General features: G+C 41.0%; 3 protein-coding genes across 5 annotated transcripts; 1 reads left to right on the top strand and 2 right to left on the bottom strand.

Moving 5' to 3' along the window:
* Positions 1-4,918: 4,918 nt before the first annotated feature.
* On the bottom strand, positions 4,919-19,818 carry COX15 (cytochrome c oxidase assembly factor COX15). 2 transcript variants are annotated; one of them, XM_037050764.1, is made up of 10 exons: positions 19,639-19,818; positions 17,777-17,806; positions 16,898-17,088; positions 15,261-15,383; positions 14,792-14,978; positions 12,250-12,417; positions 10,104-10,185; positions 7,980-8,134; positions 6,356-6,469; positions 4,919-5,190 (listed from the first exon to the last, which is right to left on the bottom strand). In XM_037050764.1, the coding sequence occupies exons 1-10, from the start codon at positions 19,726-19,728 to the stop codon at positions 5,059-5,061; spliced, it is 1,272 nt and encodes a 423-aa protein (XP_036906659.1). In that variant the 5' UTR covers positions 19,729-19,818; the 3' UTR covers positions 4,919-5,058. The 2 variants fall into 2 exon arrangements, with proteins under 2 accessions (XP_036906659.1, XP_036906660.1); XM_037050765.1 differs by lacking the exon at positions 17,777-17,806 and having other exon boundaries at positions 19,639-19,817.
* On the top strand, positions 11,511-40,962 carry CUTC (cutC copper transporter). Of its 2 annotated transcripts, XM_037050767.1 has the most exons (11): positions 11,511-11,521; positions 11,976-11,978; positions 19,923-20,076; positions 23,036-23,107; positions 24,390-24,449; positions 26,933-27,142; positions 27,792-27,827; positions 30,250-30,383; positions 36,304-36,331; positions 39,625-39,730; positions 40,466-40,962. In XM_037050767.1, exons 3-11 carry the CDS (start codon positions 20,016-20,018, stop codon positions 40,578-40,580), a joined length of 822 nt encoding a protein of 273 aa, XP_036906662.1. In that variant the 5' UTR covers positions 11,511-11,521; positions 11,976-11,978; positions 19,923-20,015; the 3' UTR covers positions 40,581-40,962. The 2 variants fall into 2 exon arrangements, with proteins under 2 accessions (XP_036906662.1, XP_036906661.1); XM_037050766.1 differs by lacking the exons at positions 11,511-11,521; positions 11,976-11,978 and having other exon boundaries at positions 19,877-20,076.
* Positions 33,894-34,650, bottom strand: AK6 (adenylate kinase 6). Its single transcript, XM_037050768.1, is given in 2 exon segments — positions 33,894-34,347; positions 34,350-34,650. Coding segments are annotated over 2 exon segments (519 nt in total). The 3' UTR covers positions 33,894-34,129.
* Positions 40,963-54,167: the final 13,205 nt, after the last annotated feature.

The raw sequence follows: 54,167 nt of genomic DNA, 5'->3' as shown, positions 1-54,167 counted from the left end.
CTGTTACTACACCAGCAGCAGGGACAGCTGCCACGAAATGCTCACGGACAGAATCTCCCCACAAACTGTATTTCAGTAGAATCAACTCTGTATAATTAGCTGGCTGCAGCTAATCATGCCTGAACTTTGTAACTGCTTCTGATACTCATTTGTGATTGCGTTGTTCGTATTGAGGAATAAATATGAAAGACTGCCAGAAACAGTACCAAGTTTTCACTACATCTCTTCTAGCTTCTGTATTTAATACTTCAAAACTTTAGATGTCTTTTAAACAATTTGCCTAATTTTATACAATTTCCTTAAGCATGGCATCCAGGCAGTTCATGTGATGGTTACAATCCAGATTATTTAAGGAAAACTGCCTATTAGATCTACCTCATTAAGGACCCTGGTTGTAATTCTTGGGCAGTTTCCAGACTCCCTTCTAGAAGCAGTGCTGTTTCTCTTTTAAACTAAACTTCTTCTGAATGTAATTCAGAACCGGTGTCTAATTTCTCTTTCTGCTCTGGTGTGTGATGCACCTTCAGTTGGGACCAAGAACCGAGGTAAAAGCAGCAGCGCACGTTGCAGATTCTCCCCAGTCTGTTCCACGGGGCTGGTTTCGGAGTCCTGCCGCAGGGCCGCATGCTCTCAGACTGGCGAGGATTTTGTTGGTGTTACAAAACATATTTGTTAAGAAATGAAGGCTTAAAAATATTCTAATAGACTTCCTTTGTAGTGTTATCCAAGCGCTTCCTTTGCTCTAATATTATTTCTCAGGACTTTCATTGGAAGGACAGGAGAAACACATCTGTTGACCATTTTGTTTCTCTGGAAGTCTGAGCAGTAAGGAGATCCTTTTATTTGTGAAATCAAATTATTACTCATACTGTAAGGGCTTTCTACTTTTAAAATGAATTCAATCATTGCTTGCCATTTTTTTAAAAACCAAAGTTGAAAAACAATTATGAATCACAGGATGTTTACAGCCATGCGTATATGATTCCCGCTAGCCCGGAGACAGGTCTGCGTCTGAGCCCCTTCTGCGTGAACAGTGCAGCCACTTGCACACCCTCCGGCGGCTCCACCCCTGCCCCCTGCCCCACCCCTGCCCCACCCCTGCCCCCTGCCCCACCCCTGCCCCCTGCCCCACCCCTGCCCCCTGCCCCACTCCGCTGCCCCACTCCGCTGCCCCACTCCACTGCTGGCTCACCCTGACGCGTTCCCAAGCAGCCCCTCCTGCAGAGCACCTGCCAGAGCCTGGCCTGTTGTGACTACTGGTGCTAAAGGCTCTGCCTTTTATTAGCTTTGTACAAGTCTTTCTCTGCGAGGATCCCAAATACTTTGATCTCTGGTACTTCTGTTATTATGTTGTGTTTGACATTTTTACCCTACAATTCCTCTTTAGTTGATGCCATGGAGTGTATGCCTTGTCTCCTTCATTGTTTCTGCCTTGATCCATGATGGACTGCAGTGGTCAAAGGCATCTTTTCCGTATGATCCACAATAGACACTCCCTTCTTGCTTTACAACACCAAAGGCTGCCTGTATTGCATCACTTTGGGGGGTTCTAAGACTTACATTTTTCTAAAGCTTCAGATTAATAATTTTGATGAATAGGTCTTGAAATTCTGATAAATACTGTTAAATCATTGTTGAGCAAAATATGCAAGGCATGTCAGAGAGGGAGGCATTCTCCCTTACGCCAGGCCATGGGTATATGTGTCACACAGGCCAATGTACAACCCACCGTTCGTTCCAGGACCGGAAGGACCGCTGCAGGTAAACGGGTTATCCTGGTACCATGATCATCACTGTTGTCTTCGCAACCGTAGCTAATCGTTCCCCCTGCCACGTGAGCATCATTTGTCACTGTAGGTTAAAGACAGAAATGTTCCGGGTTGATTAACAAGGAAGGCAGGTGTTTTAATTCCCTTTGATGTTTTAAAAACAACTGACAGAACTGTTGAGAGACCTTTGAAAATATTATGGGAAATTCATTGAATCTTCTAGGTATAGGATGACATTTTGAAAGTGCTGTCTGCGGCACCAATCTGTAATCATTTTGTGTGCATTTTGCACTATTTGGTGTGTCTGGTGCTGGGAATAATGCAAACAAAAAAACATTTCAGATCATCTCTGTGCACCAGCTTGTGGATAGGCATAATACAGTTACATTGCTAAATGCAACCCGATTTGTTTTCCAAACTTATTCATCTTTAATAAAATAAAAATGAAGTAAAACATCTGAAACTTGAACTTATTCATTCATTTGTTGCTACTTTGTTGGTGGGAACTGTTAGAAGTATTAGCACATGGTTCTTTGGGTTGGATTATACTGCCCTCTGCTGACTTAACTAAGGACAACCTTAGTTTGGGGATGAGGAGTAATGGTAAGGGAACCTACCCCAGTAACCAAAGTTCCCCTTACAAGAGTGTCTAGAAGAGGTGATATCCCATTAACAGGATGAACAAAGTAGATTTAATGAGATATGGTGGGGATGGAGATTCAGAGGGAATGGGAACAAGTGGTCAAAACTTTCTAAGGTAATTAGGTTATTAGAGTCCAGGCCTATGGTTCCCAAACTTGTCTGTAATTGGAATCACTTGGGGACCTTAAAAATATGCCTACTGCTGCATCTGGAGATTGTGATTTGATTTGGTCTTGGGTGGCCTGGGCTTTAGGCTTTTTAGATTCTAATTTGAGAGAAGTTGTACTGGCCATAGCATTAAGTCGCAGGATCTGAGATTTTCTAAAAATCAAAGACAAACTGTCCATTTCTGTCTTGCTAAGGACCACTTAAGAATGGTACACAGAGAGTCACTGAAACTCTCAGAATACTGGAGTTGGAAGGAAACAGACCATCTAGTGCAGAGACTGTAAATGGGCAAAACTCAGGTTACGTGTGGCTCCCAAATGTGTTCCACCTGCATAATGTTCTGAAGAATTTGAAATTAGTTGCCAGCACTTGAGAGCTTTCACACAAAAATCTAGATGTTAGGCTTCTTTAAAAAATCAGATCTGACAACCCTGGACACGCAGAGCAGCAACAAGGCAGTAGTTTAACCTGTTGGCTGGGGCACCTGCTCGACAGTCTGCCACTGTTCAGCCAGACTGGCCTCAGTGGGCATTTGATTTGGTCCAACTTTCTCTTGCCTTCTGCAAAACTAAAAACCAGCTTTCTGCAACTTCCACCCCATGGCTCCAGTTTTGCAGCCCAAAGGGAGCTCATTTCTTCTGCATGAGAAGGCTTCAACTTGTCAAGGACAGAAATTGTGTTCTCTCCAAATGTTCTTTCTCCTCCAGTTAAATGTCCAGAGTCCCTTCAAGTATTTCCAGTGATATGGGTTCTGGACTCCTCACCATCCTGGCTCCTTCCTCTTGATACATACTTCGTGGTCAATGTCCTGCTTAAATTTGGTACCCCAGTGAAATGTGGCCTATACATCAGATTTTATCAGTATAAATGTCTACAGCTATGACAGTTACATTAATAAAATCTAAACCAGCACTAATTTTTATTGGAGTCATCACGTTGTTGATTCATGCTGAGTATGTGGCCAAATAAAATCCCTTTTTTATGTGAAATCATAATGAAGCTGGGTTTCTCCACCCCAAACTTATACAGCCTAGTTAATTGAAATGAAGGTGTTATATTTATAATTATTATTTTTTCATATATTCTATTGATTATGCTATTACAGTTGTCCCATTTCCCCCCTTCTCCTCCTCCCACTCCCTTGTTGCTACCCCTCCATGTGATTTCCATTTCTGTGGTTCTGTTCCTGTTCTAGTTTGCTTAGTTGGTTTTTGTTTTAGGTGTGGTTGTTAGTAATTGTAAGTTTGCTGTCATTTTACTGTACATGTTTTTTTTTTTTTTAAAAGATTTTATTTATTTATTTATTTTTAGAGGGGAAGGAGAGAGGGAGAGAAACATCAATGTATGGTTGCCTTTTGTTGATCCCCTGCTGGTAGTTAGCCTGCAAGGAACCAGCCTGCAACCCAGGCATGTGCCCTGAATGGGAATCGAACCGAGATCGTCTGGTTCACAGGCCCCCGCTCAATCCACTGAGCTACACTAGCCAGGGCTTACTGTACATGTTTTTTATCTTCTTTTTCTTAGATAAGTCCCTTTAACATTTCATAAAATAAGGGCGTGGTGGTGATGAACCTAATTTCAGCTTTATCATGTCACCCTTGGAAGCTGTGAGCTGTGGCTGCCATCCCTCAATGTTAGGTTGCTCCACGCTCAGATCTCATCTACTGCCTTCATCCAGACACTGATTTAAAAGATAAGGTTGAACAGGGCAGAGAGCTCTGTGAAATATCAATAGAGACTGAAATCACACCAATTCATTAGCCGACAATTTGTTCAGATTGTCCATGTCCCCCATTAAGGCCACATTTTTTTTTGTCCGTGAGGAAACCCTTTCAGGAACTGACTTATGCGATCTAATCCATTCACTGAGCTAGCAACGTAACGGCACCATATGGGTTAGAGCTTGACGAAGCCAAGTGGGTTACCAGTGACTACCTCCTTTTCTCTAAGTACCTATCCACCACTCTGCTGCACATAGATAGGAAGCTTTTCAAACTCTACCTCATTTATAAAAGTCAGGACACTAGAAGACAGTCCTATTTCTTGTTGAAGGCTATCTGGTTACTTCCGGGGTGCCAATCTGTCCCTTTGAACCTTCACCTGGCAGAAGTCAAGATCACAACGAATTTCTATGTAGGCAGAATGCAGGACTCGGGAGGCTACGACAGATGATGCCCATGGCCTCCAGGGCTTGCCAACATTCCAAACCTGAGACAGAAACCTACCAGGAAGCAGCAGATATTTCTTCTACACTAAATCCAATTTCCAACGTTAAAAGTAACAGATTTAAAAAGGAACCTTTAGTGTAACTGTACCCAATGACATTCTCGATCCAGTGACTGTTTCAAAAAGAGGCAAAAACATTTTTAATAGTTAACAAATTGGTTAAGTCAAGGTCATCCCTCTTAGCAAAACCCAGGTTCCTCTCACGAGCTTTCAAAAGCACAGTTTCAGTCCTATGCAGCTGCTCCTCTTAGAATTATTTTGGGACTCTTCGGAGTTCGTTCATGAGCCAAAGGGCAACACTGAGCAGAGCCAAGGAGCCGGACTGGTGAGTGGCAGCCAGAGGAGTTGGCACGTACATCAGCAGAGTGCTAATGCCCAGGCCCACCTGTCACAGAGGAAAGAAAGTAGTAAGCAAAGTAGGAACCACAAATTCAGAGCTGAAACGAGCGGGCACCAACAACCAGACACACAAACCTCTATCAGAACATTAAAAATATATTTTTAATTTAACAAGTATACTTACAGTGAAGTACATTCAACTGTTTTTGTAAAAGCAAAAAATAAAAATAAAATTTCCCTTAATTATCTTTTACCCTATCCCAGTTTCCCTCACCAAAGGTACTCACTATTACCAGCTACTACACACTTATACTTTTGTATAAATGTTTTTAGAAAAAGTTTTGTGCTCTAAAAAAATACATTGTTCTGTGTCACTTTTTTTCACTAAATATAGGTCTTGAGATCTTATTATTTTAAATTCTTGTAATATTCCACAGTATAAATTTGCCATAGTTGTTAACTACTTAGATTGTTTCCAATTTTTCACCATCACAGCAATTTTTTAAAGATTTTATTTATTTATTTATTTATTTATTTATTTATTTATTTACTTTAAAGAGATGGAAAGGGAGGGAGAGAAACATTAATGTGTGGTTGCCTCTTGCACACCCCCAACTGAGGACCTGGCTGCAACACAGGCATGTGTTGGGAATCGAACCGGCGACTCTTCGGTTCCTAGGCCGGCGACTCGAACTACTGAGCCACACCAGCCAGGGCATCACAGCAATTCTATAATGAATTTCTTTACAGACATAGCTCTTTGTGCATTAGAATACCTCTAGGGCAGGCACTGGTAACTAAGTCAGTTTGCTGGGCCAAGGACATATACATTTAACATTTAAATACCCTCTGAAAAATGCCCCACAAACTTACGCTCTCACCAAAAATAAAGGAAGGTATCCATTTTCCTATACCTGTGCCGATACCTGGTTATCTTTTTATTTCTTTATTTTTTCCAATCTGACAAGCACAAGGTGGCATGCATTGTTTTGATTCGCTCCTCTGTGATCACAAGTGAGACTAAACAGCTTCTCATATTTATTGGCCATTCATCATTCCTCTTGTGAGAACTGTGATTGGTAACTCTTATTTTCTGGTTATTAATCTTCCGGTGTATTTTAAGTATTGAAAATCTTTTCTTGCAGCCTGTTACCATTCCTTTTTAATCTTGTTTTGGGGACACCCTCAGGCCAAAAAGAAGTGGTTTGTACCTGTGTGTATGCCATGGCCAGCAGAGCCGCTGCTGCCATCTTGGTCCTTCGAGGAAGGGGGACTCTCCGGGACAGGAAGTAGAGCGCGGTAACGGCAGTAACTGAAGCGATCCCCTGCGAGGAGGAGAGTCTCATCAAGCGCCAGGAAGAAGCATTCCGCCCTCCTGATTTCCTCTCCCTGCACACGTTTCTCCTCCAGAACCCGTGAGTTACCACGAGGCATTTCCCTGTCCCGGGCAGAGAACCGCCTGCAGCTCCACCTCTGATGACTGCTCCTCAGTCTCGTTCCTGCTTCTCTTCTGCTTGCCACTTAAATGTCCGCGTTCCCCGGGGTGCCTCCTGAAGTTTCTGTACCTGTCCCTTTATATCACAGTTGTACACACACTCACTGATCTCATCCACCTTCCACTGCGGTGTCCCCCCCGGCATGGCCCTAACATTTCAAATCATTCTTTGCACCCTTTCCCCTCTATTCTAATCCTGTATTGGTAAAACTGGGACACCCCAAGCCCATGAGCATTGTTGTTTTCCTGGGCTGTGAGCAGAGGAGGTGATAGTGTTGCCAGCGAGTGCTAAAAAGATTTAAAGTCTCATTTTCATTCTCGTCCCTTATTGAACGAGGGTCTGGGACTGACCATAAGGTCTCCGTGCCCCTTCTCTGATGTCAAGGAGAGTGTCTTTCTGTCATATTTGCACATCCACTTCACCCCCTTTCCTCCTCAGAACTGTCCATGACAGCAATTTCAACCGGACTTGCTCATTCTAAAATGTGTGGGGGTGGGGGCTGAGCCCACCACCAGGTAACGGGTGCAGCCCCAGCATGGCCTTCAGATGTCTGAGTCCTCCGGGCTTCTGTCTGGATGTCCCCTCACACTCGGCCCACCTCAGCCCGATGAGACCCTCCCTCGTCAAATGCAGCGCTCACTCCAGCAGGCCCGTTCTTGTGGGTCGTGTTTAAGCTCGCCCGAGAAGAAACTTCGGGATCTCCTCCTGTCTTTCCTCACCTTCCTTTCTACAGCCAGTCTCCTACTCCTTACAGCCTCTCAGATTCATCTTAAATCCACTCCCACCTTGAACCCCCTCACTCGCTTGTGTTACTGGGGTGGCAGTGTTGCTCCCCACTGGTCTCCTTGCTGCTGATCTCTCCTTGCTCCAAATTATCATGCCCAGACCACCAGGCCAGTCTTAACACAACCCATGGCAGGCCCTTAATAAACATCAACTTAAATCAATTAAAAAGTAAGTATGATGCTCCTGGCTCCTTGGGGTTGTGGTTTAGCTCCGACAGCCATGTGCTTGGCTACCACTGTCTTCTCTACTCAGCCTTCTACCTGCTAAATGTGTGTGCAGCATTGACAGAGGGTATCCTCTGCTACCTGGTAAAAGCAGATGCAAACTTCTGAGAAGCTGGCAGTATCCTGAAAGCTAGAATTTGGCTGGAGGGTGTATGGGTAAGTGGGGAAAAAACCATGACAACAGAGAGCTGGTACTCAACTTCCTCTAAATAGAGAAAGAAGTCCAGTGCCCACTCTGCCCTCACTGTTGCCATCAGTGCTCCCAACACCCCAACACCTGTGAGAGGCTCCCCGTTACTTAGTAGCCAGTAACCACCAGCCAGACTTACCAGAACCCGGTGATCAAACTGCACCATAGTGGGATTCTCAAAAACGTTCCTCAGGATGGGGGAGAAGGTAAAGAGGTCCTCTGGGATCCAGGATTCTCCCATCTTGGGGAAGGAGTTGTAAACAAGCCCAGCATCCAGTCCTGCTACAAAAGCCCCTGTATGCCAAGGTTAAGTGGCATTTATTAAGATGAGAAAAAGAAGAGGCCAAATACTGGCCTGACAAAGAAAAAGTTCATTGTCCCAGAGTTACATAAAAGGCAGTGCCAGAGAGTAACGAATAGAAATATTTACAGTTGGGGTTCTCAAACAGGGAATATGCATCACAATCACCACAAGAATGTAAATGAAAAACAGCTATTTCCTCACTTGCTCCCACCCCAAGAGTCCGGCGTGCCTCCCCTGGAGAAGTGAAGTGGGAGTTCTGAGAGAAGCAGACTAGTCTGGAGAAACTCCCTTAGTAATTCCTCCACCGAGAACTGCCGATTTATTCTGGAAGAACTACCGATCTGTTCTTCCCCCAGACCCTGCGTAATTTACTCCCTCTCTTCCTCAGGTCTTCACTCGAATGTCACCTTATCAAAGAGCCCTCCCCAGTGATCCTCTGTGGGCCGGTGCTCCCCACCCCACTTCCACCCCTTACTGTGCTTTCCTTTTCTTCCCAGCATTGAATGAACACTATCTGACATGTTCTTTGTATCATTTACCTCTTCCCCAAGTGCTCAAAAAATGTTTGTTGAATGCACAAAAAAATGAAAACCTTATAAACTAAATCCTGGATAAACACATAAACAGGGTATTTACGAATAATTATTACTATAATCAAATTATTATTCTGATTCCATTATTTATGGATGTTTCAGGGAATTCAGGGATGTTTAGATCACATTCCTTATTTTGTAAATGCCATTTATCAAGTCAAAATCCATTTTCTTTCACCATAAAAAGAAAAGAGTGAGGGTTGTGTAGGTCATTGGTTTGATGGTTTTATTTAAAAACAACTTTAGTTGATTCTGGAGAGAGGGGAAGGAAGGAAGAGGGGGAGAAACTTGATGTGAGAGAGAAGCATCGATTGGTTGCCTCTAGCACACCCCCCAACTGGGGACTGAACCTACAACCGGGACAATGTCCCCTGACCAGCAATCAAACCTGCAACCTTTCGGTTTGTGGGATGATGCCCAACCAACTGAGCCTCACCAGCCAGGGCTGATGGTTATATTTTAAAGCAGTGCTGTCTAGCCCTGACCAGTGTTGGCTGGGCGTCATTCTGCAAAGTGAGGGTCACTAGTTTGATTCCCAGTCAGGGCACATGCCTGGGTTGCATGTTTCATCCCAGGTTGGGGCACGTATGAGAGGTAATTGATCAAATAAATAATTAAAGCAGTTCTGCTTGAGAAGTTTCTGGGATGATAAAAATGTTCTGTATCTGCCATTCAGTACAATAGGTGGCTACTGAGCCCTTTAAATGTGGCTAGCATGACCGAGGAACTAAATTTTAAATTTTATTTAATTTTAAATAATTTAAGTTTAAATAAATCACATGTGACTAGTGATTATTATACTAGATAGCAGAGTTTTAGAATAAGAGAGGTAGAGGTATGATTTAAAGAATGAGAAAGATCTGTGTTGGTGTCTTTGTCCCAAAGAACTCCCCACATTGGACCATTTTGAGGGAAGGCCTTTGGTCTGACCCATCTTGGTATAGGTAGTAACAACAATAATGCCCACATGATAATTACAGCTAACACTTACTCAGCTTTTGCTACACGCCAAGCACTACTGTAAGCACTTCATATATTCTACTCATACTATTATCATCATCCCTGCTTTACAGAAGAGGTCACTGAGGCCCAAAGAGGTACCCTAGCATGTCCAAGGTCACAGAGTTCACAGGTGGTAAATCTGGGATTTGAGCCTAGACAGTTTGGATCCAGGTAGATGCTCAATATTTTTGTTCAACTGACTGGAAAGCAGGATTGGAAGGGAGGAAGGAACGGTAAAGATGATGGGTATGAGAGAGGCAGGTGTGAAAGGGAAATAGGAAGGTACAGGAAGAAAGGGAAAAGCATTAGGTAAGAGGTCTTACCTGAGAGTGAAATAAAAACAGCCCATCTTACGGAGTCCTACCTGAGAGAGCTGTAAGGAACACTAGGCCTGCTGTTCCATGAGCAAATCGTCTCAACCACAGGAGTTGGCGGGTTTCAGGCAACTAAATAAGACAATCACTCAGGTTAACTGTACTTCAGAAGCTACAAGAAGCAGAGAAGATCTCCAAGGCTAAATCTAAGACCCAGTTTGAAGTCAGATCTTGTCCGACCCCAAAGCTAGGTTAGGTACTCCCAGCAATATTCTGTTCTGACGAACGCATCACAGTTTATTAAATCTATACAGTTACTGCTGTCTCCGCTGCTATTCTGTAAGCACTGTGCAGGCAGGAACTGCCATCTGTCAGTGGTACCAGCCCAGGGCTTGGCGTTTGCCGTGTCCAGGGGAAAATGCTTCAGCATGGTTGAAATGGTGTGGCCCAAGATACAGGACTGGATTTCCATCTCGTGTGAGACATTTAGTGCTTAACAAAGAGAGTCAGGATCGAAACTGCATAAAATGCCTAACGTGGAGATTCTAGTGTTTTCGGTAAAATCAATATTTGTTTTTATTTTTACTATAGCCCACTTCTGATACTGATCAATGAATCAACAAATATTTATTAAGGACTTTATGAACAGATAACGGTAAAGATGCAAAAATGCTTTGCAATCTCGCACGTGAAGAACTGGGTGCCGTCACTCAGAGTCGGCCGCGCGCCGTGTCAGCGCTGCGGAGCAGAACTCTGTGCTGCCCAGGGAGTGGGCAGTGGGGCCTCACAGCAGGGCGAGGGCGACTGAAAACTAAGGAGGAAGTTAACTTCACTTACAGCTGAAGTAAATGACAAGTTTTTATGTTAATTTTGTTTAGTATTAATTAATTAAAATTTAAATAGAAACATGGAGCTAGTGAGCTACTGCGTTGGACAGCACAGTCCACTACATTTAACGATATCTCAAACCTTTTCTGTAGTTAGTGGAACAGAAACACATTTTGAAAAGACAAAAACAATGAATTGATAAGTAAAACTCATTGCTAACCTCTAAGAGTACCATTCCAGTGGAGAGGGAATGTGTGTGCATGTGTGTGGGGTGGGTGGGGAAGTCAGATGACAAGAAGTGAAGAGGAGGAATGATGTGTCAGGATGAACACCTATAGATACAGGCAATTCATTTCAGAATCTCGGCTTTGAAAGTCAGGAGAACTATTCAGACACGGACTTGTCTACCACACTAACATTTCAACTCCATCTGGCTTCCCTGTGGGGCGACTGTCAACATCTGTCCTTACTGGCATCCAGGCCACTGGCTCCAAGTACCTATTGGATGATTCTACTTAAAAGTCCTATTATCAGCCCTGGCTGGTGTAGCTCAGTGGATTGAGTGCTGGCCTGTGAACCAGAAGGTTGTCGGTTCAGTTCCCAGTCAGGGCATGTGCCTGGGTTGTGGGCCAGGTCCCCAGTAGGAGGCATGCAGGAGGCAACCACACACTGATGTTTCTCTCTCCCTCCCTTCCCCTCTCTAAAATAAATAAATAAAATCTTTTTTTAAAAAAGCTTTATTATCATATCAAATACCACTCCATGAACAGGTTATTCAGGCCTACCATGACTTCAATATCTAAAATATTATTAAGGAAAAAACTTTAATCAGCCTACTGAGAAAATATTTTCAGGCAAGATCACTCAGGTTTACTGTATTGCTCGACTCGATGAATGGGAGGTCCCCATCTGCAGAACCAACCAACCAGCATGGCTCCTGTGCACCACCGCAGGGCCAGAAACCACTCTCGTTCGGCCTTCCTCACTCGCCATCCACCATCCCTCTGGGGGTCAGAACTAGAGTTGGGATACCTCTTGTTGTTTGTACACTTTCCTACTTCTTCTAAAATTCATTTTTTCACCGTTCCCAACAGGCAGTGCTGACAAAATACTTGGCTCCTATACTATTTCTCCTTTGAATGAATTGTTCCAGCTCAAAAGAGTCACTGCACATTTTACTCTGCAGTCCCAAAGCTGAAGTTCAATGTTCTTCTAAACTTTGGTTAGATCTAGTTTCTGGTAAATTGGCAGGTGTCACTAAGGGAATGTGTGCATTCTGACCTAACTTCCTATTACAACCAGAATTCCTGTTTCTCTGGCCTTGTCAGCCTCTGTGCAGATGTGGTAAGAACACAGACTGGTTTTTACCTTGTGCTGAGGAAGCAGCAGTGAGAGCGAGGTCCACAAGCTGGCGCAGTAAAGAACAAGGGCTGATCCCAGGTGGGCAGCGAGGCGGTACTGACTGACCCGTGGGATGTCATGAGAATCTGGTTTTTCTTCTAACCCACTTTTCACCATATACCATCCCAACAGACCCTAGAACCAAAAAGATAAGAGTCAAATAAAACAAGGTTGAAACTGTCTGCTGAACTTTATTCTCTGAGAAAGTGAGTTATCAATTATCAGACATACTCTCTACCTGACCCCTCCTTCCCATAGCCTCTGATATCCTCAGTATCCCAGAATCACGGCCTATCCACATTTCCACATACAGCACCATAAACATTTAACCACTGATCAGATTAATATTTATTGAAATGAGTCAAATAAAGTATACAAAAGTTTATCTGTGGGCAAAACCTTACCTATTCTTGATCTGATTTAACATTATGTAAACCAGTGAAATAAAAGAGAGCTGTTTCTATAAAAACCAGACTGAATGTTTTTGAAAGGTTGAGAAAGCTTAAAAACAGCCACTGCCAACTCCGATGGAAACAGAAAATAATGAAAGTTTTATGGGGGAAAGTCATTAAAATCTGTAAGGCTCTGCAATCAGATTGCTTTCCAAGTATCTAAGTTCTCACCCCTTTTTAAGGAAAATGTGAAACAAAATGATAGTTTATGGGGGTGCAAGAGATCTGAGGTTGAGCTACAATCAGAGGACTAAAGAACAGGCCTTGGCTCTTCATTAAAAAAAAGATAATAACAGTACATGTTTAAAAGTTTAAGGTGTATTAGGATTCTATGAATCCCCGCTTTTACCAACTTTTTCAAGTAACCCAAACAAACGTGAGTTCCAATCATATCAGATGAGCTATGGACCTTTCGTCCCCCACCCTGCCAATCCAATCCAAGCCTATTCTGTCAAAAGGAGGGATTTTTCCCACCTGCTCCTTTTTATTTTTTAATCCTCACCCGAGGACAGTTGTTTCACTGCTTTGAGAGAGAGAGAGAGAGAGAGGAAAACATCAATGTAAGAGAGAAGCATGGATTTGCTGCCTCCCAGATCAAACCCGCCACATAGGTATGTGCCCTGACCGGGAATCAAACCCACAACCTTTCGGGTAAGGGATGACTCTCCAAGCAACTGAGCCACACTGGCCAGGGTTTAAATTTTTTTTTTTAAATTTATTTACTGATTTTGGAGAGACAGAGGAAGGGAGAAGTAGGGAGGGGGAAGAGAGAGAAAGAGAGACTTCAATTTGTTATTCCACTTATTTATGCATTCATTGGTTGCTTTTTGTGCCCTGACTGGGAACTGAACCCACAACCTTCGCATATGAGGACAATTCCCCAACCAGCTGAGCTACCTTGGCTAGGGCTCTACCTCTTCTAAATATATACTTTTCAAAAAACTTTTCTGGGCGTTTTTCCCTTCATGACTGTCCTGGAAGTTCTAACCATCTTGACTTCATCTGCACAGGCCACTGGAAGATGAAGGAGTACACAGTGCGATCTGCCAGCCCCGACTTTCTTCCTTCCATACCCTATCTGCCATCTTTAATTTTCTGCCTCCCTGGTGGTCTGTCTTTAATGGGATTTTATTTTCCATTCTAAAACAAACTTTCATTTTATTTTACCCCCGCCTCCAATTTCTATCAGACTTTTATTAATGTCTCATTCCTTATTATCTGTTTCTATTGCATCTATTACATCTCTTTCATCTCCCCTCTTAATTCCTTCTATTTGGTTCATAGTCCCCCCACTTATAGGTTAAATTTACCACCTCACTTCCTCCTGATTGAATTTTGATATTTCTTTGATGCTCTGATTCTCTTCCCTTAGGGTTTGTACACTTTGACCCAAATACTCACATTCTCCTCTAATATTCCTTTTCTTGGCTCTCAGCCTTACCTAACTCCTTAACTGTGAGAGTCATTCGATGCTCTTCTCCTTTATAGGAGTTCAACTTATGTGATTTGAACCACCATTTACACAGTACTTGAATATCTCTCAGCTATATCTATATTTTAAGATCCTTCATCCCAGAAACTATTTCTCTCTTTTGGAATTTTCCCATTTGCTTCTGTAACCATTCTACCATAGGGATCCCAGGTCCACACAGAGCAGTCAAGTTAGAAAAAGGAAGGACATGAGAACCTAGGAGGACATCCATGGTGGGGGGAAAACTCTTAATTCTTGTGACACAAAAGTGTATTTACTGAATGCTTACTGATTCCAGGCACTAACCTAAGTACTTTACATGCACAATCTCACGTAATATTCATGCAAGCTAAGCAGTAGGCACTATTATTATCTATGTTTACAGGTAAGGAAAGCAGAGTCTACTCTGCTAGAGTAGGTTAGAACTTGCCCTACTGAGTGGTAGGGCTGGGCCTTGAAGCCAGGCACATGACACTAAAATCCACATTCTCCCCTACTCTGTTATAAAACTAGTTTCTTAAAAACAGTACAGTACCAAGAAACTCTGGGGAGCATGTCTGGTTTCCCATACTTGAATAAATCTCACCTGGAAGCACACTAACCCACAGAGGGCAAGAACACGTCCTTTCATGCCTCGGCTGAGCCAGCCCTTTCTCCAAAAGTAAGCAGCAGGCAGGATGTATGCGAGGCCTACAAGGCGACCCCACATTCGGTGTGAGTACTCCATGTACCAGATGAACTTGAATTCTGCCAATGTCATATCATGATTCAATCTGGGTAAAAAGTCAAAAAATAAGAAAGGAAAAACCCACTTGATTTTTATTTTTCAATGGAATGCAGGGACATGCTGAGTCCTGAAGCTTGACAGGTCTTCCCTCTTCCTTATCAGTGACCTTAGGATCGCCTTGGATTGGAGGTTTAGAGTAGGAAGCTCACTAAAGATAATTGAGCCAAATATCAAGAAATGATGGAACCTAGTCATTCTGACATGTTTAAATAAGCAAAAGACTAAGTGGACCTTGTGGGATGTTGGCCTGATTTTCTATAATACTTACATTTTAAATTCTGGAAATTGCTGATATTTTTGGAATTCTGCTTCCCACTCCTCCTGGCTTGTCGGTGGCTTCATCTCCTTTATTAAATGCCAATCTACCATTGAGAGGCCAGACTCTGTCAGCCTAAGGGAAGGAAAGAAATTTGAGTGAGAGAGGGAGTGTGTGTGTGTGTGCACACAATGCTGGATTACTCACAAATGGTTTACAGCAACAAGTGGTTCTAAACATCGCACCTCTAAAGGCAAACACACCATTTCAATGTTTCCTCCCTGACCTGTTCCTCTTCTCTCACTGCTTAGAATTTTGACAGAAACAGCAAAATCAACCCTTAGACCGAAGAAGTTTACCCTAAATGCATACACAACATTATACAAGGAAATGATATTTGATATAGGTATAAAACGTTTTAGGTTCTTGAATGAATTTAAAGACAGTAAAACTCAAATTTGTCAGTTTCCCATAACAGCCTATGGACATACAGTATTTTGAAATAAGGGCACAGGAAATGTGGAGAGAATCTGAGAATACGTACTTTATTAAAACTGAAAGTGTTTTCACAAAAACGAGTTAGGATTCCTACAGTAAAAGGTTTATTTTTGGCCTGAGGCAGGAAATGTATAAGAGCCTGGAATATCTTACCATCCAAAAAGCAAGGAATCAAAGGTTTCTAGGGTCCTGTCCAGAACAACTCTGGAGCCGATTTAAGGTTTCCACTGACTGAAGATGGGACAATTTGAGCAAAACACCAAGTATGATGGACTGATACACACCAAGTATGTTTAAACCCATGAGCGCATAATAATACTGAAAAATTCAGGCACTTTACTGGTTACCTTTGGGGGATGCTTGGGAACCAATTTATTATTTTGAGAATTGGTAAATAAAGGGAAAGAATCAAGTAGTTACCCTGCCTTTCCTGTATACACTGTACCTTAGGGTAACCTAATTATCGATGAGGAAGCCCTTCTCTTTAGAGCTGAGCTAACAGAATGTTACAAACTTGCAACTCTAATGAAACAATGTAGGCAATGATCATGAGTGGTGGTTGACATCTGTAACAGACATCAGATACCTATAAATGTTACAGTCACGTGTGAAGTATTTTGGCGTCCTCCCCACCGCCCCAACTGGAATCTGATCAAGCAGTAACCAGTTTACAGGAAATCCAGGGCCCAGCGGCACTTGTTCATCACCACAGAATGCAATCGGGAAAAGCCAGGCTGGGAAACTGCAGGACGAACGATCTGGGTTTCTTCAACAAAACCCCCCTGCAAACATGGGGGTGGGAGGAGGTTTAAGAGACCTGAGAGGCGTATGAACTGTGATATATGGAACTTATCTGGGTTTACTTCAAAGTAACTATACAACAAATGTTGAGACAAATTTGAACTCTGGGTGTAGGGGAATATATGCAAAGTGTGTACAGCTAGCAAAGATCTAAACCAGTATTTGTGAAGGGCTCCTACTAAAAAAGCCGGAAACTGTTCTACGTCAGGCAAACCATCAGGCATGTTCCCTCTTTGGGCCTCAGTTTCTGTGTCTGAGGGAGCCAGACTACATGATTCCTGGGGCCCCTTCCCCCCTTGGTCATCCTGTGCCCCTACTGATGACCCAAACACTATGAGCAAATTACTCACCTAGTTACTCCACCGAGAATAACTGCTCCAGCCACTGTTCCGCTGCAGACCAGGAGCCATCGGCCCACCACCCGCTCAGCAGCCTTTGAGGGAAGGGACACTGTACCCCTTCCAGACTGTAAAGCTACTTCAGAAATGGTGCTGTACTGTCCTGGCCTCAAGGGGCGCCTGATCCCACAGCTGCAACCACACTAAGGACCAAGACAGATAAATTACAGCTGAAGAAAGAGGATAAGACGTCACTCCGCTGCTACTCACACTGTCCCTCTGGAGTCTGAGTGCCCTGTATGGCAACATCTCCTGCCCCAGCAAATCTCTTCATTGGATCACTGCATCTACCTTCCAACTAGTTTTCCTGCCCCTAGTCTTGGCCTCATCCCAATCCATTCCCACACGACAAGAACCTTCTGGTCTCTGCCTACTTCCCCAGACTTAACTCCATACCTACATATGGGTCCTTTTCTTCTTCTGTGGGTTTCAACCAAGATTTCTGTCTGGTTGGGACACTAGCTGTCCTCTGATGGAAAACAGGCATACCTCGTTTTATTGTGCTTCAATTATTATGCTTTGCAGATACTGCATGTTTGTTTGTTTTTTTAAATTGAAGGTTTATGGCAACCCTGCACTGAGCACATTGAAAACCTCCTGGAGAGGATTCACTTTTCTTTTCTTTTTTTAAAAGATTTTATGTATTTATCTTTAGAGGGGAAGGGAAGGAGAGAGGGAGAGAGATATCAACGTATGGTTGCCTCTTGTGCGTCCCCTGCTGGGAACTGGCCTGCAACCCAGGCATGTGCTCCAACTGGAAATTGAACCTCGATCCTTTGGTTCGCAGGCCCGCACTCAATCCACTGAGCCACACCAGCCAGTAGGATTCACCTTTCTAGATGCCATCAACATTCCCGATTCCTGGAAAGAGGTGAAGATATCAACATTAAACCGGAATTTGGAAGAAGCTGACTCCAACCTACATGGATGACATGGAGGGACTTAAGCCTTTAGTGAAAGAAAGAACTACGGGCGGGCAATATGAGAATATGACTAAGTTGCCATAACCTCATGATAAAACTTTAACAGAGGAGGAATTGCTTCTCATGGATGAGTAAAGAAAGTGGTTTCTTGAGATGGAATCTGCTGCTGAAGATACTGTGAAGAGTATAACAAAGTCTGGCTGATGTAGCTCAGTAGATTGAGCACAGGCCTACGAACCGAAGAGTTACTGGTTCAATTCCCAGTCAGGGCACATGCCTGGGTTGCGGGTCAGATCCTCAGTAAGAGGCACCCAAGAGGTAACCACACACTGATGTTTCTCTCCCTATCTTTCCCCTTACCTTCCCTTCTCTCTAAAAATAAATAAATAAGTAAAATCTTTTTTTAAAAAGGATTGTAGCAAAGGATTTAGAATATTATGCAAACTTTGTTGGAAAAGCAGCGGCAGGGTTTTGGTGGACTGACTCCAATTTTGAAAGAAGTCCTGCTTGTGAGCAAAATGCTATCAAACAGCATGCTACAGAGAAATCATTCTCATGAAAGAAAGTTAATCAATGGAGTGAATTTCATTGTTATCTCATTTTAAATGATTGTTGTAGCCATCCCAACCTCCAGTAACCACCACCCTGATCAGTCAGCAGCCATCAATAAATACCAAGGCAAAACTCTCCATCAACAAAAAGATTATGACTCACTGAAGGCTCAGATGATGGTCACCGTTATTTTTAAGCAATAAAGTATTTTTAAATTAAGGTATGTGCATTGTGTTTTTAGACATAATGCTGTTGCACACTTAATTCATGCAACTTGCCTTTTTGCAATACTCGCTTTATTGAAGCACTCTGGAACCTGACCTACGGCTATCTTCAAGGTATGCCTGTAGTACCTACTTGCAGACCTCGGCTTAGATGTCACCTCTTCTGGGAATTGTTCCCAGACTATTCTAGGTGTGCAACAGGTCACTTTCAGTATACTTTACCTCCCTTAACAATCCTTATATATTTCTGGTTCCTCTCTATCTCCGGCTCAACTATGAGCTGTGGGACAAGGGTGTCTGGTCAGCCCGGTTCTTTCCCTCCTGCTTCCTTTGTTATGTAGTTCCCTTACATAACAACAGCTTAACAAAGATTTAATAAATGAATTATAAATAAACAAACTGTGGCTTCCTCCAGGGCAGTAACCTTTTGGTGCTTACCTTTCGCTTCCCAGTTACTAACAGATAATAATCATTCAATATGGATATTCACTGAGTGGATATACGCCCTCTTCTCTATCCCTAAAATTCAGAAGACCCGTTTTGGTTTCCTGCTTCTAATTAAGTAATTTTAAACAACTTAAGCTCATTTTCCTTCTTTGTAGAAGGGGGTTATAATAACTAATCTGACTACCTGGGGACTTCTGGCGAAAAATAAATATTTGGGTAAAATTTACTGAGCTCTTACTTTGTGCTAAGTGCATGATGTATATTACATTTAATCCTTCCAGCCAGCTTATGAACTAAGTATTGCAGTTATCCCCATATTTACAGATGGGGAAATTGAGGCACAGAAAGGTTAGCTAACTTGGTTAACACCACACAGCTAGTAACTGACAGATCCAGGTCAGGAGTCAGAAGCTCTGGAAACAGGGAATGCGTTTTGAACTCTAAGGAGCTACGGAATCGTGAAAGTGGGTTATCTATCTATCAGCTTTCTCCAGGCTCTTTCCCCCACGCCCGCTTCCGCGACACAGAGTCCGCTGCGGTGCGGTACCTGCGTTCTAGGCGCCGCCCTCGGAACCAGGGGTCGGAGGCATGGGCTCCCCATCAAGGCTTTCAAGGGCGGCAACACTAATCGCTGCATATTGAGCACAGCGAACAGCCGCCAACTCCAAGCCCCAGCAACCCTTACAAGCTCCTTTTCTTGCGGCAGAAAGAAACACTTCCGAGTCACAGGGCAAGCCCCTCCTCAGACGGCCGGGGTGAGCCGCGACTGCGCGTGCGCTGGCGACTAGCCTTTCTCTTGGGCTGCTGGGCCGTGCGGGTTGGGGTGCGTAGGGGCGCGCGCACGAGTGAGAGCGAGCTTTTTCTGGTCGCGCTCACCGGAACCTAGTGGAAACCGAAGACGCGCGTGGGAGGAGCGCCTGGAAGATGAATAGGCAGGGGTCCTTCTCGGAGCGGAAACTAGCGCGGACACCGTCTGGAAAGGCCGGTGCGGAAGTGGGAGGGGAGGGGACTGTCGACCCACCTGCTCCCAGGGGCGGGCTGGCGTGGGTTCTGACCCGTGGACCAATCGCGATTTCCCTGAGAGCTCCCTGCGCGACACGTTCTGTCTTTCCGGCTTTGAACCCGTGGGAACGGGAGGCCTGAGCAGGGACATGTTGCCAGAGTGGCCCTGCACTGGAGCCAGATGTGTGTAGGTTTGAATCCCGGCGCCTGCGCGTATCGTCGTGCCACTGTTCAAGTTGGTTAACCTCTCCTAGCCTCACGTTTCCCGTTGCCACACGGGGATCCCTGTCCTCTTCATGGCATCGATGTGATAATTAAATGTCGAGGAGCACAGTTCCTAACCTGTGGTGACTGCTTAATAACCTGTAGCTGCAACAGCAGGGGGATTGTTCTCAAAGACAGCTACGAAGTGGCAAAGCTTGGGGCTGCCAACAAGTCCCGAGTTCTTCCGTCACGCTGGGGTAGGGTAGCATGACAGGTGCTAGGGATTTGACAGGTCCCTCCTCCGTGAACCAGTGCTCCTCAAACTTTGTGATTTGGGGAGCCCTTTACACTCCTAAAAATTGAGAACCTCAAAGATCTCTTGTTTATATAGGTTAAATCTATTGATAACTAATAGAAATTAAAACAAATTTTAAAAATATTTATTAACCAGAAGATGACTATAGTAAACCTATTACACATTAACACAAAAAACTTTTATGAAAAATATTTTCCTAAACAAAATAGTATAGTGCCAATGTTTTGTATTTTTGTAGATTTCTTTACTATCTGGCTTAATGGAATTCTCATACCTGTTTTCTTATACCTGCCTCTGCGTTCAATCTGACAGGGCAGGTGGCCTACGCAAAACTCCACTTGTTTCGAAATAATGACAGTGAAAAAGGCAAATACAGGTTTAATGTCATTATGAAAATTTTCAGTGCACAGACAATCCTAGACAATTTTAGACAATCCTAAGATTCCTAAGGTCCCTAGAGCTAACTGACCTACCACACTTGGAGAACTGCTGCTCCAAAGAAGTATCTTTGTCTTGGTTTCCTACAAATAACTTCTTTTCTTAGGAGGATTGCTTTATGCTGCCTTCTCTCTTAGTCTTTTGTGTGCATCCCCACTCTCTGCTGTCCCAGGCACTTTCTTGCATGAGAGGCAAATGGTCCCCCTGCCGCACTGTCCAATTGGATTGGCCTGATGGCTGGTGCGGGTGGCTGTCAGGAAGCTCCTGGAGTTAGTGCAGCTCTGTTGGTTGAGAGCGTGGGGCGGCACTTAACTCTTTCACAGTTTGAGGCTGATAGTCTTCTCTTAAATAAATGAGGCCGTTGCAACTTGACATTAGCAGGTGATAGATTTTTGTTTTTCAAATTAAAAACCGCTTTTTAAAAAATAGTAAAAGCAGTATTGGGTAGGAAAAAATCAAACAATGTAGGAAAGTAAAAAAGAAGAGAATAAAGACATTCCAAATCCCAGCACCTAGTTGTACATCATTATGAGTATGTGGTGACCATTCTTATGGGTATTACATTAAGTATGCATTCAAAAATCTCTTTGAAGCCCTGGCTGCCATGGCTCAGTGGATTAGTGCCAGCCTGCGAACCCAGAGGTCGCTGGTTGGATTCCCTCTCAGGGCACATGCCTGGGTTCCCCCTTGGGACCATGAGAGAAGCAACCAACTGATGTTTCTCTCCCTGTCTTCCTCCCTCCCTCCCACTCTCTCTGAAAATAAATAAATAAAATCCTTTTAAAATTTTATGAATCTGTAATTATTCAGTCTTTAATAAATCTTTGCCTGACTATTGTGTACCGTGGTAGACACTGTGCTTTGCTGTGAGTGATAAAGATCTCACATAGAGAATTTTAAAACAAGTTACAGCCCTGGCTGGTGTAGTTCAGTGGATTGAGCATGGGCCTGTGAAGCAAAGGGTTGCTGGTTTAATTCCCAGTCAGGGAATTAAATGCATATGCCTGGGTTGCAGGCCAGTTCCCAGCAGGGGACACATGACATGACTGGCAACCACACATTGATGTTTCTCTCCCACTTTCTCCTTCCCGTAACCTCTCTCTAAAAAATAAATAAAAATAAAATATTTTTTAAAAAGTTACAGTGATCAGACACCAATGTTCAGAGATAAAAATAATAGCTAGAAAATAATTGCTATTTTGAATAGCTACAAGTAGTGTTTTAAAGAACATATCACATGAAAAGCATTATGAGTTCAAAAAGGAGATACAATTTTCTATTTTGGGAGAGGAAGTGAGGAAATACCGTGTGACTTAACATGAATCTTGGGAGAGTTTAGCAGTCAAAGATGGAGCTGGAAGGACTGTGGATTGAGGAGGTGGCATCAGCAAGAACAGGGCTGGGGCTTAGGGAGAAGGAGGCACACAGAAAAGACTGTGTAGTTAATGAAACGAACACTTTTTGTACATGTAGTGGGTAGGATCCACTTTTCATGAGTTATCTCTGCTTACTGCTCTGAGGTAGATACTAAAACCCACTCTGTTTCATAGGAAATTTAGGTTAAGTAATTTGTCTAGAATCAAACATGTGTTTAAGGGCCGGGATTTGAAGTCCATCCCAGCTCTCATACATTTCTGGTAACAAACTTTAAACGCAGTCTGCAAGGCATTCATTGAGAAGCATTGGAAGAATCATGACCTGGAATGTGATGATGAGGTCTGTGTTTTAGGAAGATTTAACTTGGCATTCGGTGTATATTTTTCTCAGTATAATTTCTTATACGTATGGCTGTGTTCTTATTTCATAGTCCGCAGACATCAGTTTTATAGTTAATGTGTTATTGCATTCATGGGCGCTAGTGTACTTACCTACTTTCTTATTATTGGACATTTGGATTTTGGCAGCAAAATATAAAATGTTCATGATAGATTAGTCTGGATGAATAGTCCTATTATGGTATTACATTGTTTCTCATGTATTTTAGGAACAGCAAATGGATTTCTCATGGAAGTGTGTGTTGATTCAGTGGAGTCAGCTATAAATGCAGAAAGAGGAGGTAAGAGAAATTAGAGAATGAATGACAGTTTATAGTCCTTTTAAGAGTCTGGAAATGAATCCTGTGAACTGATCTTGTAAGCCTTCGTGGTTTGGAAGGATCCTAGTAATCCTGTTGAAAACAACCAAGCAACTAGAAAACCTTCCTGAAAATTATGATCTTCTAGTCTTACTCCCCTAGTAGGTCATATTTTGCGTCAGTGTCCACAATAGTGCTTACTCTCCAACTTCATATTTTTATTGAACTTAGCAAAGATTTAGTGTTTTATTATTAGTTATCTTACCTTTTTTTAAAAGATTTTTATTTATTTTTAGACAGGGAAAGGGAGGGAGAGAGTTAGAGAAACATCATTGTGTGGTTGCCTCCTACATGGCCCCCACTGGACCTGGCCTGCAACCCAGGCATGTGCCCTGACTGGGAATTGAAATGGCGACCCTTTGGTTCACACAGCCCACGCTCAATCCACTGAGCTACACCAGCCAGGGCTAGCTTATCTTTTTTTTAACATTATTTTTACGTCAAGGTTACTTTCTTACTGTGAGCCTGCTGTAATAGGAACCTGCTGTAATAAAAATTCCCATCACCTCAGGATCAGAAAATTTAAAAAAAAATTTATTATAGAAAAATTCAAACATATACAAAAATAGAATAGTATAATGAATCCCCATGTACCCATTACTTATTTTCACTCATTTTCAGTACATGGCCAATCTTTCATCCATATTGGGGGTACCAGCAAACTTTTTTGTAAGGAGCAACATAATATACAATATATTTTCAGCTTTCCTGGCCACATTTGGTCTTTGTTGCATCTTCGTTTTTTAAAAATAATCCTTTGAAAATGTAAATGCCATTCTTAGTTTGGCAATAAAAAACAGTGAAGTACTGATACATGCTCCATCATAGATGAATCTTGAAAGATTATTCTAAGTGGGACAAAATCAGTAAAAAGTATATATTGTATGATTCCACTTATATGAAGTGTCCAGACCAGGCAAATTTATGGAGTTAGAAAATAGGTTAGTAATTGCCCAGGGCTTGGGAACATGGGGACGGGGAAGTGACTGCCTGAAGGATGCCAGATCTTCTAGGGGTTGATGAAAATGTTTTAAAATTGATCGTGGAAATGATTGCAGAACTCGGTGAGTATACTGAAAATCATTAAATTAAACACTTTAAATGGGTGCATTTTATGCCATGTGAATTATACATGTTAATTTCTTTTTCTTCATTTAAAAACATTTTTTGTGCTGAGCAATGCTTTTTGTTTCTTTAATCTCAGGTGCTGGTCGGATTGAATTATGTTCAGGTTTATTGGAAGGAGGAACCACACCCAGCATGGGTAAACAACCGATTTTCGGATTGCCAAGAGACAGTTGATCATCCGTTTCATTGGAATCCTTTCCTGATGTTACTACCTCGTTAACTATGCTATGGATATTGTATTAGAAATGCTTATGGTTGTAAATAAGCTTGTCTATCAAAGATAGACAACTTCATATCAAGTTGATATGTGACGAAGTTGGGTTTTTTTCCTTATCAAAAAGTTGAGAGATAGGTAATTGCTTTTAATATTGCTTCAGTTGCTGTGCAGTAATTTATCTTTCCATTTTGGCATCCTCAGTTTTCTTACGTTTGTCTTCATTTCTCCCCTTCTGGTCTTCATGTTGTTGTCTTTTATGTTTTACTTCTACATATGTTAAAAACTCCACACTGTGTTGTTTATTGTTATTTCCACTGAGGCATTTTATTTGCACGTATGTATTACATCCCTAGGAAAGGAATTCCAGGACTTTCCCTCCCATGTGTTTTGGTCTTGCTTCTTCGTGCTCCGTAATGCCTGTTGTCAGTGCAGTGGAACCAAACTGACAGGCGGGGAGCAGGTTGGCCTGCCACTTTCTATGCCTTTGAGCTGCGCATCAGATCTGAGGCTGACCACGCCACGCTTGTTTGACTTGCCCCTGAGGTTCACAACCGTTTTCATAGCTGTGGTTTTTGTTTCAAGAGTCTGAAATAATAAGAGAACAATCACATTTATGCATACATAGTTACCACTTCTGGTGTTCTTAATTCCTTTGCATAGATCTCTGTCTGGTTTTATTTTCCTTCTGCCTGAGGTAATTCTTCTATCATTGTTTTATAATACAAGTGTGTTGGTGATGAATTCAGTTCTTGAATGTCTGAAAACATCTTTCTTATTATTCAAAATATATTTTTGCTGAGAGTAGAATTCCAGGTTGACAGTTTTTTTTCCTCTCAGTACTTTAAAGATGTTTCTTCACTCTCTTCTTGCTTGTACTGTCTCTGATAAGAGATCTGTTGTCGTCCATATCTTCATACTTTTCTGTGTCACTTTTCTCTGTTTTTTTTTGCTGCTGTTCTTTATTTTTGGCTTGTTCTTTATTCTTAGTATGGTGCACCTGAGTGTAATTTTCTTCATGTTTTTTGGACTGGTGCATTTATACTTTTTACCACATTCAGAAAATTTTTCGCAATGTCGTCTACTCTCTCCTTCAGAGACTTCAATTGAAGTTACTCAGTTATGATAATTCAGTTATTCTTATAATTGAATATTTGATTACATTTGTTCTACAGTTCACTGATGAACCACTCTTTTTTTGTCTCCTTTTCCTTTGTGTTTCATTTTGCACAGATCTTATTGCTTTGATTTCAAGTTTACTAATCTTTTCTCTGCAATGTGTAATCATTGTTAATCCTACCTCATGTGTTTTTCATTTCACAGTTTTAGCTGTAGAAGTCTGAGTCTGTCGTTATATCTCCCATGTACCTTGTTAACTTTTTTGAGTAAATGAAATAAATAGTAGCTTATTGAGTGACTTGGCTGCTAATTCTAACATCTATATCAGTTCTAGGTTGTTTTTGTTTGATTCACTTATCACCTCATGATATGTGTTATTCCCACCTGATAATTTTTTATTGAATACAAGACATATATTTCTTTGAGGTTGATGATAGCATTTTTTGGTATAAATATATATGTAATAGCCCTTTGAAATCTCACTAAAAGAGGGTATTCCATAGCCATCTTACGAAATCTCTAGAACGTATCTGTAAACTTGACTGCAGTCTGTTCTCTGCAACAGCAAGTATGAGTCACTGCTTGGGTGTTGGGCATATTGACATCCTGTGCAAAGTTGGGGTTCTTTTAGCAAAGAGAAAGAAGTCAATTCATGTTGGCTAAACAGGAATGGTGCTGGCCAGAAAGCGTAACTATTGCAGAGTTCCGAATTGTGTCATACTCAGGGACTTTTATTCATAGATCCCTGCATAAAATCACAAGTGAGTAGAACTTTGCTCCTCTTAAAAAAGGGTTTTGCTAAAATGTCTTTGTCCAGTAGAGGATCGCAAACTTTAATACCGTGTGACCATGTCTGGAGGAGGTGTGAAATAGGGCTGTCATCGGTCAGGAAGGGGAACGGTCCTAGGGAGCACACTGGCGGAGCACACTGGCAGAGCACTGAGCCAGGTGGTTACTACATTTTCAGACATTATGTACCAGGGAAAGGGTTTTTGTGGAGTCAACCGACAAGTGCTTTTAAAAGGCAGTAACTTCTTTCTATTTTCCAAGTTGTTCTTTTTTTACCTTTGATTTTTTTAGTTAGCTTATTCCATGTCTAGTTTTTTCTCAGTATCCTCCTTCCTTTTAGGTCCACTTATCTCTGGTTTCCTCAGTCAACTCTTTCTTTTCTTACAGAAGTGATGCTATCCTAAGAGCATATGTAAAAGACCAATAATATTTTACTGACTTCCTTGAGCTTTTAGCTCACATTTGCATTTTAATTAGTCTGATTCCTGTTCCTGTAGGTATCCTTCAAGTAGTGAAGCAGTGTGTCCAGATCCCTGTTTTTGTGATGATTCGGCCACGCGGAGGCGATTTTTTATATTCAGATCGTGAAGTTGAGGTGATGAAAGCTGACATTCGTCTTGCCAAGCTTTATGGTGCTGATGGTTTGGTATTTGGGGCACTGACTGAAGATGGACATATTGACAAAGAACTGTGCACGTCCCTTGTGGGTAAGAATTTGTTTCTGAGACCAGGCAGCTTTGAAGAATGATTGCATTTAATATTCCTGAGACAGAAAACCACAATCACAAAACTGACTTTTCAGTCACATCTGCAGGCACTTATAGTCACCTATAATATACAGTAGTTACTAAGATGTTTGGGCAGAGGGTGTGCGTGGCATAGCCTTCCTGACTCTTTTCAGTTGCTGTAGATCTGGTTTTGCTACTACTGTTCCTGAGATGTCAAAGGAGAGTTTACCTTGATTCCTTTAATTATTGCACCAAAAACCACAAAAGTGTTGCATTTGGTGAGGATGGGGAGATGTGGAGAGGACAGAAGTAAACAATGTCTATTACTAGGTCAAAGTATTGAAGATGCTCAGAAGAGTGAGCAATAAATATAATGAATGCTGCCCTTATAGTTGCCAGATTTTATAACTTTAATTTGGTGCCTCTAAGGAGAGGGTGATCTTTTTTAAAATATAATAATTAGATTAATGGGAACATAGGACTTCTGAATTTGGAGGGCTGCCGTTTTATTATCATTTCAGTTCACTCGGGATAGGAAGATATATGAGTCCCATCTATCGTGGAGAATACTGTGTATAGCAGTCAGTGGTGGTCTCTTCATTCATGTTGTTCTGTGACTCTTTTATAGCTGTGTGCCGTCCTCTGCCAGTCACTTTCCATCGAGGTGAGTCATTTCCATTTTAGAAGTTTTATTGAATAGTGTCACTTACCTGATTTCACCAAATGCCACAACCTTTTTTTGGAACAAAATTCTAGTGTTACAGTGTTACCAGTTGGTTTCTTTATACTGATCTTGGGACTAACAGTTGTAAATTTAGAAACGCACAACTTCTAAGTATATGAAGCCTTAGTTGTGAAGTTGTTCAAAATATACGGTGGTGAAAAAAAATAGATGGTTGTGGTGAGGGCGTATAATAGAGGAAGAGAAAAAGCGTTGCCTACAAGTGTATGTAGGCAAGAATCCTGGACTCATTTTTACTAGATTGCCTTTGGTCATACGCAACCCCCGAAGGAATAAATTCACTGCAGCCAGTGAAGTGACATTTACTGCCTGCCTTAAGCTAGACAGCACCATTTCTGGAGCTAGGAGTGAGGTCGGCTCTCCCAGAAGAATGTATGAGTCGTGGGCCGAGATGGGGTGGATGTCTGAAGAAGAAGTGGATTCTGTTAGGAAGGAGGAAAGGAGACACGGATGCTGGACGGTCGTGAGCGGGTGGGTGTTCGCTGCAGTGCACAGAACCGCTCTGCATTATTGATGATGAGTGATTCTTGAAAGGAATCTAATTTCATGTGAAAATGCTTCCCATCTATAAATCAGATAGTTATAATTTTCATACGCTTGCCAAAGACTGGTAAAATGAAGGCACAAGCATGGGTTTTGCCTGCAGAGGGCACTGCTATTACACAGGAAAAGAAGGAAGTCTTCAGTCAGTCTTTTTGATTTGACAGTGCTCTTGGGAAGTTGCCGGATGCTTTTCTGACCTTCGAGTAAGGATCCAGAGATTAGGAGAAGAGTGGACACCAGCACTTGCATCCATTTATATAAACCAGAGACAAAGCATTTCTTACCCTGTTTTTCTTTAAATGAGTAATACCACCCGAAAACTGTTTTCTTGACTTGCTATTTAGCAGTGCTTCTTATTGACTAACAATAACTGAAATATGTTAGACTGCTTAAAAGTCAGAACCTTGAGGCTAGTCAAAAATTTTTTTGAAGTGTAACAAGTAATTTTAATGAATAAACACCTGAAAGACACATTTTAAAATTTGACATGTTAAAAATAAACCCATCATATTGAATGTATATTTGTGTTCTAAAACTAAGAAAATCATTCCAAATTTCTGTTCTTTTGCAGTCACAAAACTGACTTTTCAGTCATACCTGCAGACACTAACTTATATAGTTTATTAAATTATTCAGTAAGTTCAACAAAAATATTTTCATGTTCTCAAAATTTGATGTTGGCCTGGGTTCACTCATTTATTTGAATGAGACAATATGTGAACCAAGGCCTTTTCTAGAACTGGTGAGTGATGTTCGGCTCCAGTTGTTCTGTCTGAGCCTTAAGGTAGACTTAACCGATTTTGAGTCACTTGCCCATCACATTTACAATTTTATTGGACCTGATTGCTACTTGTGCACATTTATTTAATAATGTTCTTAAAGTAAATCCTAAATACATTTAATTTAAAGGGAAACTTTCATAATTAATGAGAACTGGAAACTTCTCACTCATCTGCACTTCGTTTAATAAATGAATCTATTCAGACGTGCACCACCTAAATGATCATGCACACCACCAGTGGTGTGCAGATTGTGGTGCGCAGATTGTGCTGTGCAGATTGTGCTGTGCAGATTGTGGTGTGCAGATTGTGGTGCGCAGATTGTGGTGTGCAGATTGTGGTGCGCAGATTGTGCTGTGCAGGTTGTGGTGCGCAGATTGTGCTGTGCAGATTGTGCTGTGCAGATTGTGGTGCGCAGGTTGTGCTGTGCAGATTGTGCTGTGCAGGTTGTGGTGCGCAGATTGTGCTGTGTAGATTGTGCTGTGCAGATTGTGGTGCGCAGGTTGTGGTGCGCAGGTTGTGGTGTGCAGGTTGTGGTGTGCAGGTTGTGTGCAGGTTGTGGTGCGCAGGTTGTGGTGCGCAGGTTGTGCTGTGCAGATTGTGCTGTGCAGATTGTGGTCTGCAGGTTGTGCTGTGCAGATTGTGCTGTGCAGATTGTGGTGCGCAGATTGTGGTGCGCAGATTGTGCTGTGCAGGTTGTGGTGCGCAGGTTGTGGTGTGCAGGTTGTGGTGTGCAGGTTGTGGTGTGCAGATTGTGCTGTGCTGGTAAACTGGCTCTTGGGGGGAAGAGCCCCAATTAGTGGCATTTGTTGATTGTTGTGGTTTAAATGCTCTCACCTTCAGTGATTTCAAGCTGCCAATGGATTAAGGGTCATGTTTGCAAAATTTCTGAAGATTTAACATCTGTCTCTTGCAAGCCAGCAGGAGCCCAGTCCAGCTCACCACTGTGTACAGACTACATTTTATAAAGCACTGTGTCAGTGATGTCTGTTCAGGGTGCTAATCAGTTTTGTTTGTTTTAGCCTTTGACATGGTTCACGATCCAACGGCAGCTCTAGAGACCCTTTTGACCCTGGGATTTGAACGAGTGTTGACCAGTGGATGTGACAGTTCGGCTCTGGAAGGGCTGCCTCTAATAAAGCAGCTCATAGATCAGGTAGACACAATTTCTTTCTGTTTTTCCTGAGACTGTTGTGCTTACTCCTGATATTCTGCTGTTCAGCTAGGTTGTGAAACTAGATATTACTGACTTCATGTTTACCATTTGGAAAAAGCAAGCGTGCAGTAATATATTCATGTAATTCTTATTTCTTTCATGTGAGCATTTTTAGTAACTAAGACTCTTAAGATCAGATTATAGACAGTGCCTGAGGATCTTATCTAATTTGGGTAACCAGAGCAAATTTTACTTTTTCTCTCCAATCAGTGTTGCATAGTTTTAAACCACATCTTCTCACTGGCAGTCTGTGTATACTCAGGATTCCATATAAAATTTGAGATAAAGTGGGGGAAAAGGGTGAAGCGTTTACCGGAAGGGTTATAAAGGACATATGGACAGCAACAAGGCGGGGGTGGAACTGGGGAAGGGAGGTGCGGAGGGCTGGGGTGGTGTGGAGTGGTGGTGGTGGGGGGGGGGGAGGCAGAAAACTGTACTTGAAAAACAATTTAAAAAGTTGTAATAAAAATTTTGAGATAATTATCATTTTTAGGTGAATTCTAAAACTATGTTCATCTCTTTCTATGTATCAAGATAGGAGGAAATATAATACCTTTCTCTTGTACTTCCTGGTGTGTTAGCATCGTAGAGCAGTTGGAAGATGGCTTTGTAATTGGGGTGTGTCTGTGTTTTTCTGACATAAGTCCAGAGGCATTGTAAATGAGTGAGTATGGACTTTGAGACTGGATTTGAGACTCAGGTTTGAAATTTATTTGCTGTGTAATACTGAATAGATTACTAACCTTTAAACCTCTGCCCTTATTATATGAACTGTTTAAAGGACTTATCCAAGAAATAGAAGATCAAAACTATGAACAGTGAAATGACAACAGACTCACAACTATCAACAACTGAACCTAAAAAACAAAAACTAAACAAACAACTAGAATAGGAACAGATGCGCAGAAATGGAGATCACATGGAGGGTTATGAGTGGGGAGGGAGCAGGGAACAATGCGGGGGAAAAGGTACAGGGAATAAGAAGCAGAGTAGGTAGGCACGAAATAATCAGGGGGAGGGTAAGAATAGTATAGGAAATGGAGAAGTCAAAGAACTTACCCATATGACCCATGGACATGAACTGGGGGGGGGCAGATGCTGGAGGGTTGGGGGATGGTACAGGGAGGAGGGAGGAAAGGGGAGGAAAAAAATTGGGACAACTGTAACAGCACAATCAATAAAATATACTTAAAAAGGATAAATAACCAAAATAATACAAAAGGCATAGAAAAATTTGTTAAAAAAATAAATCTCTGTTTTCTCAAGTGTGAAATTGAGATAAGTTTAATTCTTCCTGTATGGGGTTGCTCTAAGGATTGGTAGAGACAAGCTATCTAAGAGCTTAGCACAGGGCTTGACATATAATACATCTTAATACATGTTAGTTTCTATTATTATTACTACTGGTATTATTAATAATATTATTTAATGTTCCTGGGTAGACATTTGTTTATGTTTGCTTTTCTATAGACAAAATAATTTTTGGAGGTTTCACATACAGATCTGATATGACTTTGCTAATCTGGAACTTACTGATTTACAAATATTTATTAAATATATAGTAGGAGCAGGGCATTTATATTATGGTGACTTCAGAGGGGTGTGTGTGTGTGTATAACCACTGTCCTTACAATCTAGTGCACAACAGGCACTTTTAATAGAGCAAGCAGTTTTCATGGAATGCTGTAAAAAAGGTACTGTGGGGCAGGGATTAACTCCAGATTTGAGGGATGGGGGTTGGCCGTAGTTAGCTTCCCAGAAGAAAAGACATCTGCACTGTGAGGTCTTACTCATTGGAAAGATGATTTGGAGCTATCTGTGTAAAGGAGGGCAGAGGAGAGGGAGAGTGGGGGAACGCTCCATGTGGAATAAATGGTATATGCAAAGAAGTGGAAACAAGAGTGAACATAAGACATTGAAGAATTACTACAATACTGAATGTGAGGAGAATACTGTCCAGAGTCTTGAAAACTATTTAAGAGTTTGTGTCTTATCCCTTGTGTACTGGGGAAGCCTGCAGTGTTTTAAAATAGAAGAGTTGATGTATCAGGTTTCCATTTTTAAATTGTTACTAAGCATGGAGTGGAGAATAATTGCTGTAGTCACATACTGCATTTTAAATCTCTCTGTGTGTATAAGATATTTGTAGTTTAATCATGGCTTGGCAGGAAGAGCTCGGTTAACTTTTCTTATACACTAACTTTAAAAAAAATTATGTGATTTAAGGTATATCAACATGCTTTGATACACATATATAATAAAATGATTATAGTCAAGCTTTTATCCATTTATATAGTTACTCTGTGTGTGTGTGTGTGGTAAGAACGCCTGAAATCTACTCTCAGTAAATTTTCAGTACTATTAAATATGGCATTATTATTATTATTATTATTGAAACTGGAAAAGTCAGCATTCCGGCTGCCTGTCACTGCCAGAATCAATGAGTGGAGACAAGGATTGAATCTTTCTGGGAGCTTTATTCATATGCTGGCAATCTGAGAAGAGGCAAGTTATGTGCCCTCAGTTACTGTCTTAACATCTCATCTCCAGCTGACCTTTTTATAAGGAGAAGAAAGGGTAGGTAAGGGGTTTAGGGAAAAGGTTACCATATTTTGCTGTGTATAGTGCCCACTGATGTCTTTGGCCCAAGCTTTCAGGAAAAAAAATCTTTCATGTTAATTTTTAAATTCAATTATTTATTTATTTATATTTAAGTGCTTGTTTTTGTATTATAAAGGAATTTTAGCATTTATTTTTGAACATATGGTACAAGAAATTTTATGCAGCAAATAATTACAAAACACAAGAACAAATTCAAGGTATTCCAGGCACCACCCATGTATAACACGCATCCTTATTTTTCCTTCAAAAATGTAGACCAAAAAAAAATGCACATTATAAATGGCAAAATGCAGTCATTGAATGCATTGCAGACCAGCAGTGACTTTTCCTAGTACTTCTTCATCTGTTGGTCAACGGTCCTTTATCTGCATCACAACAGTTCCCTCCCTGGAACACACTGGGTACCGTCTCCATCACTCGCAGACGCCTGGGGTATGAAGGCTGAATTGCTTGGCAGCCTCCTAGAGTCATGCAGGTCATGCATTCCAGTTCCCGGAATAACAGCTTTGCACGTGCATTAATCATTTAAGGCTATCAACTATACCTGAAACTAAAATCTTTAACTCTTGGGTTCCCCCATCAGTCTCTGTTACTTAAATACTAGTCTTGGTGTTTTGTTTTTGCGCAGTGTAGAATATAATTTGTTGTTGGCTCATACTCTACAAAAGAATGGGGTTTTTTACACCTTAATATTGTAATATGCTACTAAAACAATTTTGTAGCAATTCTTCATTTTTTTTCTATGAATACTCTTTTCAAGTCATTTACTGGTTTCTGTTTCTCTTTTTGTACCCACATATCATTTCTTACCCTCACTTTTTTGGGAAGTCAGATTCATTTATTCTTTAGCAGTTGAAGTATTAAATGATGACAGTTTTTATTCTGTCTTTAATAATGTTATATTCATTATACTTGAAACTGTTTAGCTTTCTCATAGAAAAAAGAAACCCAAACATAAACCTTTATACCATCCACCTACTGGTTCTACAGCACAATTTTAATAAAAGTTTTACTGATAATTAGACAACTTATGTGACACAGGCAGAGAAATATTAAGAGTGATTCTAAAGTGGCCAGTTTTGTAAGTCTTCCTTCCACTGCGCAATCCTCATCAGTGTCTGAGTGATGTTACCCTGCAGATCTCCTGGTTTATTGCTGGGCAGCTGACACACTATTTCTTTCTTATAGGATGCTAATACTTCATAAAGAACTTGGGAAGTTTCACACTCAACATTATCTTTTAGTTTCTTATTATAACCCCTTGTTTCAAGTCTTTTGTGCATACACCATTCTCTGTTTTCAGCACAAAAACTCTATGAAACCTGCATTCAGGGAAGAAATCACAACCATGGTAGTGAACAGTAACTCTGCCTTCACTCATTTGGTTTTCTCACTCATCAACAGCTCTGTCTTTATCCAACATGAGACAATCATACTTTTCATCATAGCCATCATATAACTGCCCTTCTCAAGCTCAATCACCCACGTTAATGTATTTCAGTCCTGATCTTGATGCGAGTTCTCTGCCTCGTGTGGTTTTTCTTGCCCCTGGTGCACCGGTGAGCAGGGTGTTCAGAAGCAACATGCTCCTCACCGAGATGGCTCCTCACCCTCACTTTCTTTAAACTACAAACATTTGGAATCCTCTTCACAGACTTCTACAGTATATCCAGCTCTTTAGAATTTGTTGCTTTGCTACATAAAATCCCTCAAGGAACAATCGTATTGAATGTTCACCTTAACTTTACACTGTTAATTACTTAAAGCTCATTGAAGTATCTATAACTTGTCTTGAAAGTAAGGGGAAAATGGTTTATCCCTCCCCTCACTTGTGTCGCCATACCCCCCCTACAGTTCTCCCCTTCCCTCGTCAGTGCCTTTGTGCTATAACTGCTTTTGAGACTTTCTGCTTCTCTTCCTTTTTTTGGCGTTTGTTTTTGCAGGTGTCAGTCAATTTTTACTTTATTCCCTTCTTTTGGTTTCTGTTCCCTTGTATCTTCTTTCTTCTTTACCCTCTGCCCCCTTCTCACACCAGACGTGAGACCTCTTCCCCCCACACTGACCCCATCGTTCAGTTTTCCCATTTGTCCTGACTGGACATGGTGGAGAATTAAATATTTTTCCACATTAATCATATTTATTGAATACAGTAGTTGACTATTTCATTGTGTTATGGAAAAAGGAACTGAGGTATGGGTGGTTCTTGGTTGAATTTTTCCATTGTTCCGCAGCACTCGGTAGAAGATTGTCTACCTGACCCTGAGTCGGGCAGAGTGTCGGAGGCGTGCACGCGCAGGCTGAGCAGTTGGGGAGGTGACTTGGAATTGTGTTGGTGGGATGGTCGGCTGGTCCAGTGTTAAAAACCCACCTCAGGGAATCCACATGTGAAAATTTTCAATTTATGTATAATGTAAAGATTTTATTCTACAAGTTATTATAAGCCTGACATAGTATGTAGTTTTTTTTCTTTGCTTGGTGTCTACCTGTTCCTAATAGTTAACTAGTTAGTGGTTAATTACTAATAGTAGTTAACTAGTAGGAATTGACTAGTAGTAGTTAATTCCACTATTAGTAGTTCCTCTGAGTATGCGTTTGTAATGGGGTGATTTCCTTTGACTTTCAGTGATATATCACCAAAATTTATTTAGGAAATGTGATGGAGATTGGAAGAAAAGTAAGGAAATTTCAATACTTCTAGAACTATCATAAATTAAATCAGTCCATATAGTCCAGTATTATTACTTAAAACCTAGTTAAGTGGACCTGTGGTTTTATTTAATTGGTATGATAAGCCAGGGAATTTAGCTGAGGATACAAAATGTGAATAGATTTTTTTCAGTAATTTACAGTAAGGCTATGCTCTTTCTTTACCGCTGAAATCTTGTTTAAGTTCAGCTGCTTCTGCCCCATCATATACCAGGAACTCAGATTAGTGTTGTTTTTCAGTAATGGCTTTTCTTAAGGTGGTGAGATTATTCAGTATTTATATTGTATTCTCCTATTCTTTGTGTTGATAACTGGATACAAATTTTTAATGTAATGCAATAAGATAACTGGATAGAAAGAGTTACTATGTTGAACATCTTACTTATCCAAGATCCTAAAGAAACAGAAAAGATCTATTGAAAATTAAACACTCAGTAATTTTTAAAATTTAACTTATGTTTCTGTTCTCACTGCCTTATTATCTCATTTAGAGGAAGATATTAAAATTTACTTGTTTATCTTTTTTTTTCAGGCTAAAGGCAGGATTGTGGTAATGCCAGGTATTTATCTATCCGTTCGCTAGTGCACCACTGAGCTGCAGCGGAGGAGGAGCAGGGAGGCAGGGTGGCGTGGGAGTCTTAGTGTACAGTGTTCAGAGGGAACAGACATTTGACTAACACGTTTAAGACTGGAAAATCTCTGCTGGAATTTAAAGCTTTAGATAAAGAGGAAAACATCCTAGAAAGGATAAACTCAGCAAAAAACAAGAGAAGAAATTGACTAGGATCGGGCTTTCTCCGTGTTTGCTCTCCCACAGTGTAGAATTTTGTGAATGTGGGTGTTCCTCCCTGGTAAGGCATGCTATTCACTGCTACACTATGCTAGGGCCAAATGTCCAAGCTGTTAACAAGGTGTAAACAAATAATACCCTGGATAAATATAATACTCAGGTCCTAAAAGTCTCTGATTGCCAAATTCTTGTTGAGGTCGGAACAGTCAGATCACATGCTCCTGATGACAACTGCGAGACTGATGACGTGCACACCGGCTCATGAGAAAGGAAGTTTTTAAAGAATTAAGTAGGCAACCTAGAATCAGAGGGAGACAAATATAGAGTGTCTTAATTTTTTATTGTTAAATTTCTACAATACCTAAGAGAGTATAAAATAGCATATATTCGTTCCATACATTTAACGTTTTGTAACGTTGGTCTCGTCATCCTGAGGTGTTTTAATGTCCAGTTAAAGGCACCACAACGTTGTCCTTGTGCATCTTCAAAAACCAGAGCATTTTACTGTGACCACGATACCGTGGTCGTGTTTATCAGGAAAACTGATTCCTTAATACCATTTAAAACTCAGCAGTCCTCTCCTTTCTCTAGTTGCCCCCAGAGTGTTTTTTATAGCTGATGTGTTCAAATGAGGAGCCCATCAGAGAATAAGTATTGCATTTCATTATTATCCTACTATTTTTTAATGTAGAAATTTTCCTTTTTTCTTGTTTTTTTTTAAATGATATTTAAAACTTTGGGCATTTACCCTGTAAAATGTCCTACTTTCTGGACTTATCAGATTGTTTCCTTTTGATATTTTTAGCTTGTATGACCTAGCCTCTGCATTTCCTACAGACTGGTAACTAGATCATAAGGCTCGACTGGATTCTGGTTAAATATTTTGGCAAGGCTGCTTCATGGGCGATTCTGTGTATGTCGTATCACATCACATCAGAAGGATGTGAGTCAGTGTCTGGTTGTCTCACCACCGGGGATGCCAAGACTGGCCAGGGGTCAGAATGGTGAGAACTAAATAAAGGCCAGCTTTTAAAAAGAGGCCATGTAAAGGGACAGTGCCAGAGATTTAGGTGAATTTTGCCTTGTAGCAAGTCCCTGAAACATGAGCAGTTAGAAAGCATATGTTATCTGTCAAATTTGAGACCCTTTGTTAATTAATCAGGGAATGTTAAAGAGGCTTAATTGAATCTAATGTGTTTCCATTTAAGACTAAATATTTAGTCTTGATAACTAATAGACAGGCTTAGATAATTGTTAATATTAAGATTGCCTTTGCTTATTATATAATTATTAAGTTGTCTGCTATGTACAAGGCAATACTTGGGATGCAGAGTTACACAAGCCTCCAGAGGCTTAACAGCCCTGGGTGAGAAGGTGCTGTATATGAAAATATCTGTGGCTATTTAACAAACTTTACCAAGCAAATGGTAATTATATGCCAAGTTCTTTGGAGATATGAAAAAACAAATGAATAAGAAGTAATCCTTTTACTTGAGGAACTCACAGAATAGATCTGTAAATTATTACCATCTCATAAAAATAAGTACCAAAAAGTAAAAATTCCTAGGTAAGTGAAACCAAATGCCTTGATGAGTAGTCATTACTGAGAAATATAAAGATAAGTAAAACATAGTTGTTTTCCTGCAGGAGTGTCCAACCTGCGGCCTGTGGGCTGCATGCGGCCCAGGATGGCTGTGAATGTGGCCCAACACAAATCATAAACTTACTTAAAATGTTATGAGATTTTTTTTGTGATTACGTGTCTCAAATGTATTTAATATGTGGCCCAAGACAACTCTTCCAGTGGGTAAAGACACCAAAAGGTTGGACACCCCTGCATCTAGGGACTTTCATTATGAAGCTTACAAATGTAGGCACCAGTTTCCTCATCTGTAAAGAGAAGATGTTGCACTAATTGTCCTCTAAGGTTCTGACTGTGAAGATGTGTTACTCTGTGGTTGGAAAATGTTTTATCTATGTCCTAAAATTGCTGGTAACTGGAGCAGCATGGTTTCAGTGGCCAGATATCTTGTTATTTGTTAGAAGGAAATAACATGTTTGTATTTTAATCCTTATAACGAGCTCTGAGGTGGGCAATTATCCCTCTTTTACTGGTGAAAAAAATTGAGGCTCAGTGGTTTAAAGTTATTTATCTGAGACCATATAGCTGTGAAGAGTCACAGCAGTGAAGCTGGAGTTCAGAGCTAAATCTGACTTCTCAGTCTGTATTCTTTTTACTTCTTAGGGCTCAGTGATGTTACTGTACCACTAAGAAAATAAAGTTTATGTGTCCAAAAGAGTGTGTGAAGTCAAGTTACTTCAGCAACCTGAGCAGCTTGAGATACAAAGTAATATTTTATCAGTCATTAAAAATATTTATTGAACACTCCTATACATTAGGAGATAAGGATAGAAAGATGAATAAACTAATTTTATATTTATAATCTGGTATCAGTTGAGAATATGATTCTCTATATATAAATATTTAAGAGATTGTTCATAAAAACAAATGAGTGATCATAAGTATTTGAATCTACAGTTTTGATGGAGAGTTAGATTCTTCCATGAAATGAAACAAAAAATCAACATTATAATAATAAACTGTGTCACACTTGGCATTATTCCCATGTCCAATGACAGCAGTGTGGTCTTTGAATTTTGGTCCAGAGAGAGAACCTTGGAGGTTCTCTTTCAGACACATTTCTGAGGCTGTACTTTTGTAGCTCTGACCTCAAGTCTCTCCTTCCTTTGTTTTAATTTGATTTTCTCTTTAACTGAGGGGGAGCAGGGATAGAATGCTTGATGGTTTTTCTTTCCCTAGAGTAATCTTCTTAGATTTAAAGTCTGAAGCATATAACATTGTTATGTAAATCAGGGGACATAGAAGAGTCCATCATATGTTCTATGGCCTTACCAGTCATTGTTTAGAATCTGTAGTTTATCTTTCATCGTTCTTTTCTAACTTTATTCTAGCTTAGTAGGTAGAGCAAGCAGTCATTATTATTCATTAAATTGTATGCAAAATTCTATTCTACTTAATGTATTACTTATTTTCTTCAACAGGGGGTGGTATAACAGACAGAAATCTACAGAGGATCCTTGAGGGCTCGGGAGCTACAGAATTCCACTGTTCTGCTCGGTCTGCTCGGGATTCAGGAATGAAGTTTCGGTAAAAGTGTGTTCTTTGACACATACAAGAAGGGACGAGATTAATCTTTACTTCCCAACATAGGAAACCTTAGTTAATGGCATGATAAATGAATGTTGTGATTAGTACATAAGTCGTGCAGTCGTTCTTGCCCCACTCTAGATAAGCGGGCTCTTCTGAACAGAGGTGGGCCATTTAATCCTTAAGTCACTGTCCAGCTTAGACCAGTTAATAGTCACTAATTTAACAGCTAAGCTTCCCATGAGTTAGATGTGTGTGCGCTCATCCTTCGGTGCTTTCCTTTAGCAGACGTAGTAACTGGGGTGTGAGGATGGGGGGTCATGGTTATTTTTATCCCTCCTACCTTTAATATTTAGTCTTCCCTTACCCTTTATTTTCAGTAATCTTGAAATTTTATTACCATTAAGGAATTGAAACTGTTATGCGACTTGAGAGGACTCCTGTAATTTAATGGTTAGCCGTTGATTATTTATAAGTTGGGGGAAAATGTGATGTAAAAGAAGCAAGAGTGTTAGAACTTACATTTTTAGATACAAAATCAGTTGTACTATTTGGTAGATTTGGCTAATAGATGTTTCAAGTAATTAATTAATAAAAATTATGCAGCATAGCAGTCCAGGGTCCTCCATTTACCCTTGTTCTAGGCCATGAAGTAGCCTATAAAATGAAGATCCAGTAGGAGGGCTTATTTAACAACTTACATAATCATCTGTTCCTTTATTGTTTCTACTGCAGAAATTCCTCTGTTGCCATGGGAGCCTCTCTTTCTAGCTCGGAATATTCTCTAAAGGTAACAGATGTGACTCTAGTAAGGACTTTGAATGCTATAGCAAAGAATATTCTGGTTTAGCCAGACCTCCTGAGACACCTGGATATCACAGGGTGAAGACAGAAGAGTACTTTACAGTTCCCTGGGACACAGCTTTAGCCTCTTCTCCGGCCAGGACAGCCACAGTCTTTAAGTTCATGTCTATGGAGAAAGTTTCCAAGAAGAAAAAGAACTTGAAACAGAGCTACAATCATTACCTTCACTTAATCTTGCCACCCATCTTCATTGTCATGGCCACTCTGGTCTGTGCTTCTTCTGTAGACAGAGGCTTAGTCTGTTTTCATTGGATTTAAATGATGAACTGAGAAAATTGAACTGCAAGGTATGAATTAGAGTGTGACTTCAGGGTCAGTTTCATAGCAGTATTTTGAAAATTTTTTTTGTAAAATAAAATGTCCATGCTGTTGAAGGCAGTCTCTCGTTTTTTACCCTGAATACAGTCGAGCCAAGTATGAAAGGGAAGGTTTTTGTTTTGATTTTCCTCCACTTTCTCCTTATGTATTCATTGGATGTGATGTCCTGGGCGAGGTGCTAAGGTTGCAGAGTAAGATGGTACATCATAAAAACTTCCCAGACTTGGGAAGCAGCATACAAAAGTTCCCTGACTTGAAAAAGGCAGAAGTGATCTCTTGTGTTGACCAGGTTACCTCTGCCTCTGTTTCCAGGTGGAGGAGTGGCTCAACCGTAACGTTCATCTGACAGCTGACAAGGACCTGTAGCCTCTCGACCTAGGCTACAGATCGGGAGAGTATAGTCTAATGAGGAGCAGGTCCTGAATGGAGAAGTTCATTACTAGCTTTTTGAAATTTATACTAATAACACACTAACAGTAGAGCTATTGTTTCTATATTAGGGGAGTAACTGAAGCTTAATATAAAGAGCCTGCCTTTGGTTAAGAAGCTGATTAATGAAGCCTCTGAATTCATGGGTACTTACGGGTGTGTTCACTAAGAGCCTTGCCTACATTTAAATATGTCCCTTCCCTCACCTTTAAATCTTAGTGCCGTTCCTCACTTTTTCAGGCACAATTTCAATGTAGAGTATTTGTTAAGTAATTTATGAAAAATGAGAGGCAAACTATTTAAAAAGTCAACAATAACTTCAGGGGTTTTTTTCTTGCTTAGACTACTACTGAAGACAATAAATATTTCAAAAATAGTCTTCATGATTGGCTTTGGAGTATAGAGGCAGAGGTGTAAGTGTCATACACACATATACTCATGTTTAGTATTTTGGCCGAACCCTCCCCTAAGCTTGGACTTCACTGCATGCTGGAGAAAAGCGCAGGCCATCTCTATTTCGCTGTCATCTCTGTTTTATTAAAACAGATTAGCTAGGGATTTGAGAGGTGGTGGGAGTCGCCCAAAGTTTAACAGCAAAGTCACATTGATTGAATGCGGGGCTACTAACCTCCAGTCTCCTGCTTTAAGGCGCTTCTGGAGCGTTGATGTGGCAGAGCCACACTCCTGGGCGAATCAGACGCCCGCGCCAATCTGGCTCCAAGGTTTGAGCCTGAGAGAGTTAACTTAATTTCTTGAACTTTGATTTTCTCATTTATAAATAAGGAATAATAACTAAACTGTGGTTTCTGGTTAAATGATAGATTAAAGCACCAAGTACATAGTGAGCCCCAATTAAATAAATGTTCGTTCTTTTCTTCTAGGTTAACTTTCTAGTATCAGTCTTTGATAGTTTAAAAGCCCTTCCCAGGAAGCCAGGTATTGAGTATTGAAACCAATACTTTGTGCCTTCCACTGTATAAATTTAAAAGCAACATAAGGTCATCTCTACCTTGACTTTATTTTTCTACACCTTTAGTCCTGTTTTAAAATATTTACTGATTATTTCACGTGTATAAGTTTCTTCTCTAGGGTATTGTAAGTATTTTGAGGCTAGAGGCCAATGCCTTCTTATTTTTATAGGTCTCATTATACCCATCAAATTTTATACTCACATTTGTTACAATGCCAGTGGGAAAAGAGCGCTGTCTTTGGTAATCAATGCTAAATATCTTCTGTTTGTCCCTCCAGATCCACTCTTCACTTTGCGCTGTAAACTGAGTCCAACAACATTAAAACATTGCGACCAAGTAGGATTTACACTGTACCAGTAATGCAAAGCTGGTTTAATATCAAATAATTAGTGTAACACACTGTATTAATAAAGTACAAAAATCACGTAATCCTCTCAACACAGAAAAAAGCATTTGACAGAATCCAGTACCCTTTCATAATAAAAACACTCAACAAACTTGGAATAGAAGGGAACTTCCTCAACCTAATCAAGAGCGTCTATCAAAAACAAACAAAAATAAACCCTATACAGCTAACATCATACTTACTACTTTCTCTCTAATATTAGACACAAGACAAGATATCCACTCTCACCACTTGAACTCAACATTGTACTGGAGGTTCTAGCCAAAGGTGTTAGGAAAGAAAAAGACATAAAAAGCACACAGATTGGGATGGCTGGGGTGGGGGGAGTGGTGGGGAGAAAAATGGAGACACCTGTACTTGATCAACAATAAAAAGAATGTAGGGGAAAAAGCACACATTGGAAAGAAAGAGGTAAAATGCTCCATTTGCAGGTGATATGACCTTATACATAGAAAATCCTGAGGAATAGACACACAAAAAAATGAATAAATGAGTTCAACAAGTTTGCAGATTAAAAAATGAATATATAAAATTGATTATATTGTTATATATTAGCAATTAGCAACCCTAAAATGCAATTAAGAAAACAATTCCATTTATAGTAGCACCAAAAGAATAAAATACTTAGGTGTAAATTTAACCAAAGAAGTGTAAGACAATACATCAGAGACTATAAAGCATCACTGAAAGAAATTTTAAAAGACATTAACAATAAGTAGACACCCCATGTTCGTAGATTGAAAGAGAATTGTTCGGATAGCAATTCTCTCCAACCGATCTGCAAAATCAATGCAATCCCTATCAAAGTCCCAACTACCTTTTTAAATGGACAAGCTGATCTAAAATAATCTGGAAATACAAGGGACCCAGAATAGCCAAACAATGTGGAAAAAGAACCAAGTTGAAGGACTCAACACTTTGGGATTTCAAAACTAACCACAAAACTACAGTAATTAAGAAAATGTTGTAGTGGCATAAAGATGAATGTGTAGCTCAAGGCAACAGAATTGAGAATCCAGAGAAAATTCTTAAGTGATGTCAATCAATTAGTATATCAGTTGATTGCCAACAAAAATGCCAAGACAATTCATGGGGCAAGAATGGTATTTTTAACAAACAGTTCCAGGAAAACTGGACATCCACATGCAAGAGAATGAAGTTGGAACTTAACATCATGTACAAAAATCAACTCAAATGGATGATAGACTTAAAAAAGGAGCTAAAACAGAATTCAGAAGAAAACAGGCATAAAATATGCGACCTTGGGTTAGATAAAGCCTTAGATGTGACACTGAAGCACAAGTGAAAAAAAGAAAAAAATTGAACTTTTTTAAAATTGAAAAGCTGTGCTCCAAAGGATAACATCAAGAAAGCAAAGCTACAACCCAGGAAATTGGAGAAAATATTTGCAAATCACATATTTGAGAGGGGGCTTGAATTCAGAATATGTGGAGATTACTTGCAACTCAACAATAAAAAGACAATCCAATTGCAAAGGACTTAAATAGATGTTTCTCCAAAGAAGGTATAAATTGGGCCATGAAAAGGCGCTCGATGTTAGTTATTAGGAAATGCAAGTCAGTGAGATACCACTTTGTACCCGCAAGGATGAGACTACAACCTGAAAGACTGACCATACCAAGGATACAGAGCAACTAAAATCTTCATATACTACCGGAGAGAATGTAAATGGTGGGACTGCTTTGTAAGATGGTCTGGGAGCTTCTGAAAATGTTAAACAGTTGTCATATGACCCAGCAATTCCACTTGTATGTGTATACCCAAGAGAATTGAAAATGTGCCCACATAAAAACTTGTACCTCAATGTTCATAGTAACATCATCCATCTTTTAGAGTTAGAGGATAACCATTTTGCACTCTAATGCTAAAACTATTAGGTAAAAGGTAGGAGCCTAGTATCCACATGGTGCCAGAACATTGCCCTCTAGTTTATTTGCTAGTCATAAAAGTAGAAACTTAACCTCCTAAAGGAACTATCTTGTTAACACCTGGACCCAGTAACACATTACTAGCAGTGGAAGACCACGCCTCGGAAGGACAGGATTTAAGAGGGGAAGAGGTCATCTGGAATATGTAACCCATGTGAGGAAATTGCAGTTTGGAGGTCTCCAGCGTTAGAAAAGCTAAGAGTTGGGAAGGAGCTGCAACAGAGTGTGAGTGTGAGGGTCAGCCATCGATTAAGCAAGAGTGAAATACAAACAGCACCAGCTCAGAGCGACCAGACATCCAGTTTGCTTGGACTCTTCTGATGTTAGCCTTGAAATTCCCACATCTTGGGAAACTGCTCCGTGCCAGGTAAACTGGGGAAATTTGGCCACCCTACCAGCTCAGTGAAATTATCTTTGCCTCTCGGTCCTCACCTCCTTGCCCTAATCCTGGAATTAAGGATTGGGAGGAGGGGCTGACATAACAAGGAAAATGATAAAAAGAAGGATATTGTTCAACCTAAGCCAAGAAAGGGGAGGGGCTTTAAATTAGATGTGAGTTTGTTTTGTGGGTGATAAAAATATTCCAAAATTATACAACTATGAATAGGCTATAAACCATTGAATTATAGACTTTAAATTGGTGGATTAAATAGAGTCATATCAATAAAGCTCTTTTTGGGAAAAAATGTGTTTTAGATTAGATTAGCCTGTCTCTTTTAATACCTGAAAGAGATGAAAAAAGTATAGGATTTGCCTGAGATGTGGCAAGGACAGTGAAAAATAGCATGATTGAAGACAATGATGGAAGCAAAATATTCCTTGTTTTCTGATAACTTTACATGTTTCAATAAATTGTCTACACCAATTTGAATGGATTTCTGTTCCCTGCAGCAGAACAGAAATCCTTGGGACAGGATTTCTGTCCCAAGAATTATGACCAGGATACCTGAAGAATATTCATTTTTTCCATTCTTATGCAGGATGGAGCAAAAGTAGGTTTATAGTTGTATGTGAAACCTTGCTCTTGTATTACTATGTATTAATTATTGTATTATTTTCCATACAAACAACTATAAATCTACTTTTGTCCCATGCTGTATGGATACTAAATATTATCCTTGGATAAAATAATAAACAGTTGTATGTTTGTGTTGCATTGCTCTGGTCCCTCAAAGTATTGGGGACTTTGTTTGTTGGTTTGTCTTTAAATCAAACTACCTTGGCATTATGCCACTATAATATTAGAGATGTGATAGAAAACGGTTCTATAAAATATTTACATAGGTGTGTTATTGTAGATCTAGGGGAGACATTCAAAACACAGTAATGTTTTAATCCTCACCTGAGGATATGTTTATTGATTTTTTAGAAAGAGAGGAAGGGGTGTTACCGAACAAAGGGTCCGAGGGGGGGGGCAATACTTGGCCCACCGAGGGATGCCAAAAACTGCTACAGAAAACAGAGACCCCTCCCAAGGACGATACACTAATATCTATAGGGCTCTTCTGTCCGCCGCCAATTGGAAACACATCTCTCAATGCCAGAGATTTGTGAAAAGGAAACAAAATGTTTATTTAATGCTATTCAGGCCTAATGCCTTCCTTAAAATATTAAAGTCTTTAAGGGTATACACCTACACACACACACACAGCGCTCCCTTCTCCCACTGTCCCAACTCCGGGTACCGTAAATCAGGAAAAGAGCACACGTCCGTTTTTCTCCCAGGCTGCTGGCACGTGAGCTGTGTCGCCTGCCTGTCCAGGCAGGATCTCCAATTAATCCAAAGTCATGCGGCACCTTCCACTGGCAAGAGTTCTTTGTACCAAGTTCTAGTCAAAGTTTCTCCTGCTTTCCAGGCTACTCAGTCAAAGGGAGCACGCCAAAGCCGTGTGGGTCTCTTCTACCAAAGCCGCGTCTTTCTTCTTCACCTGGCCACAGGGATCTCCATTCTGGCAAAGTTGCGTGGTTTTCTCTTCCACCTGGCCAAGAGGAGGTCTGCACTCTGCTGAAACTGCATGGCTCTCCCTCCTAATGGCTACAGGGGTCTACATCTTTCTAAATAGCGTGGCTCTCCCCCTCATCTGGCCAAGAGGGGGTCCTCACTCTGCTAAAGCCACATGGCTCTCTAGCAGGCACTCTCTCCGAGAAGCAGCTCCCAATTCCCAGCCTGGTTAGCCCCCACTCTCAGAGAAGCAGCTCCCAATTCTAGCCTGGTTAGCCGCCACTCTGCTAAAGCCACATGGCTCTCAAGCAGGCCCTCTCTCAGAGAAGCAGCCCCAGTTTCAGCCTGGTTAGCCCCCACTCTGCTAAAGCCACATGGCTCTCAAGCAGGCCCTCTCTCAGAGAAGCAGCTCCCAATTCTAGCCTGGGTAGCCCCCACTCTGCTAAAGCCACATGGCTCTCAAGCAGGCCCTCTCTGAGAGAAGCAGCTCCCAATTCTAGCCTGGGTAGCAGCCACTCACTTCTCCCTGGCCCAAAACTTGGCCACAGCTATTTAACATATCTATGAAACCAGTTAAAGGTTATAGATATGTTAAATGCCATTCCAGAGGTTAGCTACAAAACTGTTGCTATGCAAAACAGCTCTCAATGGCCCTTCTCCATTCATCCCTTCCCCCAACTGACACCTGGGGGGGGCGGTGAGTGAGGACATCCTAATATTTCCTCCAATATTTCTGTACACTTTGAGTTCTGGACACCATTCCAAATCTTTTCTGGGCCCCCCCTTGGCTGCATCCTGTATCAGGGGGAGAGGAAAAAACATCAGTTGCCTTCTGTGTACATCCCAACCGGGGATCAAACCTGCAACATAAGTATGTGCCCCCACTAAGGATCAAACCTGCAATCTTTCGGTGTATGAGATGATGCTCCAACCCACTGAGCCACTCTGCCAGGATGACATATTTTTTTCTTCAGTGTTTGTCTGAGGAGTAACTGGGCTTCTAAACAATTGATTGGTCTGTATTTTATGTACATGGAATTACATCAGTATCAAGACTTTATTATATTTCTTGGGGGTGACAGGACAGAAGACATTTTTTTTTCTGCAGTTTCTCCTGAAAGATGATACTTTCCTGGTGGGATTGTCAGTCATTGAGCTTCCCTTCTCTGCCCTCCGGAGAGAGCACATAACCCACCCAGGCCGGGCAGTTGGAATGCCTCATTCTTTTGTCCACATTGGACTGATCCAGAGATGGAAGGCAACACAGACGGCATTCAGAATCCTACCAAGGATTTCTTTCTGAACTCACATAAGATAGACTCTCTGCTTACATTAGAATTATTGGCCATGAGAACCCTGTAAGCCTACAGCTCTTGTGGTTGTCTGCCAGCCAGTGAATAGAGCCTACTTGAGAAGGAAATCAACACCAAGTTAAATGCCCTGAGAAATGCCCTGAGGACATTATTTGCATCTCTGGACTGTCTGTGCCTAAAGCTAATTACATACATAGTGTTTTTCTATTAAATGAGCCAATTAATTCCCCTTTTTTTGTTTATGTCAGTTTGATTTGGATCTTGGTCACTTGCAACCGGAAGAGGCTGGCTCGTACCGTCACTGGTGGGAAGCTCAAGAGTCGCCCTTGCACCCCACGAGGGGCAATGGACAGGGTCGTACTGAATGAATTTTGTGTCAACATCTTTATCCTTTTTTTCTTCCCTCATTTTTCTTACTATATTTTATGCATTTTTATAAGCCATTTCAAATCTTTTTTATAATAAGGCCACGGCACAGCAACCTTTTTTTAGTAAGGTTAAGAAACTTCCAGATCTCTTTGTGTAAGTATGACAATCACAAGGCAAATCCTATTCAAATTGTATCTTTAGAAAAACAAGCTTACTGGTAAGTCCCTTGGTTTGACTGAGCTCAGAAGCCTCTGGTTAGAGTTGAGCTTTGGACATTTGTCTTACAGAATGCACCATACACCTTGAACTTGCTCAGAAGTCAGTTAATAGTTTCTGTGAAGGAAACTTTTTCCCAAACTGATACAGGGTGCAGCCAAGGGGGGGGGCCAGAAAAGATTTGGAATGGTGTCCAGAACTCAAAGTGTACAGGAATATTGGAGGAAATATTAAGATATCCCCCTCTCCCCCCCTCAAGGTGTCAGTTTGGGGAAGGGACGAATGGAGAAGGGCCATTGAGAGCTGTTTTGCATAGCAACAGTTTTGCAGCTAACCTCTGGAATGGTCATTTAACATATCTATAACCTTTAACTGGTTTCATAGATATGTTAAATAGCTGTGGCCAAGTTTTGGGCCAGGGAGAAGTGAGTGGCGGCTAACCAGGCGGGTACTGGGGCTGCTTCTCGGAGAGACAGAGTGCCTGCGAGAGAGGCATGTGGCTTTAGCAGAGTGAAGACCCCCTCTTGGCCAGGTGAGGGGGAGAGCCACACTGTTTTGGAAAGATGCAGATCCCTGTAGCCATTAGGAGGGAGAGCCAAGCGGTTTGAGCAGAGTGCAGACCCCCCTCTTGGCCAGGTGAAGAAGAAAATCTCGCTTTTGGTGGAGTGCGGCTTTGGTGGAAGAAGCCCACGCGGCTTTGGTAGAAGAGGCCCACGCGGCTTTGGCGTGCTCCCTTTGGCTGAGTGGCCTGGAAAGCAGGAGAGACTTTGACTAGGACTTGGTACAAAGAACTCTTGCCAGTGGAAGGTGCCGCATGACTTTAGATTAATTGGAGATCCTGCCTGGACAGGCAGGCGACACAGCTCACAGTGCCAGCGACCTGGAAAACGGACGTGTGCTCTTTTCCTGATTTACGGTACCCAGAGTTGGGACAGTGGGAGAAGGGAGCGCTGTGTGTGTGTGTGTGTGTGTGTGTGTGTGTAGGTATATACCCTTAAAGACTTTAATATTTTAAGGAAGGCATTAGGCCTGAATAGCATTAAATAAACATTTTGTTTCCTTTTCACAAATCTCTGGCATTGAGAGATGTCTTTCCAATTGGCGGTGGACAGGACAGAAGAGCCCTATAGATATTAGTGTATCGTCCTTGGGAGGGGCCCCTGTTTTCTGTAGCAGTTTTTGGCATCCCTCGGTGGGCCAAGTATTGCCTCCCCTCGGACCCCTTGTTCGGTAACAAAACCATTTTCAAAAGATCCACTCACAGGATGCCAAAGAGGTGACCCTTCCTTTATTGGTCAAAGGGTCTCTCATGTCAGAAGGCATGATTATGAGAAGAGCATATTTTTAAAATTTAGCCCATATCCATGTGCCCAGCACTGTACTTGCTGCTCTGTGGATATAACTTCTACAGTAAAAGGATTTAAAATTGAAATTTTATAATTGAAATTATAGATTTTTTCTTTAAGTAAAGGGTGGGCCTCTTCAAAGTCCTTTAGCAACCACTTAGTAATCTCTCTCAAATATGTTTATTCAGTGCTAATAAAATCTCCCAAGATTTCTGTATGTATATGTAGAGATGAGAAAAATACATATTTTAGGGTCTCGGCAGTAGGCTAAATATTTGTTGAGCAACAGATTTCTTAGGCTTACTAGTTGGAGCATTTCCATGTTCTCAATTCACTACACTGTGTAACAATAATCCAACCATAAATATAAGAATGTATTTGGTATTATGAATTTAAACCACTTCATAGTAAAAAGGGGAACATATGTCAAGGTAGTGCTTTCTCTTGCTGTGATAAGAACACACTCAAGCTTTGTCTTATCAACAGATTGTTTTGGTAAGATTGCTGCTTTTTGGGAACCAGTGTTCTACCCAATGCAACATTTGCTACACACAGTCATGCGCCACTTAACCAACAGGGATATGTCCTTAGAAATGCACCATTACGTATTTTTGGGAGAACACCATCGAGTGCATTTACATGGCCTAGAGGGTGTAGCCCACCACACACCGAGGCTGAATGGTAGAGCCTGTTGCTCCCAGGCTACAAACCGGTACAGCACGTTATTGCACAAAACAACACGAGATCAAATCAAGCACAAGAGAAATGATGCAATCAAAAGATGTAGAAACAGGAAATGTATAAGGCTGCTGTTGGCATAACACAGCGTAATGTTTTACAGCAAATTTTATTGCAAGTAGAAAGACTACACTCCAAATAACGATAGAAAGTATAGTATAGTAAATACATAAATCAGTGACATAGTTCTGTTATCACTACCAAGTATACATAATACAATAGTACATAATACTTGGTAGTGATAACAGAACTATGTATAGTAGTATAGTATTATATTGTGTATACTATACGACTATACTATACTATACTATACTACAATAGTATTGTATTGTGTATACAATAATTGTATACACAGTAATTGTATACATTGTGTCCTCTTCTGCAACTGGCAATGTTACTGAACAGGGGTCCAAGGTGGGGGGCAATATTTGGCTCACCAAGGGATGCCAAAAACTGCTACAGAACAACAGGGCCCCCTCCCAAGAATGGTATACTAATACCTACTGGGCTCATCTGTCTGCTGCCAGAGGAAAGACATCTCTCAATGCCAGAGATCTGTGAAAAGAAAACGAAAGGTTTATTCAAAGCTATACAGACTTAAAGCAGAGACCTGATGTCCCCATAAAAATATCACAGTCCTTTAGAGTAACCACAGATGCCCACAGTGCTTCCTTCTCCCCCTGCCCTAGTTTGGGGTAACATACCTCAGGAAAAGAAGCACACGTCCGTGTTTCCAGGCCACTGGTGCCGTCAGCTGTGTCACTGTCCAGACAGGATCTTCAATTAATCCAAAGTCATGTGGCACCTTTTCATGGCTTACTGGCAAAGAATTCTTTCACCCTTCTTCCAGGCAAAGTCTCTCCTGCTTTCCAGGCCACACGGCCAAAGGGAGCATCCCAAAGTCACGCGGGCCTCTTCTACCAAAGCTGCAGGGGTCCGCACTCTGCCAAAAATGCGTGGCTTTCTTCTTCACCTGGCTGCAGGAGTCCCCCCATTCTGGCAAAGCCAAATGGTACTCTTTCACATGGCTACAGAGATCCCCACTCTGGCAAAGTCACGTGGCTCTCTCTCCCACCTGGACAAGAAGGGGTCCTCACTCTGCCCCAAACAGCAGGGCTCTCTCCCCAATGGCTGCCGCATCTGCATTTAAATCCCTGCACCAGTTTTCCTCTGTACCCCTATTTCCGACTCCTCCCATGATCAGTTACACCTGCCAGTATTTCTGTATCATTACAAGTTTACTAGGCTGCCATCGTTAGTCTGGGCAGGTACGGCCCCATGTCCTAGAGCCAATCTTCTCCAAGCTCTCACACAGGCGCTGTAACTCGGGGGACCAGCCCCCAGTTACATCCTGGGTAGAAGCCACTCCCTTCTCCCCTGGCTCAAAACTTAGCCATAGCTATTCAACATATCCATGAAACCAGTCAAAGCTATAAATATGTTAAATGACCATTCTAGAGGTTAGCTGCAAAACTGTTGCTATGCAAAACAACTCTCAATGGCCCTGCTCCATTTGTCCCTTCCCCCAACTGACACCTGGTTGGGGGAGGGGTGGTGAGGACATCTTAATATTTCCTAGATACCCTGAGTTCTGGACCCCATTTCAAATTCTTTTTGGGGGGTCCCCCTGCTGGCTGTGCCCTGTTACAGCAATGCAGTTGGTTTGTTTACATCGGATTACACAAATACTTGAATAATGGGTTGTACTACAACATGATGAAGGCCATGATATCACTAGGTAATAGAAATTTTTCAGCTCTCTTATAATTTTATGGGACCACCATGCTATGTACACTGTCTGTAGTTGACCGAGATGTCCTTACGAGGCACATGACTGTATTTTCTCTTAGCTTATTTTTTTCAGTCATTTTGAAAGCAACCACTATTAACAATTTTTTGTGTATCTTTCCAAAATTTTAATAATTTACTTGTATTTAATTGTTGATAAAGCTATGTGGTCTTCCAGTGATAATTATTATTTATATTGCCCCCACCATGTTATTTTGTCAGATGTATTTCCTGTGTGTTTGCTTTCATAAGAATATTTTAAAATTCTTATAAAATAAAAATGTATAAGTTTCATAAAATTCTCTTGAAAAGCAAAGAAAATTTAAAAAGACATTTTCCTGTTTTCTGATATCATACTGCCTTTTTTCCCCCCAGGACTCAGAAGAACATTTTTTCTCCAGTACATTCTTTTTATGGTAGCCCATTTTCTTCTGTTGTTTTATGACCTGTCAAGGATGAATTTTATGATGGGAAGTAAAGATGTAAATTACTTTCACTTTTTCTGTGCTGATATGCTGCTGTCCAGAAAACATTGCTCAGCTCATCCCATTCTCTCTGGCTTGTCAAAAGTTAAAAGCTTATTCTTTCACTGTACTAGGAACATTATTCTGTATCATTGATAACTTTGACTATTTTTAAAACTATTCCATATACTCATTTTTAAAGTATGTACAACTTTTAGTTGTGGACTCTTCTTTGAAGTTTTAAGTCTAATTCAGTGAGTTCGTTATTTACATTTTTTCAAATTTGCAATTTGTTTATTCTTCCAGAAAAATTTCACTATATTTCAGGTCTTATTTATTTTATTTTATTTATTTATTTATTCATTTTTATTTTTAAAGTTTATTTAATTATTTTTCAAGTACAGTTTTCTGTCTATTACTCCCATCCCATCCCACCCCCCTGTGCTCCCCCCACCCCCCCATTTCCACCCTTCTCAGTTGTTGTCCATGTATCCTTTATATTTGTTCCTCTAAAAATCTCCCCTATTTCCCCTGAAATTCCCTCCCCTCTCCCCTCTGGTCACTGCCCCCCTGTTCTCTATTTCAGTGTCTTTGGTTATATTTTGCTTGCTTGTTTGTTTTGTTGTTTAGCTTCCTGTTAAAGGTGAGATCATATTTCAGGTTTTAATAACTAAAGGGAGAATCCACATACAATAAATAAAAATATTATGAAAATGATGTTAAATTAATTATCTTTACATAATTACCTTTTGGTCTCTGGCTATTCTGAAAAGATATTTTTTTTGTTTCAGAAGTACAAAAACAGATTATTTTGGGTGGGAGAAATTAGGAATAATTATTTTATTACTTCATATTTATAGTTTTTCATTTTTGCTATAGGAACATGGATTTCTAGGCCCAATTAAAACATATAAAGAGAGGTTTTCAAAATGAGTTTGCACCAGAATTCAAGTGCTGTGGAAACTGCCATTACATCTCAGCCAAAATGGGAAAGGAAAGGACTCATTAGCACTGACATCACTGAACATGTGGGTGTGGACAAGGCTACCACGGCTGGCGGTCTGATCTACAAGTGCTGTGGGACTGGCAGAAGAACAATCAGAAAAGTCGCTAAGGAATCTGGTGTGATGGGAAAGGGCTCCTTCCAGTAAGCCTGGGTCTTGGACAAACTGAAAGCCGAATGTGGGCATGGTATCACCACTGACAGCTCCCTGTGGAAACTCAAGCCCAGCAAGTACAATGGGACCATAACTGATGCCCCAGTGATACAGGGTGCAGCCAAGGGGGGGACCCAGAAAAGATTTGGAATGGTGTCCAGAACTCA

This window comes from Sturnira hondurensis, unplaced genomic scaffold (assembly GCF_014824575.4).
Source record: "Sturnira hondurensis isolate 20B ecotype Veracruz unplaced genomic scaffold, ASM1482457v3 Scaffold0006849, whole genome shotgun sequence".
Lineage (NCBI taxonomy): Eukaryota > Metazoa > Chordata > Mammalia > Chiroptera > Phyllostomidae > Sturnira > Sturnira hondurensis.
The sequence above is the reverse complement of the archived record's forward strand: the minus strand, read 5'-3'. Positions and strand labels throughout refer to the sequence as shown.

Bases quoted from the DNA above. Each gene is read 5' to 3' on its own strand.
- COX15 (XM_037050764.1), bottom strand. From the start codon at position 19,728: ATGCAGCGATTAGTGTTGCCGCCCTTGAAAGCCTTGATGGGGAGCCCA. The intron at 15,384-16,897 runs GTGAGTAATTTG...TCCTTCCCTTAG, and splicing joins ATTCTCGGTGGAGTAACTAG to GCTGACAGAGTCTGGCCTCT. The intron at 12,418-14,791 runs GTGAGATTTATT...TTTTGGTTCTAG, and splicing joins GTGGGTTAGTGTGCTTCCAG to GGTCTGTTGGGATGGTATAT.
- CUTC (XM_037050767.1), top strand. From the start codon at position 20,016: ATGAATAGGCAGGGGTCCTTCTCGGAGCGGAAACTAGCGCGGACACCG. The intron at 27,143-27,791 runs GTAAGAATTTGT...ACTCTTTTATAG, and splicing joins ACTGTGCACGTCCCTTGTGG to CTGTGTGCCGTCCTCTGCCA. The intron at 30,384-36,303 runs GTAGACACAATT...TTTTTTTTTCAG, and splicing joins TAAAGCAGCTCATAGATCAG to GCTAAAGGCAGGATTGTGGT.